The 72,089-nt window shown below is 34.7% G+C and overlaps 2 protein-coding genes and 2 non-coding genes across 6 annotated transcripts; all 4 read left to right on the top strand.

Annotated features, from left to right (window-relative positions):
* Nucleotides 1-9,204: 9,204 nt before the first annotated feature.
* Nucleotides 9,205-9,276, top strand: TRNAH-GUG. Its single transcript has one exon. It is a non-coding gene; the product is annotated as a tRNA-His (tRNA).
* Nucleotides 9,277-21,167: 11,891 nt separating this feature from the next.
* TRNAH-GUG lies at nt 21,168-21,239 on the top strand. Its single transcript has one exon. It is a non-coding gene; the product is annotated as a tRNA-His (tRNA).
* Nucleotides 21,240-25,828: 4,589 nt separating this feature from the next.
* LOC109156427 (11S globulin seed storage protein 2-like) lies at nt 25,829-27,750 on the top strand. The gene is made up of 3 exons (XM_019304290.1): nt 25,829-26,109; nt 26,651-27,371; nt 27,457-27,750. The coding sequence occupies exons 1-3, from the start codon at nt 25,914-25,916 to the stop codon at nt 27,608-27,610; spliced, it is 1,071 nt and encodes a 356-aa protein (XP_019159835.1). The 5' UTR covers nt 25,829-25,913; the 3' UTR covers nt 27,611-27,750.
* Nucleotides 27,751-30,903: 3,153 nt separating this feature from the next.
* Nucleotides 30,904-45,138, top strand: LOC109156428 (sister chromatid cohesion protein pds5-like). Of its 3 annotated transcripts, none has more exons than XM_019304292.1 (6): nt 30,904-31,439; nt 31,754-31,957; nt 32,124-32,302; nt 32,467-33,091; nt 36,351-36,436; nt 45,042-45,138. In XM_019304292.1, the coding sequence occupies exons 1-4, from the start codon at nt 31,335-31,337 to the stop codon at nt 32,567-32,569; spliced, it is 591 nt and encodes a 196-aa protein (XP_019159837.1). In that variant the 5' UTR covers nt 30,904-31,334; the 3' UTR covers nt 32,570-33,091; nt 36,351-36,436; nt 45,042-45,138. The 3 variants fall into 3 exon arrangements, with proteins under 3 accessions (XP_019159837.1, XP_019159838.1, XP_019159836.1); XM_019304293.1 differs by lacking the exon at nt 45,042-45,138 and adding an exon at nt 36,872-36,887; XM_019304291.1 differs by lacking the exon at nt 45,042-45,138 and having other exon boundaries at nt 36,351-36,627.
* Nucleotides 45,139-72,089: the final 26,951 nt, after the last annotated feature.

Here is a 72,089-nt window from a genome sequence, read left to right as displayed (position 1 = left end):
TTGGTAGCTTACTAACTTGTAAGAGTAAGTAAAGTTGTTGCCTTTTGCAGTTTTGCATTACTGTAAATCTGTAATTCTGGTAATGTTATCTTCTGAGTTTTTGATATATTATGGCAAATTGACAATGATGAAGCTTCCACCAATGATCTGAAATAAGGATTAAGCTGGTATGTTGCTCAATATTCAGTTGTTCATGGTGATATTGAAGATTTGAAGCAATTTGCCCTTAATCCATACATTGATATGGACAAATATGCTTACTGAGCCAATATTATAATCTCATTTTCTCATTTGTTAAGTAATTATTATTGACTTATTGTTTTTTACTTGTTTAGTTATTTGTTTCCTTTACTAAATTGCACTAAGTTTTAACAGGAAGAAGAATAGTAGTCTAGAACACTAGGAGTATTACAGATTTACAGATTTAAAGTAGGATCAAGATTCAGGAATCAGGATGACTTTTTGTGATCATGAATCTGCATGCTGGAAATCTGGAATGGTTTATTGAATTGTGCAAATCTCTATGTGGATTTGTAAATCTGTAATTCTGTTTTTTTGTGAAGTGTAAATTGTAAACTGTAAATCATTCATTTTTTGGGTTTTAAGGTTTTTTGTATGGCATATTGGCATTAAGGCATTTTGTCTTGAATTTACTTGATTTAGTTTTAAAGTTTTATTATTCTTATTTCTATTTTGCTTCAACCGAACAGTAGTTGGATATCCGACCAAACCGACCGAATCTGAATACTTAAGAAACCGAAAGATTTAATATATAAAAAGTTAGAACCGGTTTTACATTCACCAAACCGAAATCCGAACGGCTTAGCCAATCCCAACCCCGAACTGAACCGAACCGCCTGATGCACACCCCTAGTTCTATTGAGTCAATAAATACAGTTACATATTCACACATATAGGTACACTTACATAGCTCAACAATGTAGGTAATGCAATGAAAGATAAAATTCAAGTGGTGAAAATTGATACTGAAAAGTATCCTAGCATTGCAAACAGGTACAAAATACAGACATTGCCAACATACATTCTGTTCAAGGATGGAAAACCATGTGATCGCTTTGAGGGTGCACTATCTGCTGACAATTTAATCAAACGTATTGAGGATGCACTCAAGCTTGTACAGTAGTTGTATTGAATCTATCTCTCCTCTCATCTGTGTAAATATTGTGTTTCCTTGCTTCCAAGATTGATACACTCATACAAGACCTATTTGATACAAGGTTTTAATTGAATTTGGTCTTAGCTTTTTGGCAAATTCCTGTTATTTGGGGAAAAGTGATTACCATGGGTTGTATTTTTTGATGTGATAGTCATTCAAGCTAATTGAATTTTTTCAAATTAATCATTGCTCTTAGGTTTATTTTTAGCATTGTAATTGGATTTTTTTTTACATTTTACAGTGATAAGCTTCACTATTCTATAGTAAAGAAAAAAAAAAAAAAGAGGAAAACTCATATATAAACAAACATTATATGCATAATAACAACAACAACAACAATAATAATAATAACACACACACACCTATAATTTATTTAAATATATATTTATTGATAGATAAAAATTATAATTATTTAAATATATACATTTATATGATCTATTGTATTTATTAAATATAAATATTAAATAATGTTCAAAGGGTATTTTTGTATTTGAAATATAAAAGCTATTTCCACATGGGAATGGCTAATATCAAGGCTCCCCTAGGAATGTATATTCCCCTTGCAAAGGGAATAGATCATTCCTAGGAATAGTATTCCCATGACAATGTGATCGAACCAAACAATGAAATAGGTCTATTCCAAGGAATGTCATTCTACTCCTAACCTATTCCATGAACCAAACATGTCATTAGTGTGTGCAGAAAAGGCATATTAACATGAAGTTTTCTTAGCAAAGCATTGAATTTACCTCGCTGCTCAATTTCGGCCATATTCACCAATCTTTGTGCGAATGGAATTTGTGGGCGGTAACGGGACGTTACCGTTTTAGTGTTTTCCTTTGACTCCTCCATGTCTGTATTTTGCAAAACCTCTTTACCTTTGACAAATTTTTCTTCTTGTCCTTTGTTGGTACCTTCATTCACGGGTTCCAGATGAACCGATATTGCATTGACCCTTTCATTCGGATTGTTCTCCGTTGTGCTTGGCAATGATCCGCAAGGTCTCTCAGACACCAACTTGACTAGTTGTCCTATTTGCATTTCCATACTCCTCATAGAGGTTTGCATTTCTTGTCTCATAGCAGCCAAATCCTGTCTAAACTCCTGTGTGACTTCTTGTTCAACAATACTCTATCATTTTTCAAATCTTGAATTGCTCTGGATAATCTTTCATCTACTTCTCAAATGCCAGGTTGATAAGGTCGCAACTCGCTTTGGGAAACATGTGGTGGTCGATAGAGAGCGTTGTTACTTCTTTCAAACTGTGGGCTATAAGTGATTGAGCCTCTATCCCTATTCGGACCGTAGGCAGGTCTACTGCCTTGTGAATTTTGAGTTTTCCCTTGCGTCTGACCTCCTTGATTCCAATTTTTCGCAGGTCTCCAACCGTAATTTCCACCTCCAGCATTACTCTCATATGAATTTCCTCTCTTCCCTTGTGCATAAGCTATTGCGTCCACATTTTCTGATGCGCTCGATGAAGTGCAAACCACTGTGTCATGTGTCCCTCCGCATATATTGCAATACACAGCTAAGGTCATACACGGTTGACTCTTAACTTCCATTTTTTGTATCATATTTTGCAGATTTTTAATTTCATGGCTCATGGCCTCCAGTCTCGCATCCTGAGCTACATTACCAGAAACTCCGCACATCCCTGCTTTTGCATCCCTTATATTATACCAAAAAGAGGTATTAAAAGAAATTTTCTCGATTAAGGCTTCAGCATCTGCGGGTGATGACGATACAAAGGCTCCTCTGGATGATGAATCCAGCAACATCTTACTCTCGTCAGTGAGTCCTCCATAAAATGAACTTATTACATCCCAAGGATGCAGTAAATCGGGCGGGCATTGCCTATGGCATCTTGAATCTTCTCCACACTTCTCCTAACGATTCGGATGATCCTTGCTTAAAATCCTGAACCTGTTTACGCACCTTCATCGTTTTTGTAAGCGGGAAAAACTTGTTCATAAACTCCCGATGTAACTGACCCCATGATCTGAAGTGCTCATTGTCTTGAGAATCCAACCAAGTTGTCGCTTCTCCAATAACGAAGAACGAAAACAAGGTGAGTCGGATGATGTCTTCTGGTATTCCGTTTGGCCTAATCATGCTGCAAGATCTGACAAATCTGGTCATATGACTATGCGGGTCTTGTGATGGCAATCTATTAAATGGATTGTTCTGGACTAAATTAATGACCGAAGGATGAACGGTGAAGTAGTTTCCTTCCATTGGTGGAATATAGATAGAGTTATGCATCGAGAACTCCGGTGTCATATACTCTACTATAGTCCTCATATGTTCTTCTCCTGGGGCATTGTTCACTTTGTCCCTTCCTAATGGTATTGCATATTCTGGTAAATCTTCATTGAGTCTGACATTGTTGTTCACATCTCTAGGTGGAGAACCTTCGAACGCATTTAATCCAGGCTGAGGTTGAGTAGGTTGTGGTGTCAATCCTAGTCTTGGTCCTTCGTTCATACCATGGATGTTCACCGCACTTGTGGATCCCATGTCGCTCCTTTCTTCTTGATTTTGTCCGATCCTTAATTCTCTTCTCGTGGTTCTTTGAATTTCCAGATGTAATGGAATTAGTCCTTGCCTTCATTTTGATCGAGTGTGCATCAACTTTCGACACAAATATGAAAGAAAAAACTCGTATGGCTAAAAGTAGCCACACTCGGGGTAAAGAAAAGAAAACAAAAAGAAATGAAAAGAAATGGTTGAATGGAAACTCGAATCAAGATTCAAAGTGTGAATTTCCTCACTTTCTCGCGAACTCAAAACTACCGTTTACCATTCCCCGGCAACGGCGCCATTTTGATGAGGGTAAAATTTGTAGACAATGGTGTGTAATGAATGATGAGTGGGAATAAATATTCCCGGGTTGTCGTACTCAATGAATGATAACTTGGAAGTGTTGAGAAAGGGTCACGGTGAGGTTGGTCATACTTCGAGATTCGTGGTCAAAAAAGTGTATGGTTTAGTTGAAGGTTTGGCAAGAGAGGAATAGGAAAAGGATGCTTGGAGAAAGAATTAAACTATAAGGGAAAATAGATTAGGATTTTCGTGGCGATTGCAATGTGTGATTGGCTTATTCTCACAATACGGGAGGTTGTGGTGATTGAATCTTGGGTTACGAGTCAAGAGAAATGGCTTGCTAGTGCGTCCATTTCGGTCTATACGCCTCCCATAGGAGGATATGACACCCAGGTGCTCATATTCTCTACAGGGCAATTTCACAAACACCTTGCCTACATTCCTTCCTGGACCATGTGACTACGCGTTTTTCTCTTTCCTTTCTTAGCTTGTTTTCTTTTTAGGAAAGTTTAGTTGTGTTGGGATGAATCTCGGATTTTGTCGTTCTCAAGGGATGGCCACTCAGAGTTACCCTTAAGTTTCTAAGGTTGGAAAGTAAAGACATCAGTAATGTTTGCAAGCATGTCACGCGCACACAATTGAATAACGTCGTAGTTGATGAACAATATCAATGCTAATCAACAAAGAACACAATGAAAAACAAGTACGGTTGAATTGCTTAGTGTGGATGAAGATGCTAAGGGGATCATTTGACATAGGGAAAGAGGATGCCATTGCTAAGCCTAGGGAGTGGCTTATGTCCTTTCGTAACTTAGACTACTAGGACTTTGTTTAGGTTTTCACCTAAGACTTTCCTCGAATACCTTGCCTTCAACTCCTTCCTAACCAAGCCTCGTAGGGTTCCTTGTGCTAGGAAATGCTAAGGATAGGAGCTTGGATTGACCTAGCATAGGTCAATCCCTCAAACGCTATAGGAGGTGATCAAGTTCCTAGGTTCCATACAAGACAAACCTCAACAACAAGACATAGAAGCAATGTTATCAATCAATCCATAATTTGAGAACTAAGTCATGGAAGCATCATCAACACACACTTCACAATCCAAACCCTAACAAGATTAGCCTACAATAGACATGGAAATCATAAAAGCATTCATAGATCTAACCCTAGCAAATCAAATAGAAATAGAAAATAGTAGAAATTATACCCAAAGTATAATACATTAGGAAAATGAAATCAAGTCTTGCAAGATCTCTTGAAATGGAGTTTGTCAAGCTCTTCCTTCAATCAATCTCTCAAGAACAACTTGGATCTATCAAATCTTCTCTACAAAAGTGCTTCTCTCTAATTTTAAATGCTAAGCTATCTATTTCACTTTCTAAAATTGTGTCTCCTCGTACAAATCTGATCTAAAACACTTTAAATAGTCTCCCCTTTCATTTCCTTTCGTAGCCCCTTCAACGCTCGGACAACGTGCGTTGTCCGGGAACTTATCCTGCCCAATGTGCGTCACAACGCACGTTGTGCCTGGCGTGGAAGTTTCTGGAATTCCAGCCATGTTCGGATCTCTCCACAACATGTGTTGCAATGCACGTTGTGGACTCGTTGCTAGGTTCAGGCTTGTCTTCTTATCCCGCTTTCATTCTGGTTGTGCCACTTTGCCTCGTTTAAGCTCGAAACTTATCTAAAAACCTGTAAAACATAAAGTGTGGTGGTAATTTCTAATATTAATCAAAACATAGTTAATTGGCACAATAATGCTACACAAAGGATTGCTTTTAGCCTAGAATTCACCCCAAATGGACCTTAAAAGTGTGCGTCATTGACACTTATCACAAGTTTCCACACTTTAGCCTTGATTGCCCTCAAGCAAGTTTCAATCAAACCAATGATCATATAAGTGTCCAAGATACACCTAACCTTACTCAATGTTAACTTAATTCATCCAAAGGTCAATCAAGATAAGTGTCATGCCAACGGAGTGGGTGAAGTCCCCCACATTATGTAATGAATATGCTAGTCATGCACCCCTACTAAACTACTCAAGAAATATACTAAGGAAGCCTCAAATTTTAATCAAAAGAAGGTTACACTCTTACACCATTCATCAAGCATGCAAACCAAATTAGTATTCACCTCTCATCTTGCAAAGGCCTATAGCCGAGCCACACTAGTGGGAACGATGTGTACAAGCCAACCGACCCCATCCTTATACCGCCAAGGTCCTTTACAAGAAATTAAATGAATGGTTTGGCATGGGCCACTCACCAACCTTAAGCCAAGGTCCAATTTCCTCCGGCACGGAGCTCCGTGTTTTAACCCCAGGGAAACCTTTTGTGGTCCCGACTTAAGCGTTGGTTCTCACCTCCTTCCACCCTTATGCCAAGGATCGACTTCCCGCGGCATAGATCTCTATGTTTTTACCCGAGGAAGTCTTTTATGATCCCGACATAAGCAATGGCTCCCTCTTTTTGCTCTCTTTTTTTCTCATCTCATAAGACATCACCATGGGACAACCGACTTCACTTAGAGCTCTACGCTTTTTCGAAGACAGTGCAATGGAATTGCCCCAAATCTTAGAGAGATGGCTTACCTCTTTTTCTTATCTCACGGGACGGCCATTTATTTTTGGCCTTTGCCTTTTTCTCAACGTCATTCCCTTGTTCTACACTCATTATTTTTCTTTTTGGGATAAGGGAATTTTCTCACTTCTCTCCATAAGGCTTCACCTTTTGCCCCATACCTTGCCAAGTTAGATTCATTCCCAGCCTTGCTTCTCTTATCTTTCCAAGGTCCGAAAGTACACACTCCCACTTCGAGAGATCGTTTACTAAGGTCTAAGCAAGATAGGATGTGAATTCAAACAAGCATGCATCAAATGTAAACCTAGATGGCTTATCTATGCAATTTCTCACTTGGGTGTAGAGGGGGTATAGCTTCCAAATGATATTTCAAAAGTAAAAATTTTGAACGGGCACCACTACCACATTTATCACATAATATGAACAATGACGCACATTTCAAATCCAACACACTCGTCAATCAAGAACCAAAGAATCAATTAAGTAGCATGAGACATTTAAGCACAAGGTGTTTCCCTTTCCACACTTTAAACCGAACATCGCCCTCGATGTTCTTTCAACCATAGGTGGACAAGGAAAGTTAAGGTCACAAAAAAAGTGCTTGTCCCTTTCCACACTTAAGGATTTTTACGGGACTTGGGTGAACTTGAAAACTAATCCTTTGTGATAAAGTAAAACCAATTAAGCATATGCACAATAACAAGATTTCCACACTTTAGAATTACAACATAGGGCCTAATCAAGTTAAGGGATAGAAATGTGTCACCAATTGTAATGCACATCCCCTTTAATTTGGAAATCATTCGCCTTTGCCCTTTAAAAAGAAAGCTTCATGAAAAATTTGGTTAGTGGCATAAGAAATACATCACAAGTGAGCTTACTAAAAAGGAATGAGAAGACTAATTCAACCTAATATTTTTGGGCTTTTCATTTTTAAGTTTTTTTTTTCATTTTTTTCATACGAAAAGCAAATTAAAGCATCATAAAGAAACTAATCCTAAGATTATTCTAGAGAGATCATCAAAGTAGAGACATAACTACTCCAACATTTAGAGACATGCAAGCTTTAAGCAAGTAGAACAAAATAAAAGCATGGTAATCAAAAGAAAGTCATAAAACAAAATAAAGCATAAAAGTCAAATAGTCTAAAACATAAGCAAACGAACTAAGTACGGGAAAGTAAAATAGAAGTAGTGTCAAATGGACTTGCAACCAAAATCAAATTGTTTTTCTTGTTGTTTCTCTCCTCAGGCTCATCACTCATCACCACCGAATGATGGAGGTTGGAACTGTTGGTAGAACATTGCCCTAAGCTCCTCCATATTTTGGTCATGGCGGTCAAGGTGCTCCTTTGTGGCTCTATGCATCGCCATGTTCTCCTGATGAAATTGATACTGCAAAGCCCTCATCAATGCCCAAGTGTGCACTTGTGAGACATCATCAGGCATCTCGTACATGGGTGGTGGCAATGGTGCATGCTCTTCTAGGTTCTCCTCTTCTTCTTGTTGTAGTTGTACCCGGCATTTGCAAAGTCGAGGGTCGCTATGAACTCATAGACCACCGGGGAATAAGTGTTGCCTCGAAGCCCAAAGATGGTGTGCCATTGTGGGTGGTCAATGAGGGCTTCCACTTGAGGTCGGCATCCAAATGATTCCAAAATCTTATAATAGTAAATCTAGATGTGTACCCCATAATTATGTGCATATCTATAAGCTTAATTATGTAGTTGAATGCTATGTTAAAAATATTGCACTCCAATTTTGTTGGACAAAATTGTTATTATGATGTTAACAAATTTAGCAATTGCACATAAATTCTAATTGGCAAAAATATCAATATGTCCCCTATGGTCAGGTTCAAATTTGAGTTAGTAAGAATTTGTGGACTAACCAAGGGCTAAAATTAAGAGAAAAAAAATGCGATGACATTTTTATAATTACAACAGACCACGGTGTTTTTAGAAATACATAATAGTGCATTTACAAATAACTAACAATGCACTTAGGATTGCACCTTTTTTTTTCATATAAACTTGGATAATAGATTGTCACATAAAGTCAAATTTCATATACATTTGAGCAAGTACTCAGATCGCTCTCAATCTTGTATACCTTTTCCAAACTCACAATGATAGCTCAAGTTAACTCACTCCTTTGTCCCAACACTATAGAAGATCAATCACATTTTATATAATACTCCATCCATCTCATTTCATGTGTCTGATTCGGTTAACAAGACTTGACTGAAGTTATTCTTAATTCAATTTCTTATAATATTAAGTTTAGTATTAGTATAAAAAAAATTATATATTTATAAACTACACTAAAAATACTATTAAACACAAAAAAAAAAAAAAAAATCAAATTTAAAAATGTGTACAAAAAAATAGTAACGAAAATAAAAAAGAAGAAAGAATTGATTTGACTAATGAATAGTAAGTATGACAGATAAAATGAGACAGAGGGAATACATAATTAAATTTGTAATTAGCCTTTTACATTTCAAAATTAATGCAATCAAATTGAAAGAATTTTATTATATATTTTAGTATTAGATTAGATTTGAGACAAAATAATTATTCAGAAGAGAAGTGATAAAAACTCAAACTATTACACAAAAGTGGCTGTAGTTTAGTGGTAAGAATTCCACGTTGTGGCCGTGGAGACCTGGGCTCGAATCCCAGCAGCCACATTTTAATATTTTGCCGATAGCCCTCAATCAGGCTTTGTTTCGGGCAGGTAGTGATATGCCATTGTTCAACTTCTTGATGCAATTATTATAGGTATAAACATTGCAAACGAAAAATTATTGTTTGACACACATACCTTTTAAAATTTACTTCTATCTATCTACTATATATATATATATATATATATATATATATATATATATATATATAGTAATAAGAGCCCAAGAGAGTTAGGCCTATAATGGGTAGAAAAAATGGCGGTCAAATTTTTTAATCAAATGAATGGCTCAGATTTATCAAATTTTAATTTTTCTTTGAGATTTCCTAATTTATCCTTAATGAATATGATTATCCGTTAACTTTTCCGTTAAATATTATATTTTCCGTTAATTCCTGTTAGTTCACTGTTAACTTACTCATTGATTTCAATAAGAAAGGTCTTAGGTTCAAACCACACCCCAATCAAAATTGACATAATTAGTACTCTATTTTACTCTTATTAAATTAAATAATAATAATTTAGTAGCTACAACAAAAAAATAATACATATGCATTTCTTTAATTTAGAATTATGTGTCTACAATGCCTTTATTCAAAAACAATTATTCAGTATCAATAAAGTAAATAAGAGAAATAATTTCATTAGTTATATTGTCTTTATTTTTCTCCAATATAAAAATTATTTACATTCAAAATTCAAATTCATCAATTGATTATATTCGCTACAGTGTCCCTACAATGTCGTCTTTATTAAAAAATAATAATTCATTATCAATAAATTAATTAAGAAAAAAAATTCCATTAGTTATATTGTCTTCATTTTTCTCCAATGTAAAAATTCTTTACATTCAAATTCATCAATTGCTTATATTCACTACATTGTATATTATCTTTTTTGTGCACTATTTTTTTAATTAAATATCAAAGTTATAATACAAAAAAAAAATGCTATATATTCATTTACCAAGTATTTTATTAATACCATGAAAAAATTTAAAAAATTTTAAAATAATAAAGCCAATTATATTAACTACTTGAGGGATTTGTTGACAAAGAGAGTATTCAAATCACACAACAAATTGAAGTGAGAAACTACCTCGCAATGTCCTTGTTTGACAATCAGCAGTGACCAGCGAATTATATCAACGGATTTTACCAGCGAATTATATCAACGGTTGGTAAAAAAATATTTAAAAAAATTAGCTGTTTAAATTAACATTTAAAATGACCTAAGGGTATACATATAATAATAATAATAATAATAATAATAATAATAATAATAATAATAATAATAATAATAATAATAATAATAATAATAATAATAATAATAATAATAATAATAATAATTGTTTTTAATAATTTTTTTTTTAAATATAGATGTGTTTTGGAGAAATCATTCTAAAAAACGTTAAGTGAAAATATTGTAAATTGCAATGTTTGTATTTTCAGTGGTTTGGAACAAATTATTGCTTCAAACTGTTGAATATACAAAACAATTTTTCATATATAATCTTGCATTTATATACTTTCAAATATTTATTTAATTATAAACATTTGGTAGAAAAAATGACTGTCAAATTATTAAATCAAATGAATAGTTCAGATTGTTCAGATTTTAATTTTTCCTTGAGATTTTCTAATTTATCCTTAATTATATGATTATCCGATCCGTTAACTTTTCCATTAAATTTTGTTAATTCACCGTTAGTCTAATTCTAATATTAAAGTCTAATATAGAATTATAACTACAACATTAATCTAATTCTAATATTAAAGTCTTAATAGAACGCTAACCACCAGAATCTCCTCAAACAATATTAGTATATTTTTAATATTATATGCTTTAATTTTTATTTGCTCTCCCTTATGTCTCGTATTTGGTTTCAATCATACCCATACAATTATTTTATTGACAATTATAATCAATCTTGGCTATATTATTTTGCATTTGTAAACTTAGAATTACCAATTTAAATACGCAAATTCAACATTCAATTATCTATGCATGAACAATTCTAATACTTATTTAAAAAAAAAAAAACATTGGACATTATCTCAATCGCGCAATGCGCGTAAAAAACTAGTATATATCTACTATCTACTATACTAATAAGAGCCCAAGAGAGTTAGGCCTATAATGGGTAGAAAAAATGGCGGTCAAATTTTTTAATCAAATGAATGGCTCAGATTGATCAGATTTTAATTTTTCCTTGAGATTTCCTAAATTATCCTTAATTTTATGATTTTCCGTTAACTTTTCCGTTAAATATTATTTTTCCTGTTAATTTCTGTTAGTTCACCGTTAACATACTCATTAATTTCAATAAGAAAGGTCTTATGTTCGAACCCCATCCCAATCAAAGTTGACATAATTATTACTCTATTTTACTCTTATTAAATTACTAGTTTTTTACGCGCATTGCGCGATTGGGATAATGCCCAATGCTTTTTTTTTAAATAAGTACTTTAAAGTATATTAAGACAGGATTATATTGAAATTGTTCATGCATAGATAATTGAAGGTTGAATTTGCGTATTTAAATAGGTAATTCTTCTCCCAAAGGTTGAGTCCCCAACCCCAAGGGCCCCCCACACTCCGACCCGACAGAGCATTGTGGGAAGTTGTAAATCACGGTGACTCAATGGTTCAGCAGACAGGGCCAAATGCTGATACGCACAAGGCCGAGGTTCAAACCTTCGTCTCTTCTCCCAAATACTACCCACTAAACCATTGAGCTAAGCCCGTGCGGGTTAAATAGGTAATTCTAAGTTTACAAATGCAAGATAATATAGTCAAGATTGATTATAATTGTCAATAAAATAATTGTATATGTATCGTTGAAACCAAATACGGGACATAAGGGAGAACAAATAAAAATTAGGACATAAAGTATTAAATATATACTAATATTGTTTGAGGAGATTCCGACATTATGATTTGTGGTTAAGTTCTATTAAGACTTTAATATTAGAATTAGATTAATGGTGTAGTTATAATTCTATATTAGACTTTAATATTAGAATTACACTAACGGTGAATTAACGGAAAAGTTAAATGGATAATCATATAATTTAGGATAAATTAGAAAATCTTAAAAGAAAAAATTAAAACCTGAACAATATGAACCATTCATTTGATTTATTAATTTGGCGATCATTTTTTCTACCCAATATTAATAATTAAATAAATTCGCTGGTCAAATCCGCTAGTATAATCCGCTAACGTTAACCGCTAACTGCTGATTGTCAAACAAGGACATTGCGAGGTAGTTCTCACTTCAATTTGTTGTGTGATTTGAATACTCTCGTTGTCACAAAATCTCTCAAGTAGTTAATATGGTTGACTTTATTAATTATATTTTTTTAATTTTTTCATGGTATTAATAAAATACTTGGTAAATAAATATATAGCATTATTTTGTATTATAACTTTGATATTTAATTAGAAAAATAGTGCACAAAAAAAGATAATAGATAATGTAGTGAATATAATCAATTGATGAATTTGAATGTAAAAATTTTTACATTTGAGAAAAATAAAGACAATATAACTAATGAAAATATTTCTTTTAATTAATTTATTGATAATTAATAAATTTTTTTTCACTGAATAAAGAGATTGTAAGGATAATGTAGCGAATATAATCAATTAATAAATTTGAATATAAAGAATTTTTATATTGAAGAAAAATAAAGACAATATAACTAATAAAATTATTTCTCTTATTTAATTGATTGATAATGAATAATTTTTATTTTTTTTGAATAAAGGCATTGCGGACACATAATTCTAAATTAAAGAAATGCATATGTATTATTTTTTGTTGTAACTACTAAATTATTATTTATATAATTTAATAAGAGTAAAATAGAATACTAATTATGCCAACTTTGATTGGATGAGGTTCGAACCTAAGACCTTTTTTTATTGAAATCAATGAGTAAGTTAACGGTGAACTAACGGCAATTCTTAAAATTTTAACGGAATTAGTAACGGTGTGTGGGTATTTTAGGAAATTTTAGTGTAAAATTTAAATCTGATCAATCTTTTAATTAATCTGAGCCATTCATTTGATTAAAATCTGTGACCGCCATTTTTTCTACCCATTATAGGCCTAACTCTCTTGGGCTCTTATTAGTATATATATAGTAGATAGTAGATAGAAATACTAATTTAGTAGGTACAACAAAAAATAATACATATGCATTTCTTTAATTTATAATTATGTGTCTACAATGCCTTTATTCAAAAAAAAAAATCATTATCAATAAATTAAATAAGAAAAATAATTTCATTAGTTATATTTTCTTTATTTTTCTCCAATATAAATATTATTTACATTCAAATTCATCAATTAATTATATTCACTACATTGTCTCTACAATGCCTACGTTTATTCAAAAAAAATTAATCATTATCAATAAATCTACTTCTAATATATATATATATATATATATATATATATATATATATATATATATATATATATATATATATATATATATATATCTACTATACTAATAAGAGCCCAAGAGAGTTAGGCCTATAATGGGTAGAAAAAATGGCGGTCACAGATTTTAATCAAATGAATGGCTCAGATTGATTAAAAGATTGATAAGATTTAAATTTTACACTAAAATTTCCTAAAATACCCACACACCGTTACTAATTCCGTTAAAATTTTAAGAATTGCCGTTAGTTTACCGTTAACTTACTCATTGATTTCAATAAAAAAAAAAAAAAAAAAAAAAAAGGTCTTAGGTTCGAACCTCATCCCAATCAAAGTTGGCATAATTAGTACTCTATTTTACTCTTATTAAATTATATATATAAATAATAATTTAGTAGCTACAACAAAAAATTATAGATATGCATTCATTTAATTTAGAATTATGTGTCCACAATGCCTTTATTCAAAAAAAAATATTCATTATCAATAAATTAAATAAGAGAAATAATTGTATTAGTTATATTGTCTTTATTTTTCTACAATATAAAAATTCTTTATATTCAAATTTATTAATTGATTATATTCGCTACATTGTCCTTACAATGTCTTAATTCAGTGAAAAAAAATTATTCATTATCAATAAATTAATTAAGAGAAATATTTTCATTAGTTATATTGTCTTTATTTTTTTCAAATGTAAAAATTTTTACATTCAAATTCATCAATTGATTATATTCACTACATTGTCTATTATCTTTTTTTGTGCACTATTTTTCTAATTAAATATCAAAGTTATAATACAAAATAATGCTATATATTTATTTACCAAGTATTTTATTAATACCATGAAAAAATTAAAAAAAATATATAATTAATAAAGCCAACCATATTAACTACTTGAGAGATTTTGTGACAAAGAGAGTATTCAAATCACACAACAAATTGAAGTAAGAACTACCTTGCAATGTCCTTGTTTGACAATCCGCAGTTAGCAGATTATATTAGCGAATTTGACCAACGAATTTATTTAATTATTAACATTGGGTAGAAAAAATGACCGCCAAATTATTAAATCAAATGAATGGTTCAAATTGTTCAGGTTTTAATTTTTTTAAAAGTTTTTCTAATATATCCTTAATTATATGATTATCCATTTAACTTTTCCGTTAAATACCGTTAATTCACCGTTAGTCTAATTCTAATATTAACGTCTAATATAGAATTATAATTACACCACTAATCTAATTCTAATATTAAAGTCTTAATAGAACTTAACCACAAATCCTAATGTCGAAATTTCCTCAAACAATATTAGTATATATATTTAATATTTTATGCCCTAATTTTTATTTGTTCTCCCTTATGTCCCGTATTTGGTTTCAACCATACCTATACAATTATTTTATTGACAATTATAATCAATCTTGACTATATTATTTTGCATTTGTAAACTTAGAATTACCTATTTAACCCGTACGGGCTTAGCTCAATGGTTTAGTGGGCAGTATTTGGGAGAAGAGGCCAAGGTTTGAACCTCGGCGGCGGCAGTGTGGGAATTATGTCCAAAGTGGGCAGATTCCTTGTTCGCACCGGCATTTGGTCCTGTCTGCTGAACCATTGAGTCACCGTGATTTACAGCTTCCCACAATGCTCTGTCGGGTCAGAGTGTGGGGGGGCCCTTGGGGTTGGGGACTCAACCTTTGGGAGAAGAATTACCTATTTAAATACGCAAATTCTTAATATACTTTAAAATACTTATTTTTTTTAAAAAAAAAACATTGGGCATTATCCCAATCGCGCAATGCGCGTAAAAAACTAGTATACTAATAAGAGCCCAAGAGAGTTAGGCCTATAATGGGTAGAAAAAATGGCGGTCAAATTTTTTAATCAAATGAATGGCTCAGATTGATCAGATTTTAATTTTTCCTTGAGATTTCCTAAATTATCCTTAATTTTATGATTTTTCGTTAACTTTTCCGTTAAATATTATCTTTTCCGTTAATTTATGTTAGTTCACTGTTAACTTACTCATTGATTTCAATAAGAAAGGTCTTAGGTTCGAACACCATCCCAATTAAAGTTGGCATAATTATTACTCTATTTTACTCTTATTAAATTAAATACTAATTTAGTAGGTACAACAAAAAATAATACATATACATTTAGTAGGTACAACAAAAAATAATACATATACATTTCTTTAATTTATAATTATGTGTTTATAATGCCTTTATTCAAAAAAAAAATCATTATCAATAAATTAAATAAGAAAAATAAATTCATTAGTTATATTTTCTTAATTTTTCTCCAATATAAATATTATTTACATTCAAATTCATCAATTAATTATATTCACTACATTGTCTCTACAATGTCTACGTTTATTCAAAAAAATTTAATCATTATCAATAAATTAATTAAAAGAAATAATTTCATTAGTTATATTGTCTTTATTTTTTCTCTAATGTAAAAAATATTATTTACATTCAAATTCATCAATTGATTATATTCACTACATTGTCTATTATCTTTTTGTGCAGTGTTTTTTTTATTAAATATCAAAGTTATAATACAAAATAATGTTATATATTTATTTACCATGTATTTTATTAATACCATGAAAATATTAAAAAAAAAATAATTAAGCCAATCATATTAACTATTTGAGAGATTTGTTGGCAAAGAGAATATTCAAATCACACAACAAATTGTGGGAAACTACCTCGCAATGTCCTTGTTTGACAATCAGCAGTTAACTGATTATATTAGCATATTTGACCAGTGAATTATATCAACCGTTTGTAAATATATATTTGAAAAATTAACTGTTTAAATTAGCATGTAACATGACATAATAATAATAATAATAATAATAATAATAATAATAATAATAATAATAATAATAATAATAATAATAATAATAATAATAATAATAATAATAATTATAATAATAATAACAATAATAATAATAATAAAAATCCTTTCAAAATAATAATAATAATATAGGATTCATTGATTGATATTGTATATATGTGCATTCATTAAATATATTCGAACCCTTTGCAACAAAAATACTTGGTAACTATTTTTTAAAAAAAAGTTTAGTAACAATTATAATGAATATCCTATATTACATTGTATTCATATACTATGAGTTATATATTTAAATAAACAAATTTGACATTAAATTACTTATGTATGAACTTCTCATATATAATCTTGCATTGGTATACTTTCAAATATTTATTTAATTATAAACATTGGGCATTATCCCAGTAAAAAACTAGTATATATATATACTATATATATATATACTAATAAGAGCCCAAGAGAGTTAGGCTTATAATAGGTAGAAAAAATGGCGGTCAAATTTTTTAATCAAATGAATTACTCAGATTGATTAGATTTTAATTTTTACTTAAGATTTCCCAATTTATCCTTAATGAATGTGATTATCCGTTAAGTTTTATGTTACATATTATCTTTTCCGTTAATTTCTGTTAGTTCACCATTAACTTACTCATTGATTTTAATAAGAAAGATCTTAGGTTCGAACTCCAGCCCAATCAAAGTTGGCATAATAGATTAAATAATAATTTAGTAGCTACAACAAAAAATAATACATATGCATTTCTTTAATTTAGAATTATGTGTCTACTATGTCTTTATTCAAAAAAAATTATTCATTATCAATAAATTAAATAAGAGAAATAATTTCATTAGTTATATTGTCTTTATTTTTCTCCAATATAAAAATTCTTTACATTCAAATTCATCAATTGATTATATTTGCTACATTGTCCCTATAATGTCTTTATTAAAAAAAAAATATTCATTATAAATAAATTAATTAAGAGAAATAATTTTATTAGTTATATTGTCTTTATATTTCTCCAATGTAAAAATTCTTTACATTCAAATTCATCAATTGATTATATTCACTACATTGTCTATTATCTTTTTTGTGCACTTTTTTTAATTAAATATCAAAGTTATAATACAAAATAATGATATATATTTATTTACCAAGTATTTTATTAATACCATGAAAAATTTTAAAAAATATAATTAATAAAGCCAATCATATTAACTACTTGAGGGATTGTTGACAAAGAGAGTATTCAAATCACACAACAAATTGAAGTGAGAACTACCTCGCAATGTCCTTGTTTGACAATCAGGAGTTAGCGGATTATATTAGCGAATTTGACCAGCAAATTATATCAACGGTTGGTAAAAAAATATTTGAAAAAATTAGCTGTTTAGATTAACATGTAAAATGATCTTAGAATATATAATAATAATAATAATAATAATAATAATAATAATAATAATAATAATAATAATAATAATAATAATAATAATAATAATAATTGTTTACAAAAAAAAACTAAAAAAATTAAAAATATATAATTAAGCCAATCATATTAACTACTTGGGGGATTTATTGACAAAAAGAGTTTTCAAATCACACAACAAATTGAAGTGGGAAAATATCTCACAATGTCTTTGTTTGGCAATCAACAATTAGCTCTTCAATATTTATATATATTTAATATTTTATGCCCTAATTTTTATTTGTTCTCCCTATTTTATGCCCTAATTTTTATTTTCTCTCCCTTATGTCCTATATTTGGTTTCGACCATACCTATATAATTATTTTATTGACAATTATAATCAATCTTAACTATATTATCTTGCATTTGTAAACTTAGCATTACCTATTTAAATACGCAAATTTAACATTCAATTATCTATGCATGAACAATTCCAATATAATCTTGCATTGATATACTTTAAAGTACTTATTTAAAAAAAAAAAAAACAAACAAACCATTGGGCATTATTCCAATCGCGCAATGCGCGTAAAAAACTAGTATTTAAATATGTCTACTTAAAAATACATCATATAAATACAATAAATCTTTTATATGCCGTAATTCCTTTTGAACTGGAGTTTTGATTGAATATATTTCGAGTAAATACCAGCGGAGGTCCTTTGACTTTGGTGGTACTGCCACTTTTAGTCCTCAACTTTTAAATCAGCCACTCTTAGTGCTCTTACTTTTTGTTTCTAGCCATCTATGATCCTTCCGTTAAACTTGACCATCTAATGTCGTGTATTACAAGATAATTCAATCCATTCATAATTAATTTATTAATTATTATGTTTGCCGAGTCATACCAAGATATTTCGACGTCGTTTTGGCACAACCTTCGTACCAGCTTTTATACGCCATTTTGATTCACGAGTTGATTTTGTACACGTTCATAACTGGGGAAACCATTGTTTGACTATTCTGATGAGGAAATTAAACATAATAATTAATAAACTAATTATGAAGCACTTAATTATCTTTTAGAAAACGGCATTAGATGGTCAAGTTTAACGAAATGACCATAGAGGGTTAGAAACAAAAAGTAAGAGAACTAAAAGTGGTTGATTTAAAAGTTGAGGACTAAAAGTGGCAGTACCACCAAAGTCGGAGGACCTCCGCCGGTATTTACTCAATATATTTCCTATTACTCCATATAAAAAATTCACTCTTTTTCCTCCTAACCTAATGTCAACATATCTATCAATGCATGCAAAAATGTTATATTTACTCTCTCAAAGTCCCAAACTCACTTTCACTAGTTTTATACACTGTCAAAGATTGTTCTCTGTGGACATTCACATTTTGAAAGCCTTAATTTCATATTAAGAGATTTTACGACTTATCAACTTAACAAAATCATCGTTGGGTATTAATACTCTTAATTAATGATGTAAATCATTTTTTTAAATGTCATTTCATCAATCATAAAGTAAAGAGGATTAATTAATACATATATGCTTAACACTAGTGTTGTGATTAGGTAGGTTGCTCAACATTAGCTTCCATCCACTCTTTTCTCATTCTAGCCATTTACCTTAGCTTGCATGTGATGCGTAACACTTCAATTATCAACCAAAATTTATACCAATAGATAAGACTTGAATCAAACTTATACTTATGTTGAATTTATCCCATCAATTTTTTCCCTTTCAAGATGACATGACTTAAAAAAATAAATAAATAAATAAATAAATAAATAAATAATAAAAAGGGTTTAGGGTGCCAACTAGGCTTGAAAATTGTTAGCATTTTGTCCTTTATTATTTTTTTATATATTATTACATTATTATTTTATTATTATATTATAATGTTATTTCAAAGCCGGTTAACTTTTAAAAGTAAGAGAGTATTGTATGGATGTAGATAAAATAATAAAAGAATTGTGAAATTTTTATAATTATCACAATGTTTTTAGAAACACATAATAGTGCATTCACATATAACTAATAATGCACTTAAGATTGCACTTCTTTCCGTATAAACTTAGATAATAGATTGTCATCATAGACATAAAGCCAAATTTCATATACATTTGAACGAGTACTCAAATCACTCTCAATCTTAGTATACCTTTTTCAGGGCCAGATTTTAGGCTGTGCAAGTTGGGCTACTGCACGGGGGCCTCAAATTTTAGAGGGCCCAGTATTTAATTTTTACCTAGCTAGTTTAGAAATAAAAATTAAAATTTTTCAATTGAATTTAAAAGGCTCCATGGAGGAATGGTACGAATATGTGCTTATTGTATTTCAACATGAAGGTCAAAGGTTTAAAACATGAGTGTTGCTCCAACTTTGAACATTTTCTTTTTGCATTGCGAGTTGCGCACACTATTATTATTATTATTATTATTATTATTATTATTATTATTATTATTATTATTATTGTTGTTGTTGTTGTTGTTGTTGTTGTTGTTGTTGTTGTTGTTGTTGTTGTTGTTGTTGTTATAATTGCAATTGTAATTTATTTCATAATATTTTTTTTCTTTCCTTTTTTTTAATCCTTTTGCATTGCGAGTTTGTGCACACTATTACTATTACTATTATTATTATTATTACTATTATTATTACTATTATTATTATTATTATTATTATTATTATTCCATAATATGTTTTTTTTTGTTTTTTTGTTTCTTTACGCACAACAACATTTTACCACCTTATTATTATAAAAAAAAAAAATAAGATATTGATTTTAAAGATTGTGATTTTGGTAGGACCTCATTTATTTACCAGAACGGGGCTACAATAATCTAAAACCGGCTCTGACCTTTTCCACACAATGATAGTTCAAGTTAACTCACTCCTTTGCCCCTACACTATAGAACATCAATTGCATTTTATATAATACATAATTAAATTTTTAATTATACTTCTACATTTCAAAATTAATGAAATCAAATTGAAAGAATTTTATTATCATTTTAGTATTAGATTTGAGACAATATAATTATTTTTTAAAAAATACAAGGGAATGGTGGAACCCCGGGAAACAAAACAAATTAGTCACCACGGACATAGGGATAAGACAATATAATTATAAATCACGGAAAACTAAACACAAAAGTGGCTGTAGTTTAGTGGTAAGAATTCCACGTTGTGGCCGTGGAGATCTGGGCTCGAATCCCAGCAGCCACATTGAAACAGATTCCTTTTTGTTTTTGCCATTTGTGATCGACAATGATGATTTGACAGAGCATTTTTGTGATCTGAAACCACATGGTACATGGTTGCCACTTTGCCACAAATGTTGTCTCCCTTTCTTTTCCATAATATAATGTACAACCAAATCTTATAATATCTTTAATTTCAATATTCTATCTTTAACGTGAATGTTGTGCAAAATATATATTTTTTTAAAAATAAACCCAACAGCCACAACTTCACACTAGGAATCAGATTCCTATTTGTTACATTATTTAATTATATTATTAGAATTACAATGTAAAATTTATATAATCCTATTTACTACTCCATCCATCCTATATTATATGTTGGTTTGGTTAATAATGTTTGATTGAAGTTATTTACAATTTAATTTTTTATAATATTAAGTTTAGTATTATTATATAAAATTTGTAGAGATAATACATACCTGATTTGGTCCCTTGATTATAAAAATGAGATGTTGTATTTTTGCAACTAGATCGATATTTATTTGTAAAAATGATAATAATGTTCCTTTCTATTTATAATTGTATCTGTGGTGCTACATATGGAGAGAACGGAGAACCTCTCCGACCAACGATCATCGGAGGACCTGGATCTTTTAGTGCGGAGTAAGAAGAAGCATAAACGGAGTGAATAGATGCACTCTGCGCATGCAACGATCGGACGTGATGGGGGGCAGAGCATGGAGGAGGTGGACATAGTGCATTGCATGAGACGCCGTCCGATGAGATGGTGGTGTTGGCTGATGGCGCTATGCCGACAGATCATCATGGGGAGGCACCGCCGTTATCCGCGATGGCTCAGGGGGCGATCCGCTCGCCGGAAGCGCCACGACAGACGTACGCAGAGAGTGTGACAAGTCATAGTCTGGATGGCCCTGAAACACGCCGCGATCCCCCGGAACCGGATACGGAGATTGTCGAAGGTGCAGCGGAGGAGGGCGACGACCCACTCTGTCCTACGATCAGATTAACAAAAACCGAGGTGGAGGCGATCCAAGCCCCCTGGAGGAAGGCCTTGATCATCAAAGTGATGGGGCGACGGGTGGGCTACGCGTATCTCCTACGGCGACTGACATCAATGTGGAAGCCGAAGGGTAGCATAGACCTGATCGCGATCGCCAACGACTTTTTTTTGGTGCGCTTCGGATCGGTTGACGACCTCGAATTTGCTATGTATGAGGGTCCCTAGATGATCCTGGAACACTATTTGATCGTGAAACCTTGGGAACCAGACTTTGACCCCTACAACGACAAAACAGAAAAGGTATTGGTTTGGGTTCGTGTGCCTGATCTGCCTGCTGAATACTTTGACTATATTTTTCTTAGGAAATTGGGCAACCGCATCGGAAGAGTTATTAGGGTGGATCAAGCTACCAGCTTGGTGTCTCGGGGCATGTTTGCCAGGATGTGTGTTGAGTTTGACATGAGGAAGCCCCTGGTGTCGAAGTTCACGTACGGGGGAAAGATCAGACACGTAGCTTATGAAGGTATGCATTTAGTATGTTTCTCGTGTGGACTATATGGACATGCGAAGGATTCCTGCCCAGCCATGCGAAAACTAGCTAGCGCGGAGGAAGGTGAAATGGGAGAGGCCGAGGCGGATAAGGCAGATGACATGCAACCTGCACCTGCCATGCACCCTCCGAACGTGACTTCTGAAATGCTGGACCCTAAAGTCCCTTTTGGGACGTGGATGATCGCTCCAACGCGAAGGGGGAGAAACAAGACGAAACAGTTTGCCAGCCCAAATCGCAACATGTCCGACCAGAGAGAGGGAACAGGATTCGGAAATGGGATGCCAGTCCAAGTGTCCAAATTTGCGCCGCTTTTGGAGGAAGAAACTTTGGCAGAGGCGGAAGAGGAGAGGGCGGATGGGCTGGAGAAGGATGGTGAGGGCATCGAGGAGGGACGAACGGTGGAAGTGGGAGCATCCCGGAGGGGGTCGATATCAAGGGCGGCGCCAAATACAGTTGGGGGAGCAAGGCTGCGACGACCGAACGTCATAGCCAGGGAGCAACAAATCTTAAATGAACCCATGGTGGCGCAGGGGTCCTCTTCAAATGCAGGGGTATCCATGCCCAAAGCAAGTCGGCATGCAAGGAGTGGTTCGAGGAAGGCAGCGGATGAGGATGAGCACGTTGTTGTCCGGGGCACGCAGGGCGGTTTGGTGACCAGGTCATCGCGGGTGTACGTTGGCGACACTGGCGGGATCGCACCTTCACCGGTCTGTCACCACCCTACGGAGCACCATGGGGACCCCCCGGAGCAGTTTGATGATGAAGGAGATGTTGTTATGGACCTCGAAGGGGTCTTGGGCCAACGCGAGGATGGAGGTAATGGGGTTGCTCTTTGAGCACCCCGATTGTGGTTTTGTCTTTTGCGTTTGTGTCTTTTTGGCCATTTTGTTTTATCTTTGTCTTTCGATCCTTTTGCTTGCTGTTTGTTTATGGATTACATGTTCTGAAATTGTCAGGGTGCGGGTGGTAAGCCGTTCCTTCGCGCCCTCAAACACTTCATTACGCTGCATAAGCCTTGCGTGCTGAGCCTTTTTTAACCCAAAGTTTCGGGAGCCCATGCAAATGATATCTGTTCGAAGATTGGGTTTTCGGACTGGATTCGAGTTGAAGCAGTTGGATTTAGTGGGGGCATATGGGTTTTTTGGAAAGATCCAGTTCGGATTTCCGTCCTCCGAACTCACCCCCAGTTTATTCTTATGCAGGTGGTTTCAAGTAGCTACCCGCCATGGTACCTTGCCTCGGTCAATGGTAGCCCGGCACATCATCTGCGCCGGCGTCTGTAGAACGACCTTCGTCAAGCCGAAAATAGCATCACGGGCCCCTGGATTGTCGCGGGTGATTTCAATGCGGTTCTTAATAGTGAAGAGACGAGCAATTATAGCTCTTTCTCTTCGCATCGAAGCGCGGACTTCAGAAACTGGATCCAAGATGAGGGGCTCATAGACGTGGGCTTTTTAGGGTCGAAGCTCACTTGGGTCAAAAACGAAGCGGCGGAACGCGTCAAAGGCACTCGGCTGGACCGGGCCTTATGTAACACTGATTGGCAAAACAATTTCCCAAGAGCTCAACGAGGCTATTTTGCTGGACAAGCTGGGAGTGCACGTCGCGAGAAACATCCATAGCAACACGGGTGTTTGAGTCTCAGTCAGTAGTGTTTATTAGGGTCTCCCCCCTCATCGGAAGCAAAAAAAATTTATAGTTGTATCTGCACAATGCTTTTAAAATGTATATGAAGACTAGTTTTTTTCGCGCTTTGCGCGAATGGGATAATGCTCAATGATTATTTTTAAGTAAGTATTTCAAAGTATATCAACGCAATATTATGTCGGAGATGTTCATGCATATGTAAATAAATATTGAATTTGTTTATTTAAATCGGTAATTCAAAATATATAAATGCAAGATAATATTTATTGAATTTTCTAATCGATATTTAGTAGTGGTAGTTTTCCCCTACATGTTTCATGCATTGTGAGATGTGTGTCGTAGGTTATCATGTGAAAGTGTTGAACAAAATATTAATATTTATTATATTTGTATAAAATACTTGTATCATGATAATATATTAATATTTCCCACAGGTCAACCAGTTTTTTTTTTTTTTAATTTAAATAATTAATTTTTAAAATTTAAATTTTAAAAAATAATTAATTTGGAAGGATGACCTGTTGACCTGTTGGAAACCTTCAAATTGGATGAATTGTTTGAAATTGATTAGTTTAGGGACCTAATTGTTGGTTTTTTAAGTTCAGTGGCCTAATTGTTTTATCGTGTGCAATTCGATGGCCTATTTGACCATTATTCCTTATTAAAATTATTACACAAAGGGTATTTTAGTCTTTATATCACTTTTTCCATTTTCATTATTCCTCCCTACCAAACAATGTAATTGTAATTCTTACTTTATTCACACCTTATTCTTTTCCCACCGAATTACAATTCATTTCTCCCTTAATTCCTTCCTTCCATTCATTTCAATCTTCAATGGTGACAGAATCTTTCCAGTACCTAAAGAAAAAATGAAAATCATTTGAATATTGAAAAAAAGAATTTGAGAATGAATTGAATTTAAATTCTATAGGAAAAAATTTTATTTACAACATTGATTCTATTGTTTGATTGGTTGGTACGAGATAAGTTGTTAAAAATGATTAATATAAATATTCAAATACCCCTGTATATTTTGAAAATAATATAGAAATTTATGTAATATTTTTTCCTTAAAATAATAGAAATAAAATATTTAAAGATTTAGGTAAAATTTGTTTTTTCTTTCCGCAAATCGGGATAGCAACGAATTAACCCAAACTTGGAGGACCAAATTAAAATAATTTATGGAGGTTCAATAAATTTTACGCGATTATTGTGTAACTAATATCACTGTAATTTGGACTCTTCAGTCTTCTATCTGATCTTCATGAATACCAACTAACTCATAATAAACAGAGAAATCGCTAACAAACCCAATCCCCAGCCCTTTTTTCTCTACTCTAATCCATCTATAAATACCAAAGCTTATTCTTCTTCCAAATATCATAGTTTCATCTTTGGGTTGGAAGAGTAGTGGGATAGGCTTTTCTTGAATTATTTTTGCTAGGAATTTTTCACTTTTTGAGAGAAAAATGGATCTTGATCTTTCCCCAAAGTTGGCCAAGAAGGTATACGGTGGAGATGGCGGTTCTTATCACGCCTGGTGCCCGGAGGAGCTCCCCATGCTCTGCCAAGGGAACATAGGCGCCGCCAAGCTTGCTCTTGAGCAGTATGGCTTTGCTCTTCCTTCTTACTGTGATTCCGCCAGGGTTGCCTATGTTCTTCAAGGTATAATCTGTTTTTGAATTTATGCATGTGCTCTTCATTCTTGCTTTTGCTACTTGATCAATTGGCATTTTCTGTTTATTGATTTGTTGGTTGAATAAATCTGGGCTTGCTCTTGCCCCATCCTTGGATCACTGTTTTCTGTTGATTGTTGATTTTTTGCTTTCTTTGGGTTCTGATTTATGATCACACTTTTGGATGCTTCCAATTATTTATTTATTTTTTTCTCATCAAATACTTCTGCTTTTTTTTTTTTTTTTGTTTTTTTTGTTTTTTTTTTCTGTGTTTTGCTCATAATCTATCACTTGGGCACTAACAGAGTTGTCTGAAAACCCTGGATTACATCTCTGGATAAAAACAGTTTTAACAGAAATTTGCAGCATGATAGGGTAGTACCCAGAGAGTTTTACCTCTTCCTTTGAGTAGAGTTTCTTGGGTTTATGATCCAATTTGTTTTACTTTTCTAAACTCTTTGATGGGAATTGAGCTTGAGAGATAATGGGTAATTTGTATCTGAAGTTCCTTTTTTGTGATCCTGTTTTAGGCAGTGGAGTTGCTGGAATTGTCCTTCCTGAGAAAGAAGAGAAGGTTATCCCCATTAAGAAGGGCGATGCGATTGCTCTTCCTTTTGGCGTTGTTACGTGGTGGTACAACAAAATGGATACCGAGCTTGTAGTTCTCTTCCTCGGTGATACAAAAACAGCTCACAAACCTGGTTCATTCACCGACTTCTATTTGACCGGCTCAAACGGTATCTTTACTGGCTTTTCGACTGAGTTTGTGGGTAGAGCGTGGAATGTGGACGAAGGTGTGGTTAAGAAGCTTGTTGGGAGCCAAGCTGGTAAAGGCATTGTGAAGCTCGATGCGGGTGCCAAGATGCCCGAGCCGAATCCGGACCACAGGAAGGGCATGGCACTGAACTGCGAGGAAGCTCCCTTGGATGTTGACATCAAGGATGGTGGGAAAGTCGTGGTCTTGAACACCAAGAACCTGCCCTTGGTTGGTGAGGTCGGGCTCGGTGCCGACCTCGTGAGGTTGAACGGGAACGCCATGTGCTCCCCGGGCATGTCCTGTGACTCGGCCCTACAGGTGACCTACATTGTGAGAGGGAGCGGTCGTGCTCAGGTTGTTGGTGTGGATGGCAAGCGCGTCTTGGAAACGACGGTCAAAGCCGGAAACTTGTTCATCGTGCCAAGGTTCTTCGTTGTCTCCAAGATTTCGGCTCCCGACGGCTTGGAGTGGTTCTCCATCATCACTACACCCAAGTAAGTATTCCCGTAAATTCGATTAGCATTCAACCATCCTAACATTTTATTGGCATTAATGGAAAGAAATCGGGTTTTATTGCAGCCCCATTTTCACTCATCTGGCGGGAAGAACCTCGGTGTGGAAGGCATTATCGCCTCAAGTTCTCCAGGCGGCTTTCAATGTTCCTGCAGAGGTAGAGAAAGAGTTCAGCTCCAAGAGGACTGCAGAGGAGATCTTCTTCCCACCACCAAACTAGGAGCCACTCATCTTTCCACCTTTATGCTCTAGAGCTAGTTTGGACATTATTAGCTCTTTCCTTTTGTTCTACCTAGTTTGGACAGTATTAGCTCTTTCCTTTTTTTTTTTTTTTTCCATATAAACTTGGATAATAGACTGTCGTCATAGACATAAAGCTAAATTTCATATACATTTGAGGGAGCACTCAGGGAGCTCAATCTTAATATACCTACTCCAAACTCACAATGAAAGCCCGAGTTAACTCACTCCTTTGACCCAACACCACATCAATTGCATTTTATATCATACATAATTAAATTTGTAATTAGCCTTTTACATTTCAAAATTAATGCAATCAAATTGAAATAATTATTGCAAACACTTTTAAAAATAAGACACAAAAGTGGTGTAGTTTAGTGTACGTTGTGTTCGTGGAGACCTGGGCTCGAATCAGGCTTTGTTTCGGGGCAGGTAGTGATATGCACTTTACTATACCATTGTTCAACTTCTTGATGCAATTATAGGTATAAACATTGCAAACGAAAAATTATTGTTTTGACACACATACCTTTTTAAATTTACTTATTTAAATATGTCTATTTAAAAATACATCATATAAATATGTCAAGCGCTCTCCAAGTGTGCTTGTTCACCTGGGCCAGGAGGTAACACCTTTTTTTCATCGGAGTCTTGCCAGGGTAAGGAAGAAGGGGTGAACAAGCACTCTTAAGATCCTTTTTCAAACCTGCTCCCATTTCACTGATAAATAGACACATCCCATTGCATTGATGTGCACTGATGTAGTGATTGAGGGGGTCGAAGACCAAGAAGTGAGTTATTTATACCAAGCATTACGGCTAGATCCAATCTCCTGGTCCCTGTGGAAAGAAAAAAGGATTTCACGCTCTTCCTTTCGGGAAGGGAGAATTAGGGAAATCCTATTGATTGTAGTTTTCTCTAGACCTTCGGGAAAAGCATGAAAAAAATGGCTCTATAACTTCGGTAATGGTAACATATCTGTAAATGCATGCAAAATTGTTATATTTACACAAGTCACAAACTCAGGTTTTCAAAAAAAAAATAAAAATCACAAACTCACTTTCACTAGTTTAATACATTGCCAAAGATTGTTCTTTGTGGACATTCACCTTTTGAAAGCCTTAATTTCATGTTAAGAGATTTCACGACTTATCAATTCAACAAAATCATCGTTGGGTATTAAATAATTAATACATGATGTAAATCATTTTTTTTTTTAAATGTCATTTCATCAATCATAAAGTAAAGAGGATTAATTCATACATATGCTTAACACTGGTGTTGTGATTAGGTAGCTTGCTCAACATTAGCTTCCACCACTCTATTCTCATTCTAGCCCTTTACCTTAGCTTGCATGTGATGCGTACCACTTCAATTACTAACCAAAATTCAGACCAATAGATAAAACTTGAATCAAACTTATACTTAGGTTGAATTTATCCCATCAATTTATCCCATATATTTATATATGTTCATAATTTTATCATGGCAATTCACACATAATAATTATTAAATAATAAAATTTTTATATATGAATAAATCTCATATAGAGTATATTTTTATAACATATTTCTCGTGCATCGCACGAGACAAATACTAGTTGAGTAATATAACTTTCATTGGCTATTATAAGATAGTTATTATTATATTTGGGAGAAAATAGTTATTATATTATTTCACAAATAATTTAATATGGAGAAAATGTTTTTTATATCTCATAAATTCTTTCATAATATGACTTACAATTGATGGGTAGAGAAAAAAAAATAAGTGTGTGAGACCATTTCATTTTGAGACGTGAAACGTGAAACACTTTGTTGGAAGGAGAAAAGTTTGAATGTGAATAACACAACTCTTAATTTTTCTCAGCCTTAATGTTAATGACAATCTAAGATGTATGATATGCATCATTATGGAGATTGGAGAGATATGGAATTCTATAAATTATCTCGGCTTATCATCACTTGTAGTAGAATGAAACAAAAAGGATATTTTAGGATTCCTTAAAAATAAAGTTCTCAGCAGAATCAGCAACTGGAATCACAAATTCTTATCAAGAGCCAGAAAAGAAGTTCTTATACAAAGTGTGATACAAGCACTATCTTCCTATGCTATGAGTGTATTTCAAATACCAAAGGAGAACGTGAAAGAGATTGAATGTGCTATGAATGTTTTTTGGTGGGGAGCAAATATTGCAATCGTAACGATATTCAATGGAAATCTTGGTCACACATTTTGTATTCCCAAAGATTGGGGTGGTATTGGCTTTCGGAAATTGGACCTCTTTAACGTTGCACTGTTATGCAAGCAAGCTTGGAGACTCATTCAATTCCCCTCGTCCCTTGTTGCAAGAGTCTTCCCAGCAAAATACTACCCAAGCTCCTCATTCTTAGATGTTAGAAGTAACAGCAACCCATCCTTTATTTGGAACAATCTCTTAATTAACCACCAAGGAGATCATCAGAAATCATAACTGTTGGAGGATGGGTAATGGTAACTCCATTAATATTTGGAGAGACATATGACTTTGTGATCCCTCAAATCCACATATCATAACTCTTGGAGGATTGGTAATGGTAAATCCATTAATATTTGGAGAGACATATGACTTCGTGATCCCTCAAATCCACAGATCACCACGCCACATTTCCCTTTCTGGAAAATGTTGTTGTTTCCTCCCTCCTCAACAACTAAGATCAAAGTTCGGACGTGGACACAATTCAAAATATATTTAACCATCGTGACGCCACTCTCATCACAAACATTCCCATGCCCATGTTCAAAAGAGATGATAAACTAATTTGGATGAGGGAAGACTGAGGTCACTTTACCGTTAACAGTTGTTACAAGGCTCTTGTGGGTGAGCAGAATATTGATAACAAGAAAGATTGGGTCTCAATATGAAAAAGTAATGTTCCTCCCAAGGTGAAAACTGGTTTATATATGAGAATCAAAATAAATGCAAAAAACAAGCACCATTTACATATATTATACTCCGTAATTATAATTTTAACATAATGCTAGCAACAAAATTAAGACTTAAACACATATAATCTATTATTACTAAATTTTTATTAAGTATTAATTTTGTTACTAACATAATTTAAAATTATAATTATAATATCTGTAAATAATGTTACTAACAAAAAATGTCAATTTTAAAAAAATTGAGAGAACAAATATGAATGTATGAATAATTCAAAAGGAAAAATAGTATAACATATTAGGGGGGAAAGTGTAAATTTTCCTATATTTTATCTGAGACATTCAAGGCCATCTCCAAGGCCCTTTGCCTCCAAAGACAAAAATTCAAAAACCCTCTGAAGAGCTTTGGCGACAATTGGTAGTTGATTCTTGAGAGCGCGACTTAGAAGCGCATATGGATTTTGTTTGGTATGGAATGGAATTAATCACGCAAAAAGCAGAAGAATCCAGGCAGGACTACACGGATTCCAAACTCAACATTGTACAACCACGCATAAATGAGCAGGAATCCACACACAAACCGTTGGTTACGTTCTTTATCAACTCCAATTCAGCATTTCTTTATCCGCTTTGTCAACTCCAATTCAGAATTTCTTTATCTGGATTTACATTTGCTGGATTGGGTGTCTGCGGGTCCTCTTTTCGAATGAAGTACAATTTGGGTTCTTTAGTTCTAGGGTTTTCAGTCTTGATTGAGGGGAGAACTCTGTTTGCTGAGAATGATGGCTTCTCCTCCTGCTGCTGTTGAGGAGATGCTCATTGAGTCTGGAATTGAGCTCTCTACACCTCCTTCATCCACTGGCGAGCTTCTCAGCCTCCTTGAAGTAAAATTCTTTCCCTTTTCTTTTGCATATAAAGGTTCAATTATGCTTGGATTGGTTTTCATTGATGGGATTTGTTCACCAGGCAAATGATTATAAAATTTTAGGGTCTCTTTTCCTGGCTGAAAGGATTAATTCTTATGTTGTTGTTTTATTTAGAAATGTTTATGCTTTCATCTCTAGTTTATTCATATATGTTTTTAGGAACTGACATGTTGAATTACACACACACACACTCAAAACTACAGTCCTCATCTGGACATTATATGTTTACTACTGTTGTTTTAACTCTTCTGTTGCATTGCATTTTCTTTTAGAAAGCTGAATTAGAACTGAAGAGCATAGGGCAAGACCCTTCAGTGTCGATGAGAAATGTACTTGAGCCAATTAAAAAAGTGCTGATTGAAACGAAACTTCTGAGACATTCTGATAAAATCATTGAGGTTTCTGTTGCATCTTGTATCTGTGAAATTATGAGAATATCTGCACCCGTTCTACCCTATGATAATACAGAAATGGAGGTATTTAATACTTTTTATATGTTCAAAACTTAGGCCGGGTTGCAAACAATTTTAGTATCTATTTATTTATTTATTTATTTATTTATTATTTCTTTCTACTTGAGCAGTCTAACATATATCATATATGTGCATCTATGTTTAAAAAATATCATCTTTTGGTTCTCAGGTCGTTTTCCATCAGATTATAGCATCCCTTGAAAAGTTATATGACATTGATAGTAACTACTATATTAAGGCTCTGAGAGTTCTTGAAGCCGTTGCGAAGTACAGGTTGTGTGTGATGCTATTGGATTTTGACTATGTGTTAGCTGTTAACGTTTTCCAACTGTTTCTCAATATCATCAGGTATTTTCTAGTTGTTCATATCATATAGCGTATAATTTTGATATTTTCACCAAGTCAGTTTCCTTGGAAGCTTACACACTATAGTATAATATTCTGCTACATTGTACATTTGTACTCTTTACTGAGTCTATAGAATTGACCCTTCAAATTGCCACTCAATGCAGTCATGGGCATATGATCTGCTTGTTTTATGCTGTCACTTGCCATTCTACATTGAGATATGATGAATATGATATTCTTCTGTGTTTGTGGGAGGACCACCTGTAGAAGGAATATCTGCTCTTCAACTTCCTCAGGTACCACTATTGGATGCCACTCCAACAATGAATAACAATAACCTGGAACCTGATGGGTCATTGAAGGCATTAAACAATCGCAATCAGGCTGAACAGCTAAAAAGATACTGATGCACCGTCTGATCCCATGCATAAAAATACAAAAGAGTTGCAACAACAAATGGACCTGAGTGCACTGTCAGAGAAGATAAGACCTGATAAGGGACATGATTCTTTTGGGATGAACAAAAGCAAACGCTCTGATGAAGAACCTACTATCAAGAAGGAACAAGAGAAGAAATCTTGAAGTTCATTGGACATTAATGCAACTTCAATTGTGTTAGCTTTGCCAGCTGTAACTGGAAAGGAGTCTGTGACTAAGCCTGATGTGTTAGCCCCCAGCAGCACAAAAAGTCCTTGCAAAAGGGGCCAACCAAAGAAGAATAAGACGGATCTCACCGTGCAAAAGAGATATGAAGGGACTAGGTCTGCCCAGAGAAAACTTAAAGAAAAGGTACTACTGTAATGGTGCTTGCAGATTCTCTAGATTTCTGGTTAGAGTAATCTTTGTGATTCTATCTATTCAGTTTGCTACTCATTATATTTCTGCATTGCCTTAACCCATAACTAATTGGTTTGCATCTCTTTATTGAGTTCTATTAAAACTTAAATTTCCATCTGCCTCTTTCTCTTCTATCTCTAATTAGTACCATATTAGTGGTTTAGGATATCTTACTGCTAAATTCTGTCCTCTATTTTAATGTATTCCATGAAAATAAAAAAATTAGGAACTTAGTATCATATTCTCCTTCTTGCAACCAGTGCACCCCTAGACATATGGTGAACTTGGGGTATCTCAGCAGTAAATCCTTTCCACCATAAGTGTACCAAAAAAGAATGCATAAAAGGTAATACTATATTATTGCACTTTCCAACGAGTGTGTTCATTGTGAGGGATTGAAAAGCCTAGTGGGTGGTGACTAAGCGGAAGCAAAATATGTGAGAATACTTGGAATAGAGAGAATATATGATTATGTTAATAATAATAGATTGTCTCTCTATGTTTCTTGAACGGTATAGAGTGTATAGAGATTCTATATTTATAGAAACATTGGGTTAAACCACTCCTACCTTGAATAGGAAATCAAGATTACTCCTAATAGGAATAGGACTAAGGCTTCCTATTATTCAACACTCCCCGCAAGCTGGAATATCTAGAAGTTCCACGCTTGAATTAAAACAAACACTCCACCTAACTCAAAATTACAAATGAAGATTAAATGCCGCTAGAGGATAATAGTGTTGAATGTCGTCGGAAGACATGGCACTATACACAACCCTTGGAAATGAAGTTGAAAGCATCAAGGATGGATTTGAACACGAACAAGCTCAAGGTAACAAAGTGACACAAACACTCTTGAACAAATGTAAAAAAGCCTTCATCAAGAGCAGTAGAGGTGAAATGGAGCAGGAGTTATAAATGGGTACATATGGTCCATAGCAATGAAGATAGCCAAAGCGATAAAGAGAAGCCCCATAGCAATGAAAGAACAAAACATGCGTGGTTCATGGTAATACTCCCCTACCCCCCCTTTCTTGAAACTTGAGAAATAATAAATGGCCTCAGGACATAAAATATTATAGTGCCGAAATTAAACACCCTCAGGGAACAAATAAGGCACATTGAAAATGAAGAAGCAAATATGGTAATACCAAAATTGAACACCCTCAGGAAAGAAACTTGACAACGGATCCAAAAATCCTTTAAATTTCATAAAAGACCAAAATTTAGCGAAAAAGGGACAATGGAACACCATTGGCGATTCTTAGAACAAGAACCTATGCAAGACAGTTGGAAAAGTTGATTTCACATATCTCACTATGAGAAAGAGATTTGAAGCAACTAGGCCTTCCAAGGGAAATCGTGGGAGGAGTTCATGCAAGAATGAGGCATATCCTAGTTTGACTGTATGTATAAAGAAGGAAAAAGAAATAGCCAATGATGCAAACTTGAGAGAAGTCATCGCTTCAACGAAATTGTCACCAAAATATAAGCACAAGAACTAAACACTTGAGGAAGCAAGCTTTAAACAAAGGAATGGTACCATTGTAATGTTTTATATGAAGAGTCATATTTTTAAAGTTTAGGTTTCTTGTATATATACTCTGTTGTACCAACCATTTGAATCTATCAAATCCAAGTATCTTTCTTCACATGGTAACAAACTAGGGTCCTTTCACCAACAAAATTCCTTTTTTTATTCTTCTTACCAAATCAATTTTGTTTTCCTCCTGCACGATAACCGTTCTTGTCCCGATGTATCTCTGGCTGTTGTTTGAAAAACTAATGCCGCAATCTTACTCAGAAGTCAGGACGACGTCACCGTGAAGGGCTATCGCAACAAACTCAACTTTGCCTTAACCTGTATTGAATTGATTGCATTTCATTATTGAACTTTATTATAACTTATAATTTGCAGTGAAAAATTGGGATAAAATTAGTACCATATTAAGGGTTTAGAATTTCTTACTGGAAAACACTGTCTCTCATGGCCCCATTAATGTACCCAAAAAAAAATTAAAAACTTAGTATCATGTTATCCTTCTTGCAACCAGTGACTCCTAGACATATGTTGAACTTGAGGTAACTCCTAGACAAGTGTACCCAAAATGGATGCATAAAAGATCATACCATATTATTGCACTTTCCAATGAGTGCAACCCTAGATGTGTGTTGAACTTATTGAAACAATATTAGTTGATTCTCTTTGTCTGCCTTGAGAAGGGTCACATTCTACTTTGTTTCAAAAAAAAGTTGTTTTTAATATGATCATCTCTTATGTTCCAATATAGCAGAATTCTTTAAAAATTAGGCAAGTACCATTTCTTATGTATTTTATTGAACATATACTTATTAGTTATTACTCCAGAATATAAATTTTTATTTTCAAAATTCAATTTATTAGTATAAAAACATAAGCTTGGTTAAATTGGCAGAGAGAATTGTAAAAGGGGCACAAATGGGATGGTGAGTAATTCATTTTGGATTATTATTGGATTATTAATAGAAAGAAAAAAAATGTCCGGAGACACATTTTGGAAATGAGAATTCTTAAAGCTTCATTTTCCTAATGTGTCTTTTGGAAGACTTTACTATATTCATCCAATCAAAATCCGCATTAGAGAATGCAGCTTTTAACCCAATTTTTAAACACATCTGCTCAATTGCCTGAAATCTTTCTATATGAAGTCTTTACGGAGGCAATCATGTTTGTGACAGGTGAGGATTAGGGAGAATGTCTGATGCATTTCATAGGAGATAAGAAGTAAAGCTTTTCATCTAAATCCAACTTCCTTTATGACTATGGAAGAACTTGGCATTTATCAAGTGAAACTTTTTCACTGAAAATATAATTTTTTTTTTTCTTTTCCCACAAGTCATATTTATGAAATGCAGTTTTCTTAAGATTACATTTCAAAGATGCGACATCTTTTAATTTTCTTAGCAACTACAAATGTTATATAGTACTATTATTTTGCTACTGAAAATTGGGTAATACATAATTAGTCTTCATTAAAATTTGCTTATTTTTGACATTTTGTATAAAGTAAATAAAATATGTATAATTTATGAACTTCCGTTCCCAGTATAGCCATTTCATTGATATTTTGCATCTAACTATGACATTTTACCCTATTTGTTTTATATGTCATTACTCTCTTTTGGGCAAAATAACCAAATGTGTACACTTATGGTTTTTATTCATATTCAGGATTCTAAAAAGCTTCATACTATTAAAGATTACGGAAAAGAGTTGGTAGGGGCTAAAGTCAAAGTCTGGTGGCCCCGGGATAGAAGGTAAGTACTTAAGAAGGGCAAACTGAATGACTGTTTTAGTACCCATTGAAATAGAACGCTTCACTTGTTCCATTATTACCTATTGAAATGGAAAGCATCATTTGTTCCATTGATTACAACATTTGACAATTTCCATCAGTTGTTATCGGCTTGTGTTTTTGAACTTCAAATGCAATTTTATAAATTTGACACTTATGGTTATAGGTCTCAAAGATGAATACTTTTGAGATATCATATTTACATTATTTTAATCCTATGGTAAATATACAAATTGTTGCATTTAGTTTGTAAACATGTAGCTTATGCACCTTTGATTTATTCTTTTAATATGTGTTTTTAATTTTTTGCTTTTAAAGTCTAAGATATAATATTTAAGTTGTCTTGTAAATTGTGCAAGCAATTCTTGTTATATTTTCTGTTCTTTTCTCTTTAAAGGTTTTATGAGGGAGTGATTTTTTCTTTTGACCCTAACACGAAAAAGCACAAGGTATATAAGCCAAACGTGCAGATATTTCAGTAGTTTATGTGTTGCATAAAATTCCCTCTTTTGCCCTCTGAATATCCTACTTTCTATCTTCTAAAATATGAATTTCCAAGATGAAGGGTAAGGGCCATTCCTTAACAATTTGCTTTTCAAGGATACTGATATTTAGGCTGACTTTGACTCATTTTGACTACTCTCATGCTCCATTATGTTGGCAATTATAAACCCAGTGTCTAAGGGAGTTTTGGGTCTCAACTCTCAAGCAAACCCAATGTTTTCTTTTCCTTTCCCAACTACTATTCTTTGTCCATTTATCCTTATGTTGTCTTGCCCGTGAGGGGAGAACATAACATCTTGTATCTGTGAAATTATGAATTTATCTGCACCTGTTCTACACTATAATAATACAAAAATGGAGGTATTTAATACTTTATTTCTTCAAAACTTAGGCCATGTTGCAAACAATTTCAGTATTTATTTATTTATTATTTCTTTCTACCTGAGCATTCTAACATATATCATATATGTGAATCTATGTTGAAAAAGTATTGTCTTTTGGTGCTCAGGTCATTTTCCTTCAGATTATAGCAACGCTTGTAAAGTTATATTACATCGATAGTAACTGTTGTGGTAAGACTGAGAGTTCTTGAAGCTGTTGCGAAGTACATGTTGTGTGTGATGCTATTGGATTTTGACTATGTGTTAGCTGTTAACGTTTTCCAACTGTTTCTCAAAATCATCAGGTATCTCTCCACGGAAACCTTTAACTATAATATATATTGCATAATAAGTGTTTGTTCTTATTGTTGTTTCAATGTTGGCCATATTAGTTCCTAGTAAGGGTTATATATACACATAAGCTTTTATGTAATATGATACATTGTTGTCCAACTATGATTTTCTTCAGATTTTATACTGATCTTTCAAAACACTTATTATTATTTGTAGTTAACTTTTCTGATGTAATCTAGAGTGGTAGCTATACACAGTTGTTCATATTATATACTCCGTAGCATATAATTTTGATATTTTCACCAAGTCAGTTTCCTTCCTTGGATGCTTACACACTAATATAATATTCTGCTACATTGTACATTTGTGCTCTTTAATGAGTCTAGAATTGACCCTTCCCTTTTGATTAAGCCTCAAACATACCAATGCGATATTAAAATACATGGTAGATATCATGTCTTAGCTCATAGAAAAAAGAGATGAGGTCTCACTATATTTTCAAGTGTCCATTCTTGATACCCTCACCTGAAAATCTAGTGAGACTTCATCTCTTTCTTTTATGAGCTGAGACATGATGTCTACCATGTATCTTAATACAACATTTGTATGTTTGGGGCTTGATCAAAAGTAAAGGGTTAATTCTATTGACCGATTAAAGAGTAAAAATGTACACTTGGTTAAAATATCGAAAGATCACCAAAGTTATATGCTATGTAAACAAGTATATGAAACCTATATGTTTAGCATACTTGCCTCATGAACAACTAGAAAAAATTGTGTAGCAATCACTCTAGATTACATCAGGAAATTTAACAAGTAATATGTGTTTTGAATGATTAGTATAAAATGTGAAGAAAACCATAGTTGGACAACAATGTGCCATATTACATAAAAGCTTATGTGCATATATAACCCTTACCAGGAGCTAATATGGCCAACATTGAAACAACAATAAAAACAAACACTTATTATGAGGGTATCCCCACTCCAACCCCCGTCCCTCTCGGGAAATTGAAAACATTCCCAATCCCCACTCCCGTTCTTCAAATTTTTTTCCAATCGCCATCCTCGTGGGGGCAGGGATTGGGGATCCCCATGTGGGACGGGAGAATTGACATCCCTAATCTGGAGAGCTCTTAGGAACATCTTGTGTACTACTGTTACTCTAAGGAGGAGAAGGGTAGAGATTCCACCAGAATGTCCTTTATGTGGAGAAAGGGAGGAACACACCATGCATGATTAACTTTGTGTGAATGTTCATATGTTTAGCGTGTTTGGGCGGTTTCTTCCTTATCTGTGCCAGCTGTTTCTGGGGAAGCTTTTTCACCGTGGTTGGGGAAGTTAATTGTTGAGAAAGATGTAGATGATATTGTATTACTTGCTTGTCTCAATGGGGAGACAACAGATAAATATATGCAGACTAAGAGACACAATCCTACAGACACAACCCTACATAACTTCAACAGCTATATTTCTACAGACACAACTTTTGTGTTTCAACACTCCCCCTCAAGCTGGAGCATGTATATCATATGCACCAAGCTTGTTACAAATGTATTCAATCTTATGACTTCTTAAAGCTTTAGTAAATATATCAGCTAATTGATTATTTGAGCCTATAAAAGATGTAGTAATATCTCCAGAAGTAACTTTGTCTCGAATAAAATGGCAATCAATTTCAATGTGTTTTGTTCTTTCATGAAAAACTGAATTTGATGCAATATGCAAAGTTGCTTGGTTATCACAAATGAGCTTCATGGACTCCTTTGTACAAATCTGCAGTTCGGTAAGGAGGTTTTTCAACCACACAATTTCACATGTTCCAACGGCCATAGATCGATATTCGGCTTCTGCACTTGATCGAGCAACAACATTTTGCTTTTTACTTTTCCAAGAGATTAAGTTTCCACTAAGAAAGATATAATATCCAGATGTTGATTTTCTATCCCATGCACCTGCCCAATCTGCATCTGTGTACCCAATAATTTCAAGGTTTCTATGGTCTTTGTATAACAAACCAGTGCCTGGAGATTTTTTAATATATCGTAAAATCCGAATGTCAGCTTCCTAATGACTTTCACGTGGAGATGCCAAGAACTGACTAACAACACTTACCGCAAAAGAGATATCGGGTCGAGTTACAGTTAAATAAAGTAATCTTCCAACCAATCGTCTATATTTTCCTGGATCTTGGATAAGCTCCCCCTGGTCTGGTAGGAGTTTGATATTTGGATCCATAGGAGTGTCTAAGAGGTTTACAATTCATCATACCTGTGTCTTCTAGTATATCCAATGCATACTTTCTTTGTGATATGCAAATTCCTTGCTTGGATTGTGCTACTTCAATTCTCAAAAAGTATTTTAACTTCCCGAGATCTTTTGTTTCAAAATGTTGGAATAGATGTTGTTTCAACAATTGTATTCCTTCATCATCATCTCCTGTAATGACAATATCATCAACATATACAACAAGATAAATGCTCTTACCATGTTGATGTCTATAAAAGACGGAATAGTCAACTTTGCTTCGATTTAAACCAAAATTTTGCACTACTATGCTGAACCGTCTAAACCAGGCACGAGGAGATTGTTTTAGACCATAGAGAGAACGTTTGAGCTTACAAACCAAGTTACTCTCCCCCTGAGCAACAAACCCACGAGGTTGCTCCATGTAGACTTCTTCCTCTAAATCTCCATGCAGAAAGGCATTTTTAATATCTAACTGATGCAAGGGCCAATGATGAACGGTAGCCATAGAAAGAAAGATTCTGACCGAAGAAATTTTAGCTACTGGTGAAAAGGTGTCAGTGTAATCAATCTCAAAAACCTGTGTATATCCTTTGGCTACCAGTCGAGCTTTAAGTCTATCAACCTGTCCATTGGGCCCAACTTTCACAGTATAGATCCATCGGCAACCAACAGTTGTTTTACCTTCGGGTAATGGAACTAACTCCCAAGTCCCCGATGAATGAAGAGCAGCCATTTCATCAACCATAGCCTGACGCCAACCAGGGTGGGAAAGGGCTTCTTTAACAGATTTAGGGGCAGAAACAGAAGATAAATATGTGATAAAAGCATTATATGAAGGTGAGAGACGATCATATGAAATAAAGTTGTATATGGGAAAGGGATTTCGTGATGACCTGTTACCTACACGACTTGCGATGGGAGAGCTTGTGCCGGAACCGGGTTCGAGGGCATAGATAGCTCGAGAGATGAATCAGTTGGGATTTCATCGATTTGAACTGTCGCGGGTGGTCGAGAGCGGCGAAGATGAGTGTAAGGAAAGGGGGTAACACTGTTGTTTTGTAAAGGAGGTTCAGTAGGTGAGGGACTAGAATTTCTAGGTGATGACGGATCTTGAGGTAAATGTACCTCGGTCCCTCCTTGAAAAGTAGGAACAGGAAGAACATCAGGAAAATGAGAGATTGAGGTCGGTAAACTAGACGAAAAGAAAGGTGTGGATTCAAAGAAAGTAACATCAAAAAATACATAAAATCGATGCTTATCAGGGGAATAACATCTGAAACCCTTTTGCAATCTAGTGTACCCAACAAACATGCATTTTAAGAATTTTGGGGAAAATTTATCATGCCCTGGGGTAGTGTCCCGGACAAAACAGGTGCACCCGAAAATTTTTAAAGGAAGAGTGAAGGGGCTTATCGGGAAATAAAATATTATAAGGTATCTTACCATGTAAAACAGATGAAGGCATACGATTTATTAAATAACAGGAATGAAGGATAACATCTGCCCAGAATTTTGGAGGGACTTTATAGTGAAGAATCATGGTGCGGGCTGTTTCAACGAGATGCCGATTTTTACGTTAAGATACCCCATTTTGTTGTGGAGTATCGAGACAAGATGACTTATGGAGGATGCCCGCTGAATCAAGAAAGTTAGATAAAGGAGTTGTAAAGTATTCTCCAGCATTATCACTTCGTAAAGTTTTAATAGACACCCCAAACTGATTTTTTTATCTCATTAACAAATTTTTGAAGAACATTAAGTACTTCAGAACGGTTTTGCATTAAAAAGACCCATGTACAACGAGAAAAATCATCAGTAAAGGTAACAAAATATTTAAAACCAAGAATTGAATTATAACGAAAAGGTCCCCAAACATCAGTATGAGCTAAGGAAAAAGGGAAAGCAGCTCTTTTATTAACATGATTAGGAAGCGATGTTCTAGACTGTTTGCCAAGCTGACAGGCTTCACACTCTAGGGTAGATAAGTGAGACAAACTAGGGACAAGTCGCCGTAATTTTTTAAGGCTAGGATGTCCTAGTCGGTCATGGGCAAGGGAAGGAGGAATGGTAGCAGTGCAAACTGTAGAAGGTTTTGGGGTAGATAATCGATAAAGTCTTTCTGATTCATACCCCGAGCCAATCATCTTCCCCGAACGACGGTCCTGCATAATGATAGAATCAGAAGAAAAAGTGATCGTACAGTCCAAAGATTTTGTAAGTTGATGAACAGAAATTAAATTGAAAGGACAGTTAGGTATATAGAGAATTGAAGAGAGAGGCAAAGTAGGAAGGGGGGAAGCCTTTCCAATAGCAGTAGCCGTACTCTTGGACCCATTACCGAAAACAATAGATGGAAGGGACTTAGACTTAGTGAAATGAGAAAATAAAGATGAGTTACCAGAGATATGCTCAGAGGCACCTGAATCGATAACCCATGGTCCGCTCATGCTAGATTGTGATACAAGGGCAGTATGAGTTCCATCAGTGTAGGCTGCAGAAGTTAAACCAGAAGCTTTGGGAGTGGCTTTAAATTGAACAAACTCTTCATACTCAGCAGCGGAAATGGTTCGAGAATTTGGTTCCCCAGGTTGAGATTGAGCAACACTTGCTTGGGTACGTACCGGTCTCCCATGAAGTTTCCAACACTGATCTCGTGTGTGCCCAGTTCTATTACAATAATCACACACTCTAGTGTTTTTCTGTCCACCACGATTGTTAGTTCGTCCACGACCTCCTTGTGTGACTAGAGCAGATTGTTCGGTAGTGGATGTGTGAGTACCCGGAATGGAGGTGACCTGCAAGAGCCATTTGAACAACTCGGTGGTCCCCGGGACAGTGTTGCTTCCAAAAACTTGATTTCGGATGCTTTCAAATTCTGGACCTAATTTTGTTAAAGAAGTATGACAAAGAATTTCTCTCGTTGGGTAAGTTGCTCTACGGGTGTACCACCAATAGGCATGAGTGTACCAAACTTAGCAATCAAACTTTGGGCTTTGCCAAGAAATGTTTCCATATCAATACCATCTTTCTTCAAGTTAACCAAATTGTCAACAACATTATAGAATTGAGAGACATCATTAATGTACAGAGATTGAGCTTGACTCCACACCCCGACACATGTCTTAAAGGGCCGGAATAAAGGCAACAATTGTGGAGAAAGAGACTGCCAAAGGAGACTACAAAGTTGAGCATCTAACCTTTGCCAAACTGTCTTTTCTTTTTCCGGTATCATATCCACTTCTTTTTGCAAGTGGTCAACAACACCTTGGCCCATAAACCATAATTCTACGGCATTCGACCAAGAGTGGTAATTTTGAGAACCACATAATCTTTCAGAAGTGATTATTGGGTTTCCAGACAGATTAGGCACATAAACAGAGCTCGAAGAAGTAGGTAAATTATTGGCAGGAGAAATAGTACCCGAATTATCAGAATTTTCGTCGGAAGACATCGTGACCAAAAATAAATCTGATTGCACGGAAGGAAAGGAGGAGAGCCGACGATACGATCTGGAGAGTTTCGCCGGAAAAGGCCGCTGGAAAAGGCCTCACGCGCCGGCGACATGGTGGCGCGTGGAGAAGATTCCGGCAACCGGAATTGATGGGTAAAGGTCGCCGGAGGATGGGTAAGGGGGTTGTAGTACTAATTTGATAAAATATCTCACCAATAACAAGTAATTTGAAAACCTAGTTTCGAATGAACAGTAACATGTACTGTTCACCGGAAAAAAAATTCAAATTTTGACTTTGGCTCTTGATACCATGTTGAGAAAGATGTAGAAGATGTTATTTTATTACTTGCTTGTCTCAATGGGGAGACAACAGATAAATATATACAGACTAAGAGACACAATCCTACAGACACAACCCTACAGACACAACCCTACATAACTTCAACAGCTATATTTCTACAGACACAACTTTTGTGTTTCAACATTAATCACCAACTGAGGAAGCATGATAGGCGAGAAAAGGATGGGAGTACTACATGTAATTTGGCTTGCCCGTAACCATGCAGTCTGGGATGGGTTCATACATGCTTTGTTGGCGCTAAAGTCAAAGTCTGGTGGCCCCAGATAGTAGGTAAGTGCTTAAGAAGGGCAAATTGTATGATTGTCTTAGTACCCATTGAAATAGAAAGCTTCACTTGTTCCATTAGTACCTATTGAAATGGAAAGCATCACTTGTTCCATTGATTACAACATTTGACAATTTCCATCCGTTGTTATCGGCTTGTGTTTTTGAACTTCAAATGCAATTTTATAAATTTGACACTTATGGTTATAGGTCTCAAAGATGAATCCTTTTGAGATATCATATTTACATTATTTTAATCCTATGATAAATATACAAATTGTTGCATTTAGTTTGTAAACATGTAGCTTATGCACTTTTGATTTATTCTTTTAATATGTGTTTTTAATTTTTTGCTTTTAAAGTCTAAGATGTACTATTTAAGTTGTCTTGTAAATTTTGCAAGCAATTCTTGTTATATGTTCTGTTTTTTTCTCTTTACAGGTTTTATGAGGAAGTGATTTCTTCTTCTGACCCTAACACGAAAAAGCACACGGTGCATAATCCCAACGTGCAGATATTTCAGTAGTTTATGTGTTGCATAAAATTCCCACTATTGCCCTTTGAATATGCTACTTTCTATCTTCTAAAATATGAATTTCCAAGATGAAGGTTAAGGGCCATTCCTTAACAATTTGCTTTTCAAGGATACTGATATTTAGGCTGACTTTGACCCATTTTGACTACTCTCATGCGCCATTATGTTGGCAATTATAAACCCAGTGTCTAAGGGAGTTTTGGGTCTCAACTCTCAAGCAAACTCAATGTTTTCTTCTTTTCCTTTCCCAACTACTATTCTCTGTCCATTTATCCTTATGCTGTCTTTCTCGTGAGGGGAGAACATAATATCTTGTATCTGTGAAATTATGAATTTATCTGCACCTGTTCTACCCTATAATAATACAAAAATGGAGGTATTTAATACTTTATTTCTTCAAAACTTAGGCCAGGTTGCAAACAATTTCAGTATTTATTTATTTATTTATTATTTCTTTCTACTTGAGCATTCTAACATATATCATATATGTACATCTATGTTGAAAAAGTATTGTCTTTTGGTGCTCAGGTCATTTTCCCTCATATTATAGCATCGCTTGAAAAGTTATATTACATTGATAGTAACTGCTATGGTAAGGCTCTGAGAGTTCTTGAAGCTGTTGCGAAGTACATGTTGTGTGTGATGTTATTGGATTTTGACTATGTGTTAGCTGTTAACGTTTTCCAACTGTTTCTCAAAATCATCAGGTATCTCTCCACGGAAACCTTTAACTATAATATATATTGCATAATAAGTGTTTTTTCTTATTATTGTTTCAATGTTGGCCATATTAACTCCTAGTAAGGGTTATATTTGCACATAAACTTTTATGTAATATGGCACATTGCTGTCCAACTATGATTTTTCTAGAGTGGTAGCTACACAGTTGTTCATATTATATACTCCGTAGCATATAATTTTGATATTTTCACCAAGTCAGTTTCCTTCCTTGGATGCTTACACACTAATAAGATATTTTGCTACATTGTACATTTGTGCTCTTTAATGAGTCTAGAATTGACCCTTCACTTTTATGAGCTGAGACATGATGTCTACCATGTATCTTAATACAACATTTGTATGTTTGGGGCTTGATCAAAAGTAAAGGGTTAATTCTATTGACCCATTAAAGAGTAAAAATGTACACTTGGTTAAAATATCGAAAGATCACCAAAATTATATGCTATATAAACAAGTATATGAAACCTATATGTTTAGCATACTTGCCTCATGAACAACTAGAAAAAATTGTGTAGCAATCATTCTAGATTACAACAAGAAATTTAACTACAAGTAATAAGTGTTTTGAATGATCAGTATAAAATGTGAAAAAAACCATAGTTGGACAACAATGTGCCATATTACATAAAAGATTATGTGCATATATAACCCTTACCAGGAGCTAATATGACCAACATTGAAACAACAATAAAAACAAACACTTATTATGCAATATATATATATATATATATATATATATATATATATATATATATATATATATATATATATGTTATTATTATTATTATTATTATTATTATTATTATATATAAAAATTGGGAACGGGGCGGGGCAGGGAGGGTATCCCCACTCCCACTCCTGTCCCTCTCGGGAAATTGAAAACATTCCCAATCCCCGCTCCCGTTCTTCAAATTTTTTTTTTTTCAATCGCCGTCCTCGTGGGGGCAGGGATCGGGGATCCCCATGTGGGACGGGAGAATTGACATCCCTAATCTGGAGAGCTCTTAAGAGCATCTTGTGTACTACTGTTAATCTAAGGAGGACAAGGGTAGAGATTCCACCAGAATGTCCTTTATGTGGAGAAGGGGAGGAAGACACCATGCGTGATTAGCTTTGTGTGAATGTTCATATGCTTAGCGTGTTTGGGCGGTTTCATCCTTAGCTGTGCGAGCTGTTGATGGGGATGCTTTTTCACCGTGGTTGGGGAAGTTAATCTGCAACTGACGAAGCGTGATAGGCGAGAAAAGGATGGGAGTACAACATGCAATTTGGCTTGCCCGTAACCATGCAGTCTGGGATGGGTTCATACATGCTTTGTTGGCGCTAAAGTCAAAGTCTTGTGGCCCCAGATAGAAGGTAAGTGCTTAAGAAGGGCAAATTGTATGACTATCTTAGTACCCATTGAAATAGAAAGCTTCACTTGTTCCATTTGTACCTATTGAAATGGAAAGCATCACTTGTTCCATTGATTACAACATTTGACAATTTCCATCCGTTGTTATCGGCTTGTGTTTTTGAACTTCAAATGCAATTTTATAAATTTGACACTTATGGTTATAGGTCTCAAAGATGAATCCTTTTGAGATATCATATTTACATTATTTTAATCCTATGATAAATATACAAATTGTTGCATTTAGTTTGTAAACATGTAGCTTATGCACTTTTGATTTATTCTTTTTATATGTGTTTTTAATTTCTTTGCTTTTAAAGTCTAAGATGTACTATTTAAGTTGTCTTGTAAATTTTGCAAGCAATTCTTGTTATATTTTCTGTTCTTTTCTCTTTATAGGTTTTATGGAGAGTGGTTTCTTCTTTTGACCCTAACACGAAAAAGCACAAGGTGCATAAGCCCAACGTGCAGATATTTCAGTAATTTATGTGTTGCATAAAATTCCCACTATTGCCCTTTGAATATCCTACTTTCTATCTTCTAAAATATGAATTTCCAAGATGAAGGGTAAGGGCCACTCCTTAACAATTTTCTTTTCAAGTATACTGATATTTAGGCTGACTTTGACCCATTTTGACTACTCTCATGCTCCATTATGTTAGCAATTATAAACTCAATGTTTTTTTCTTTTCCTTTCCAAACTACTATTCTTTGTCCATTTATCCTTATGTTGTCTTGCTCGGTGAGGGAAAAACATAACATCTTGTATCTGTGAAATAATGAATTTATCTGCACCCGTTCTACCCTATAATAATTCAAAAATGGAGGTATTTAATACTTTTTTGTTCAAAACATAGGCCAGGTTGCAAACAATTTCAATATTTATTTATTTATTATTTCTTTCTCCCTGAGCATTCTAACATATATCATATATGTACATCTATGTTGAAAAAGTATTGTCTTTTGCTGCTCAGGTCATTTTCCCTCATATTATAGCATCGCTTGAAAAGTTATATTTCATTGATAGTAACTGCTATGGTAAGGCTCTGAGAGTTCTTGAAGCTGTTGCGAAGTATAGGTTGTGTGTGATGCTATTGGATTTTGACTATGTGTTAGTTGTTAACGTTTTCCAACTGTTTCTCAAAATCATCAAGTATCTCTCCACAGAAACCTTTAACTATAATATATATTGCATAATAAGTGTTTGTTCTTATTATTGTTTGAATGTTGGCCATATTAGCTCCTAGAAAAAATTGTGTAACAATCACTCTAGATTACATTAGGAAATTTAACTACAAGTAATAAGTGTTTTGAATGATCAGTATAAAATGCGAAAAAAATCATAGTTGGACAACAATGTGCCATATTACATAAAAGCTTATGTGCATATATAACCCTTACAAGGAGCTAATATGGCCAACATTGAAACAACAATAAAAACAAATACTTATTATGCGATATATATATATATATATATATATATATATATATATATATATATATATATATATATATATATATATATATATATTTATTTATTTATTTATTATTTATTTATTATTATATATATAAAAATAAAAATTGGGAGCGGGGCGGGGTAGGGAGGGTATCCCCACTCCTGCCCCTGTCCCTCTCGGGAAATTGAAAACATTCCCAATCCCTGCTCCCGTTCTTCAAATTTTTTTCCAATCGCCGTCCTCGTGGGGGCAGGGATCGGGGATCTCCATCTGGGATGGGAGAATTGACATCCCTAATCTGGAGAGCTCTTAGGAACATCTTGTGTACTACTGTTAATCTAAGGAGGAGAAGGGTAGAGATTCCACAAGAATGTCCTTTATGTGGAGAAGGGGAGGAAGACACATGCATGATTAGCTTTGTGTGAATGTTCATATGCTTAGCGTGTTTGGGCGGTTTCTTCCTTAGCTGTGCCAATTGTTTCTGGGGAAGCTTTTTCGTTGTGGTTGGGGAAGTTAATCAGCAACTGAGGAAGCATGATAGGCGAGAAAAGGATGGGAGTACTACATGGAATTTTGCTTGCCCGTAACCATGCAGTCTGGGATGGGTTCATACATGCTCTGTTGGCGCTATGGAAATCTGTTGAAGCTGCTTGGTGCTCATGGGCGGCTAGTCTATCTTCTTCTCCGTCCTCTACAATTGCTACATGATGGACTTTAGCCGTCGAGCATGCCCCCGACTCCGTGCAGCCGCTGAAGTGGATTTGCTTGCTCGACGCTGTTCTGGCTCCAGCCACTTATGGCTTTGTTCTCTACGCAGGTACAGGAACCTTCTAAGCAGCCGGCAATGGCCCCTTCCAGTGTGTACGGGAGCCCTGTATGGCAGAAACATTAGCGATGAAGGAGGTGCTAGGATGATCAATGTTCGAGTTGAAACGGGATTTCTTGGTTTTTTGTTTGTTGTTTTTCTTCTAATCTAGTAGACTCTAAAGACGACCGTATGTACGTTGGTTCCGTTGCCTGTGATTGTCGTCTTATTAGTAGCATAGTTAGTTGTAATGTTCATTTTATTTTATGAGCATCAACCATGTTGCCCACACTCTTGCTAAGGCAGAGGGTGCCAGGTTGTCTCACTCAGTTTGGAAGGGTGTTTCTCCTAGTTTTTTCTCTTTTTTTTTTTCTCCCAATTTTTTTTTTCAAAAATAAATCTATAGGTATATTTAAACCCATTACTATTGGTTCCATTTTTATGTACTTACTGTATTATTTTTACATACACACAATATTATTTTTATGTACCTAAGTCTGCCACGCAAGGTGAATATTAGTCCACGATATAATTTGAATTAATTTGGTCTAACCCATTTTTTCTTGGCTTGCCAAGGACTAGTTTAAACGGATTAAGACTCTCAATTCAATTGATTATTAATATTGTTTTATAGTGAAAATGATTATTTTAGTCCCTCAATTGTAATATAATGGACAACTTAGTTCCATAATTATATTTGTAGTGCTATTTAGTTACTGAATTGTCGATTTAGAGGCCCTTTTACACATGACTGAGCTTGCTTTTTTTTTTTTTTTTTTTTTTTTTTTTTTTTTTTTTTTTTAAATTAACCAATTAGACTTACTACAAATTTCCTCAAAACAATTTCCTCTTTTTTTTTTTTTTTTTTTTTTTTTTTTTTTTTTTTTTTTTTTTTTTTTTCAATTTCAAGTTTTAACATGTCATTCTCATTCTCATTTTTATCTAGCATCTTCAATAACGCTCTGATAATCTTCACAACACACATAAACATGTATATCAATCCACCTAAACATCCCACAATACTCTTTCATTAACAAATACAAAATTTGGATAAATTTGCATTAACCACTTCTCAAAATTTTGAATAATGCAAAAGGTAACTGAAGTACTCACATAAGATAAAATAAACACTTGCTTTTTGTGGAAATGCTCAAAAACATTTACTTGAAGTGATATAATTTCAAGACATCCTAATTGGTAACTGCACATCCTTACATCTACATCGAAATTCTTAATACCTTTCAAAAGACATACAATTTGAAACTTGGGACATCTTTTATCAATTACACTTCGAACATATACTTATAACTTTCTTGGAAGATGGATGTTCGAATTTTCAGAGTAAAATTACCTCAATAATGGTAGATAAAGGAATACAATATATGACTATTGGGGTAGTGATGGAAGAAAAGAAATATCTAAAAAAAATGTACGTTATTATCCTTTTAATGTATCGATTATTACAAACTATCGTCAGGTTTGAACAAATATTTGACATGAGAGACTAAAAGGCTATCAACAAAAAAATGAGGGACTAAGTTGTCCATTATGCCACAATTCACAGATTAAAAAAAATACTATTTCCATTACTTATATATAGTACAAAATAAGACTTTGTAATATTTAATGAAATTAATTTAGAAAAAATATAATGCTCCGAAAGTAGTGGCCAAGTGGAATTAGCATAATTCTCCTACTCTCTAGGTTGAGCTGTCGAGCCTATTATACATACTTTTCTTAGTATAGTTTATCTCTCATGTGTGATTTACCACCTATTACATAAAAATAAATTTACCCAATATATATTTTAGAATAGTAATTACGATTTTCTTCTCACCCAATTTAAAAAACATACAAATAATACTTTCAAAAGTATAACTACAACTTTTAATTCTGACAAAATTTATATTTTATTTTAAAAATTATTTCACACACAATTTTAAAGTTTGGTAAGTAATGTATTCCAAGTATAATTAATTAGACTGGTTTAGTAATTAATACTTACATAATGAAATATTTAATGGTGTAAGGGCTATTTGGTATGAAAATATTAAAATACAACATTTTTAATATCATGTACAACTTGAAAAGCATAAAAATAATTAATACTTACATAATGAAATATTTAATGGTGTAAGGGCAATTTAGTCTGAAAATATTAAAATACATTTTTAATATAATGTACAACTTGAAAACCATAAAAGAAATAGACATAATTCAGTATATAACTCAATCATTATTGTGTGGACCATGGTCCACACAAGTTGTGTAGACCATATTTTGTCTATTATAAAATAATGTACATTCAGGACAAAAATAATGTACATTCAGTACAAAAATAATGTACATTGTATTTAGGGGATGTACATTATTTTTGTTCTGAGTGTACATTATATTGTATAATGTACATTCAGTACAAAAATAATGTACATTTAGTTCATTAAAAATGTATTTTTTGTTATGGTCCACGTAACATTGTGTGGACCATGGTCCACACAATAATTTGCCTATATAACTTTCATTGGCTTTTTATAAGATAGTTTATTATATTTGGGAGAAGATAATTATTGTTATATTATTTCACACATAATTTAATATGGAGATATCTCATAAATTCTTTCATAATATGACTTATAATTGATGGATAGAGAAAAAAAAAAGTGTGTGAGACCATTTCATTTTGAGACGTGAAACGTTCATCACTTTATTGGGGGAGGAGAAAAGTTTGAATGTTGAATAGCACAACTCTTAATTTTTTTCAACCCTAATGTTAATGACAATTTGAGATCTATGATAAGCAACATTCTAGAGATTGGAGGGATAGGGAATTCTAAAAATGATCTCGGCTTACCGTCACTTGTAGGATGAAACACAAAAGAGATTTTAGGGTTCTTTAAGAATAAAGTTCTTAGTAGAATCAATGGGAGTCACAAATTCTTATCAAGTGTCGGAAAATAAACGTATAAAAAGTGTGATACAAACACTACCTTCCTATGCTATGATCGTATTTCAAATACCAAAGGAGATTGTGAGAGAGATCGAATGTGCTATGAATGCTTTCTGGTGGGGACAAAATATGGCAGCCGCAAGGATATTCGATGGAAATCTTGGCCACACCTTAGTACTACTATATAAAATTTTTATATTTAGAAATTACATTAAAAATACTATTAACTACAAAAGAAAAATCAAATTTAAAAGTAATAAGAAAATACTAAAGAAAATAAGTAATGAAACAATAGTTGGTTTGACCAATAAAATGTAAATATGAGCAAAATAGGATCAATGAAATTTTATAAATAAAAATGAGATGTTATATTTTTGCAAATATATCGATAGTTATTTGTAAAAATATACTTTCTATTTATAGTTGTATCACAATGCTTTTAAAATATATATCTATACTATATATAAAAACAAAATCCTGAACTTTAACTTCCCGCTCAATTCCTAAAAACTCTCGCTTTCAAATAAAACACTCCGTATATTGTTTGATTGAAGTTATTTATAATTTAACTTTTTATAATATTAAGTTCAGTATTACTATATAAAATTTTTATATTTAGAAATTACATTAAAAATACTATTAAATAAAAAAGAAAAATCAAATTTAAAAGTAATAAGAAAATACTAAAGAAAATAAGTAATGAAACAAGAGTTGGTTTAACCAATGAAGTGTAAATATGACCAAAATAGGATCAATGAAATTTTATAAATAAAAATGAGATGTTATATTTTTGCAAATAGATCGATAGTTATTTGTAAAAATATACTTTCTATTTATAGTTGTATCATAATGGTTTTAATATATATATATATATATATATATATATATATATATATATATATATATATATATATATATATATATATATATATATATATATAAAATCCTGAACTTTAACTTCGCGCCCAATTCCTAAAAAATCTCGCTTTCTAATAAAGGAGTCGTGAAATCCTGGAATAGTAGCGCGGCGACGTGAAACCCGAAGCAGCAGTGTGGTGTCACTGGACGTGATTAGTGCGGGCTTGGTGATCAAAGCACTAGATCATGGAATTCATTGTATCTTGGAACCAAGAAATGGTGGATATAGTGAATTGCTCTTGGAGATAAGAGCAAGTGGAGTAGGAGGATTACACCACCTCCGAACCACTATAATTGTCTTGTGTTCTTTACTGCTTTCTTTACTTACTGCTCTTTACTTGCTTCACACGAGATATACTGTCACAATCTCACACACACTTTATCTTTATTTATTTCCGTTGCGTACAATACTCTAACAATCTAGTTAAGAGTTTTTGTGTCTCTGTGTCTTAGCAATTGTTGTGCTGTGCGAAAAAGTTTGAAAGTCTATTCACCCCCCCCCCCTCTAGACTTTCACCTTACCTCTTTTGGGACCAAAAATTGGTATCAGAGCAGGCTGTCTATTTAGGCCAATTTGCTATCAAAGCACGTTGCCTAATTGGGTCTACCTTTTCTGACTGCTAGACAGATCCATTCTACAAAGTGTGTAATTGGATTGATCTTTCATATCTCTCGTGATGATGATGAAGAAATATTTAGCTCAAAATCTATTATTCTCACTTGATAAATTTGATGATTGGAAAGTTCGTATGCAGGTACACTTATCGGCATTACACGATGAAATGTGGGAAGTTATTTCCACTGGCCCTATCAAAATATTAAAAGTCAATACGACGTTTGTCTTATCTCCGGATGCTCCACAGTACGTACAAAAGCCTAAACCGGAATGGACATCGGATGATAGAACACGGAATAATCTTGACAATATTGCCAATGATATTCTATTCAAAGCCGTGGATGATACAATATTTCCGAAGATCTGAAAGTGTGCTACTGCTAAAGAAATATGGGAAACTCTCATCAAGATTGGCGAAGGAGATGAACAAGAGAAAGACAATAAGCTCATAATCGCCATGAAGAAATTTGAAGATTTCAAAATGCTCTCAAATGAAAGTGTTGTAAAAATGGAAGCTCGAATGATCAAAGTTCTTGGAGAGATTAGTGATCTTGGCAAAAATATTAGCCAAAAAGAAATTAATCTCAAAATCATACGAGGCTTACCATCTGCATGGGATATGAAGGTTACAACTATGCGCGATCACCGAGATCTAAGAATGTTGTCAACAGACAAATTATTTAGTGATCTAAAAGCATATGAGTTCGAAATGAAGGCCAAAGATGATGATGTTCATGAAGCTCGAAATTATGCTATAATGGCCGAAAAACCATCAACCTCCAGGTCAGTAGAAAATAATATTGATTATATGACTGACGAACAGTTTGCTCTTTTTGTTAAAAGATTTAAAAGGTTTATGCAAAAAGGACAACAAAAATTCTGCTCGTGGAAAATTCGTTTCTCGCACGCCACAAGAAGAAAAGGTCGAAGAAAACAAAGACCTATGCTACAATTGACGCAAACCCGGACATTTCAAAATAAATTGTCCATATCTGATCGTTAGCAAGTATCAAGGCAAAAATGTTGAATCTACGCCAAACAAATCTGAAAGTAAAAGGTTCAAGCGCGATAAAAGAAAAGCTCTCATTAGCAATGAACCAAATGAAAATGATGAATCGGAGGAATCATCATCAAGCGATGAAAGCTCGTGTTCGGATGATGATACGACTCTAGTATGCAAGTTAATTGAGTTGAGTACAAGTGAAGATTGTTTTATGGCTCTTGAAGCAGAGGAAGAAGAGGTAACATCTAATTCTTTTAATTCTGTTAATTTCTCTATTTCTCGTGAATCTGTTGGCAGTCTAATGCGAGATTGTCAAGAGATTATGCTCACTCATCCTCAACTCAAGGAGCGCAATAATATTCTAATTCTTGAAAAGGAAGATATGAATAAAAAATTGCGAGATACTTTACTTGAAGTGAGTAAGTTGAAGAGTGAAAATATTCACATTCAAGAAGAGTGTAAAGCAAGAGAGGTTAGAGAACATAACCTCCGGGCAACCATTGCTACGTTCACTAACTCGTCCAAAATAATGGATAAGATGGTGAGCATGCAAAAGCCATCAGGAGATAGAGCCGGTATCGGTTAAGACTCCACATGTTCTCAAACCCCTCCAAATCTGACTAATTCTACTACTCCTTTAAATGATAAAGTTCAAGTGGTAAAATTTGTTAAAGGTCAGAATAGCACGATGAGACAAGGACTTGGCTATCAAACAAAAGCAAAGTTGAATGTTGAAAGGCCAAAACAAATCTACACTACGACAAAGCAACAAAAATTCTTCAAGCAAAGATATGCCAAAGAGTCAAGTGCAAAAAGATTTCATAAAAAAGAGGGAAGCTTTTCTAGAAATAGAGTTGGGAGCTCTTATCCCACTCAAAAGGATTGGTTGTGTAATAGATGTGTTAAGAATAAATTGTAAATTTTGATGAGCCGAATGTATTTTTAAAAAATCAAGTAGTCCCCAATTTTATTCTATTTGAGTCAGTCTGAGTCTACAGAGTATGGTGCACCCATATCATGCAACCTATGTACAAGTCTAGAAGATCATAATTTATTTGGAAGGAGTTAAGCGGGATTATAGCTTAACACAATTATGATTCGGATAAGTCACTAAGAACCATGCTAGAGGAGCTGGATGATATGTGTGTGAGTTATGCTATAAATGATCCTAAGTTCGAATCTCAAGTGAAGCAATTTTAACTTGCTTGGGAGACTATGGAAGCCGTATGGGAGACTAACCAGTACCGTATGGGAGACTAACCAGTACCGTATGGGAGACTAACCAGTACCGACTAACCAGTACCGTATGGGAGACTAACGTCAATGGACTAACTAAGATGGAGACTGGAGACTAGCTAGCAATGGGTACCGTATGGGAGACTAACCTCAATCGATACTAACCTCAATGGGTACCGTATGGGAGACTAAGTAAAATGGAGACCAACCAAGATGAATGCACAAGTCTCACAGAAGCCATGCACCAGATGAAGAAACACACCAAGTATGGTGGACCAAGCACAAAATTGAAACAGAGATCTCACCACGAACAAACTATGAAGTTTTTATAGAGGTTCCAATATATCCTTTTACAAGGATCTTGAAGGAGAAAATAACTGATATATTTTCATCTGAACATCAACTTTTTACGGTGGAACCGGAGACGCTCGAAGGAGGCTGATTCACGGAGAAATTGTTTCATACTCAAGCAAGAATCAGCAGATAAATTATTTGATCAATTTGACATGTCAGAGCATTTATGAAGGACAAGAAAAATCAAGCTTGCCGCGCCGAACTTATTCAAATTTTGGAGGCTACAAAATTCAAGACACGGCAACGGGCAAAATATTCAAATCATCTGACAAAAGGAGAAAAGACTTCTACATAATATTTCAGATCAAGTTGACAATATTATTTGATCAACTACAATTCAAAATGGACGATCGAGATCGAAAGTTGATCAACAGGCAAATAGCTTTCATTGGCTATAAATTGCCCAAGCAGACTTAAAGACAAGTACGGATGATCGATTAAAAGATATACAAGCAAGAGAAAAGCAAGCAATATTCAAATCAGCCAAGAAGCAATATATTGAGCTATACACGATTAAATTCAAGTCTGAGTGAGAGAAAATTTTTATCTCTTTGTAATATTCTCTACTGAGTGTAGAAAGAGGGCGGAGTAACTAGAGAGAGTGAAAAACCCTGGTTTAGTGTAGCTTTGTGCGTAGCACTCGGTGTAAAGGGCAGAGTAACAAGGGGAGCTTGTGAAAACCCTGTGAGAGCGTAGCTTTGTGCGTAGTTCTCGTGGTGTAGGAGTACAGCTTGGTGCGAAGTACTCGGAGAAGTGTCGGTGGACACTTATTCACTATTGTATCTGGGTGATCAAAGAATAGTGAATTTCCTCCTTGGAGTGAAAGGAGAAGAGTGGACTAGGAGGATTACACCACCTCTGAACCACTATAAATCTCTCTCTCTATTTACTTACTAACTGTGAACTAACCCGATTACGATTTATCGCATATCTTTATCTGTCTGGGTTTAATAGTTCCCACGTTTGCATGCAAGCCAAACTTTACGTACATCATCCTTGAACCATATCAAGTGTTTCTAACGTGTTGCATGTTTAGAATCTCTCTTTGAGCACCGCACTATTAAGCATAACACTTTACCGCTACCTATTCCGCTGCACACTCTAAGTTGTTTATCTTGTTGATGCTTGTTACTTAGAGTTGAAATTACCAAAGTGTTATTTGCCTTGTGTGTTTTCGAATAAAGTTTAAAAAGTTAGAGAAGTCTATTCACCCCCCCTCTAGACTTCTCGCCACCCTTTCGGGACCAACAAGATGTAATGCTTTTTATAGACCAAAGCAATAATCCTCTTCCCATGTGCCAAAATATAAAAATATTTGTCAAAATCCGGCGCCAAAATGTTTTTAAAAATGTGTTATGATTATCGTATCTCTAATGGTTACAAATCGCCTTATCTTAATTCAATAGGATCTAGGTGGGTTTGGTTACCAAAAATTACTAACAGTAAAGGACCCAAGCAAGTATGGGTACCTACAGATAATTAATCTTTTTTGCAGGATGTTTGGTACATCGATAGTGGTTGCTCACACCACATGACTAGAAATAAATCATATCTAGTGAATTTCAAAGAAATCGATGGACCAAAAGTTATATTCGGAGGAAATCAAAATTATGGAATCACAAAAGGAATTGGCACGATCAAGAAAAATGGATTAAAAATTGAAGATGTTTCATTCGTTGAAGGCTTGAAATTCAATTTGTTGAGCACTAGTCAATTTTGTGATAAAGGCTATCTTGTAGAATTTTCTAAAGATAATTGCCTAATAAAAAATGAGCTCACAAATGAAGTAGTACTCTCTGGAAAAAAGAAGAAAGAACATGTATGTTGTTGATTAGAGTACAAGTGTGCTTAATGTCTAGAAATTCGAATGAAGCAAATTGGGAATGGCATAGAAAGCTCAACCACTTCAACTTCAAGACTATCAATCAACTTGCAAAGAAGAATCTAGTTGAAGGTTTTCCAGATATTATCTTCAAGAAGGACCAAGTGTGTGATGCATGCCAATGCGGAAAGCAAATCAAATCATCATTCAAATCAAAGACACACGAGTCAACGTCAAGACCGCTAAGCTTACTACACATGGACTTATTTGGACCGGTTGATCCAATAAGTGTAAGTGGTAAGAAATATACTCTCGTTGTTGTTGATGATTTTTCCAGGTACACTTGGACCGTGTTTCTCAAGAAGAAAAATGAAGTTGAGCAAGTTCTACCGAAGCTGTTGAAGCAACTACAAAATGAGAAAGAATTGCAAGTATCAAAAATACGAACGGATCGTTGAACCGAGTTCGTGAATGGAGTTATACAAGCTTTTTGCAATTCACATGGAATTTCTCATCAATTATCTGCCGCAAGAACACCGCAACAAAACGGTGTTGCCGAAAGAAGAAATCAGACTCTTAAAGAAGTCGCACGAGTGATGATTAGTGCAGCCGGTCTCCCGAAACGATATTGGGCGGAAGCTATCAATACTGCTTGCTACACGCCAAATCGAAGCATGATCCATAAGCAGTACAAGAAGACACCATATGAGCTTTATAAAGAGAGAAAACCAAATATTGGTTATTTTCATATTTTTGGATGCAAATGTTTTATTCATATTAATGATAAATTGCATCTAAAAGCTTTTGATGAGCGTGCAGATGAAGGAATTTTTCTAGGATATTCGACTACCAGCAAAGCGTTCAGAGTTTTGAATAAAAGAACAATGGTGGTTGAAGAATCCATACACGTTGTATTCGACGAAAAATCACAGATCAATAATTGCGCTCTGGTCGAAGAAATTGCACAAAATGGTAACAAGTGTCATATTGATTTTTGTGATACTAATGATACGTGTATAGATGATGTTTTGCAGGGAATGGATGAGTTGGAAATTAATTCTCTATAAAATCTCATCCCTCATCCAGAAGAAGTTGGAAATTCTTTTAATAATAATTTTGGAGGTGAAGCCGCACGTGAGAATGGAGATGTAGTACAGGTTGAAGTTGATGATCCAGTTAGTGATCAAGTTACAGGCGAAGTTGGTGATCAATTTCAAGGTGAATTAATTGAAGAAATTCAAACCAACACTGCCAGTTCACAACAAATGGATCCACCCAGTACCATGCATCCATTTGAACCAGATTTAAGATGGCTCAAAAATCACCCTCCTGAATTAATTATTGGGAATGTACATGAAGGCATGAAAACGAGATCATCTACCATGGAAGCATTGTTCACGTGTTATCTATCTCAAATTGAACCAAAAGAAGTGGACGAAGCTCTTAATGATCCGAATTGGATAAATTCTATGCAAGAAGAGCTCGATCAATTAAAAAGAAATGACGTTTGGGAACTTGTTCCAAGACCGGCGAACCACAATGTTGTAGGAACCAAATGAGTCTTCCAGAACAAAGCAAATGAAGAAGGCGTGATTGTTAGGAATAAAGCAAGGCTCGTTGCAAAAGGATACTCTCAAGAAGAAGGAATAGATTTTGATGAAACCTTTGCACCGGTGGCCAGACTTGAAGCAATCAGGATTTTCCTAGCCTACGCCGCACACAAAGATTTCACTGTTTATCAAATGGATGTGAAAAGCGCATTCTTGAATGGTCTACTTGAAGAAGAAGTTAATGTCGAACAACCCCCAGGTTTTGAGGTAAAAGGCGAAGGTGATAAAGTCTACAAACTTAAAAACGCATTGTATGGGTTGAAACAAACACCTAGAGCTTGGTATGATACTTTGTCAATGTTCTTGATAAGCTGTGGATTTACCAAAGGCCTTGTTGACAAAACTCTATTTAGAATTCAAGATGGTGATCATATTTTATTAGTGCAAATCTATGTTGATGATATTATTTTTGGAAGCACTAACAATTCTTTGTGTGAGAAATTTTCAAAGCTTATGCAGAACAAGTTTGAACTGAGCATGATGGGTGAATTGAATTACTTCTTGGGCTTACAAGTCAAACAATTGAAAGAAGGAATATTCATCAATCAAGCAAAGTACACCCGCGACTTGATAAAGAAGTTTGTCCTTGATGGAAAATCATCGATCCAAATTCCAATGAGCACATCATTAAAGCTAGACAAAGATGAAGATGGAAAGGATGTCGATCAAACAAAATATAGAGGAATGATTGGTTCTCTTCTATATCTTACTGCAAGCAAGCCGGACATTTCTTATGCTGTGGGGGTGTGTGCAAGATTCCAAGCAAATCCAAAAGAAAGCCACCTCACCGCAACAAAGAAGATCATACGATATCTGAAAGGCACAATAAATGTTGGATTGTGGTATCCAAAAGGTACAGATTTTACTCTAATGGGTTTTTCAGATGTGGATTTTGCAGGTTGCAAAATAGACATAAAAAGCACTTCCGGGACATGCCAGTTCTTGGGAGGAAGGCTTGTTTCTTGGTTCAACAAAAAGCAAAATTCCATCGCAATTAGTACCGCCGAGGCCGAATATATTGCTGCAGGAAGTTGTTGTGCGCAAATTTTGTGGATGAAGCAACAATTGAAGGATTACGGAGTTAATTATGGTGACGTTAGTATTTATTGTGATAATACTAGTGCAATCGCTATCACTCACAATCCAGTGCTTCACTCAAGAACCAAACATATCGACATTCGACATCATTTAATAAGGGATCACGTTGAAAAGAAGAATCTACCGATCGAATATATCCCTACGGAAAACCAAGTTGCTGATATTCTCACGAAGACTTTATGCGAAACGAGATTTTCTACCTTAAGGCAAGAGTTGGGAAGTATCACTGGACTTAATCTCTCAATTTAAATTGATACTTGTGTTCAAAATAAATTGTTTTACATGATTATATGCATATGTTTATTCGAAATTTTTATGTGATAAAATTGCAATATGTGTTAGAAATTTAGTTGTGTATTTGCATGTGTTATTTAACGTGAAATCATATGTCATGCAAATTAATTTGATAAAATGTGCAATTCATGATTACTTGACAATTTGTTTAAAATTGCATGATTCAATGTGTTATTTAGTCTGCGAATATTTGTTCATATTTGTATAAGTTGATTAATCTGTTTGCATGAACAATTTGCCTAAAAATCTAATTTAATGTGTTTACAGCATTATATATGTGTTTCGTGCATATGTGATTTATGTGATATAATTTGCTATAAAAATGTTTTAGAAATCTGAGTTGAAAGTTAATATTTTGTTAGTTTCTAAAATGTTTTAGAATCTGATTTGTGTGCAAATTTATATGAAGATGTTTCTAAATATAAATAAATTTGGAAAATATGTGATGATTTTGTTAATTTCCAAAATGTGTTTATTTTGATTGGAAATTGCCATGTGTATGATTAATATATATGGTTATGAATGATTGATTATTTATGGATGATTTTTTATTTTTGCTACTAACGAGATGTTTGAGTGTGATTATATTTATGGTACACGTTTTTGAGAACGAAATCAGGAGATAAGGAGGAAAATCAGAGTTTAATTGGGAATCAAACCTCCACCCATAAACTCCTACCCATTTTAAACCTCCACCCAACCTAAACCTCCCCCCATAATCCTCTCCAAATCAAAATCCTTCCCTAACAGATTCACTCTCTCTCGAATCGTCACCCACATCTCGCCTGTCAGCAAAATCCACCTCTCAATCGATCCCCATAAACAAATCTCGAGGAGATCAGAACCCAAATCCTTTCTAAGTGTCTCTTCAAATCTCCACCCTCTACACCTTACGTGCATAGGGTATTTCTAAAGAGGCGTGAGCATTAAATGCTCTTGTCTACTAATGATGATATCTTATCTTTCCTCGTAACACCATCTATCATATGACTCATCTACCCTAAACTCACCTATTCGACACACCTCAACCAAAGGGTACATTTGAGAAGTCTCATCTCTCTCTCTTAAATTCGAAAAACCCCTTCGAATTACCCTCCTCATATAAACCCCTCACTTATCCCTTAGAAAAATCTTTCAGACCTTCAGAATATCATAGAACTCTCTCTTAAAAATTATATCGTCCCTCTTCTATCAACCGATCTGATCATCATGGCTTAAGGTGGAAGCAAACAAATCAATTCTATTCTATCCCTCTCGCAACAAGTAACTAATGGAATGGTACTCAACCCTGAGTTTTTCAAACTGGGTTCTACTAACAAGGATACGACTGAGAAAATTCTTCAAGCACTGAAGGACTGCGAACTGTTTGATTTCTTCACCTATAACTACTTTGGAACCTTTGAAGAAGATGTAGCCGAGTTCTATCTACATGCAGTCGTTGAAAAAGATTCGATCAAATCTCAAGTTGGAGGATCAGACGTTTCAATAACTGAGAATGATATACACAAGTGCTTCAGTTTTCCTGAATCTCAGTCCATGCCAAAATCTCATAGCTATGTCGTTCAAAAATTTTGGAACGAGATTCGTGGCCCTACAGCTCCGATCTTTGTTGATGTATCCGGTCATAAGAATGTGTTGAAGATTGAATATGAGATGTTGGTGGACATGATCTACAAGATTCTTGAACATAAACTGGGAAGTACTGAAGATTTGACTGCATCAACTGTATGCTTGATGGACGACATTATGAAAGGAATAAAATGCAAATGGGCAAAATTTATTTACAAGAAGATGGTTATATTTGTGCAAGCTGTCAAACCAACGAACAAACCTGCTATGGTGGATCGCTTTTATCAAAATGTTGGTTATGGTCTCATAATTGGAGAACTGCTAAGAAAGAAGACAATTCCAATGAGAAAGCACAAGAATATTAGAATTTACAGAGTACTTTTTAGAAAGTTTAGCCCGAATTTTGGAAAAGAGTCAAGCCAGAGAAAAAGACAAGAAGGTTGGCAGTTCCACGAGTTCAAAAACACCTCAGAGCTCAAGACTGAGAAATAGCAAAGCAATCTCAGCCTCAAGTAATCAAATGGGATCAAGCAATCGGTCAGGAAGAGATCAAGAAGCCATCAGTACGGCTATGACCGTTGTTCCACTCAAATATGCTGAAACAGATATGTTGGCCGAAGGTGTTGACGATACAACAAGAATGGAATTTGCAGGAGTTGATGTGCAAGTTTCTAATGATCTACAACGAAGACACTCGTGTCAATCTGCAGCCGAAGGAAGTGCAAGACGTATAGTTTTTGACTCAGAACTCATTCAAGATGATCAAGAACTATTGTGAGAATTGATGCTAGTGCAAACCTGGAGAGAATGGAAACTTGAAAGATATCATTCTTTCATGGCAAAAATCACCCCAGATTTGATACGGAATGAAGACTTTTCTTTGGAATGGTGCGGAACTAACGTAATGCTAGATGCACTCAAGATGGATTTGAATCAAGTCTATCACATGAAGCTGCACGAAAAGGCAATCAGACGAAAGGGAAAAGCACCAATCAAAGAAAAGAATACGACTCAAAATCGTCTAGCCGAACAAGAAAGAGAGAATGAAATATCTCTTCAGTTAGCTCTACAAAGGTCAGTCTATGATACACATCGTTATCCAGGTAACACATCTCTTGTGGATAATGAACTTCTTGATGAAAGAACTGAAGGGATGACACTCATTGATGTACCAATCATGACCACTGATAGTCATATGGACATACCTGTGAAAGTTCATGATGCCTCTTTATTAATATCTGATTTGACTCCCACTGCAATTAATGTGAATCTTGAGTGCAATGAAAGAATTGTGGGATCTGAAGGCGTCGAAGTGTCAGTACGAGAAGAATTAAGAGGAGAAGTGTTAGAAGAAGTAGGAGGAGATATACCAGTTGAAGTTGCAGTAGAAGTTACTACTTAGAGTAGACAACTAAACAGAGAGGATTTATCTAGTGTATTGGTAGTACACAATACTGAGTCCACCATGCCTATCATGGACCCTATTTTAGAAAATGAAGATTTATTTGCAGACAACTACACAAGAACAGAAATTTTAGAAGAAGAGATTGGTGATCTGAATCAAGAAGTCGAATCACCTGAAGAAGAAGAAGAATAGATGCAACTTGTAGACACAATCGTTCTCACTGATCCGAGAAGGAGTCCATTCGGATCTCCTCAAATTTTGTGCAGATAAGTGATCAAGAAGATGGCATATTTACATCTTTATTTGCCAAAGTTGCCCAATCCGGTGATGTTGTTTGTCAAACTATTGGAGAGAAGTTGGTTGAACAAAATCAAATAATGGAACAACAACACACGGATACCCGAGTCAATCTGAAAGAACTCATGGAGTATCAACACAGTTTAAACACTCAGATTGATAAAGCAGAAAAAATCTTGAAAGGAGAAGTGACAAAAGGATTACTTGAAGTGATCCAACTCATGAAGAAAGAACGTGAAGCTGCCGAAAAGATTCACAACGAACGTCACTTGAAACAAATCAAGGCGATTCAAGATCAAGAAAGCCAAATCAACAAACTTAAAGTTGAACTCACAGTTGCAACAAACAAGCTAGACAACGTACAAGCTGTTTTTATTGAAACACACAATAGTGTTCAAACTCTGAAAGCAAACAAAGACCGAGATTGTAAGAACCTTGCATTTTTGGTTGATAACGCCAAAAGGGGGGAAGAAATTCTGAGTCACTTAGCTTGGCAACAACAAGAATTTATTCTTGGAAGCCAACAACAGCCAGTAAAACCGACCCAAGGTCGAGGCCGAAGCCGCGGACAATCCTAACAAGGACCATCTCAGATTGGTTTTGCTCAGTTCGCGAGTCCTAGTCTTGGTAAGAGTACATCGAAAGTTGCTGAATCTCGTGGCTGGTTTCAGACAACAATATGGACCGAAGAAAATATACCAAGCATGATCAAGAAATGGCCTGCAGCAGATCAAGCCCAATGGATCTCGGACAAGAATAAAGAAGAAGAAGGCAAAATGAAAAGAACCAAGATGTGGTATGAACTAAGAGATTTCACTGAAAACATGGGCATGAATCTTGGAGAAGAAAGAAGCTTTGAAGAATATGTTGTATGGTGGGAAGCTGGAGTTCTTCTGGGAAACAATATTAAGGAAACTTTTGGATATTACATGGCTGGGCAAGTTACAAAGAGATTTCATAATGCGAAGTTCAAAGATGATTTCTTCAAGCTCATAGAACATGTCAAGGAAATCTTGAAGAAAGACATGGGTGTGAAAAAACCCAGAAGGTAATCTGGAAATTCTCTTAAACTGATATTTTCACTATTTTCGAACCTCTGTTGGGTTTTTCTCTATATAATTCGAAATATCTCAATAATAATTTCCCATGGTCTATTTTGAGTTTAGAATTTTATTTGTCTGTTGTAATTATACCTCCGTGAATTAAAAAAAAAAAACAAGAAATGTCAAAACGCACATCAAAATTTAAAAAAAAAATTATGATAAAAAAATAAAATAATTGAAGATGCGTTTAGGGGCTTGTCTAAAAAATTAATTCACAAGTTGCTTTCGATTGTGTCTAGAAAACTTTTTGTTAAACTCATCTTGGCTTTGTCAAATAAAATTGAGCAAAATGATTATTTTTCAAAGACTTAAAGCCAATGACTGAGTATAGGTTTTGGCATTATCAAAAGGGGGGAAATTGTTAGGAATAAAGTGTAATGGTTTTGATATGCCAAATATGTATTTGTAGAACCCCCAATTTTATTTCTATAGGTCTAGTAGAGTCTTAGACCATGATCGGGAAATTATTTAATTTGCAAAAGAGAAAAAGAGAGGAAGATGCATGAAAATAGAAGAAGAAGATATCAAGCCGAAAATCAAGAATTTGTCTGGAGAAAATGACAAATTGAAGAAGAAGATGAATAATATGATATTCACGTTAATGCTACTAAAAAGGAATTCCCAAGAGGATTTTCTTTGAAGAAAATTTAGATTGGAAGATTGCATGAATTTGACTTGGAGGTCAAGCATCTTTGGAAAGAAAGGAGTACATCAAAGAAGATTAGAGAAATAACCAATAAATTGTATGGATGAGTTAGAAGATGCCTGATGTATTGTGCGAAATAGCTCAAGTTCGAATCTCACCATCAATGATTTTACAAGGTAAAATTTGAGAGGCCAAAATTAATTATTGCACTTGGAAGCCAAGAACAGCTGGTAACACCGACCCAAGGTCGAGGTCGAAGTCGCGGACAATCCTCACAAGGACCATCTCAGATTGGTTTTGCTCAGTTCGCGAGTCCAAGTCTCCCAAGGTCGAGGCCGAAGCCGCGGTCAATCCTCACAAGGACCATCTCAGATTGGTTTTGCTCAGTTCGCGAGTCCTAGTCTTGGTACGAGTACTTCGAAAGTTGCTGGATCTCGTGGCTGGTTTCAGACAACAATATGGACCAAAGAAAATTTACCAAGCATGATCAAAAAATGGCCTGCAACCGATAAGCCCAATAGATCTCGGACAAGAATAAAGAAGAAGAAGGCAAAAGGAAAAGAACCGAGATGTGGTATGAACTAAGAGATTTCACTGGAAACATGGGCATGAATATTGGAGAAGAAAGAAGCTTTGAAGAATATGTTGTATGGTGGGAAGCTGGAGTTCTTCCGGGCAACAATATTAAGGAAGCTTTTGGATGTTACATGACTGGGAAAGTTACAAAGAGATTTCAGAATGCGAAGTTCAAAGATGATTTCTTCAAGCTCAGAGAACATGTCAAAGAAATCTTGAAGAAAGACATGGGTGTGAAAAAACACAGAAGGAATCTGGAAATTCTCTTAAACTGATATTTTCGCTATTTTCGAACCTCTGTTGCGTTTTTCTCTAAATAATTCGAAATATCTCAATAATAATTTCCCATGGTCTATTTTGAGTTTAGAATTTTATTTGTTTGTTGTAATTAGACCCCCGTGAATTAAAAAAAAAAAACAAGAAATGTCAAAACGCACATCAAATTTTTTTTAAAAAAAATTATGATAAAAAAATAAAATAATTGAAGATGCGTTTAGGAGCTTGTCTAAAAAATTAATTCACAAGTTACTTTTGATTGTGTCTAGAAAACCTTTTGTTAAACTCATCTTGGCTTTGTCAAATAAAATTGAGCAAAATGATTATTTTTCAAAGACTTAAAGCCAATGACTGAGTATAGGTTTTGACATTATCAAAAGGTGGGAAATTGTTAGGAATAAAGTGTAATGGTTTTGATATGCCAAATATGTATTTGTAGAACCCCCAATTTTATTTCTATAGGTCTAGTAGAGTCTTAGACCATGATCGGGAAATTATTTAATTTGCAAAAGAGAAAAAGAGAGGAAGATGCATGAAAATAGAAGAAGAAGATATCAAGCCGAAAATCAAGAATTTGTCTGGAGAAAATGACAAATTGAAGAAGAAGATGAATAATATGATATTCACGTCAATGCTACTAAAAAGGAATTCCCAAGAGAATTTTCTTTGAAGAAAATTAAAATTGGAAGATTGCATGAATTTGACTTGGAGATTAAGCATCTTTGGAAAGAAAGGAGTACATTAAAGAAGATTGGAGATGTAACCAATAAATTGTACGGACGAGTTGGAAGATGCTTGATGTATTATGCGAAATAGCTCAAGTTCGAATCAGGAGAAGTTTGGGTCAATTGGGTGCCAATTACAATGGAGAAATTCAAATTAGGTGCCAGTTACAAGCGAAAGTCAATTGGGTGCCAATTACAAGTCAAAGTCAATTGGGTGCCAATTGAAGCACTAGGAGAATTTAGGGTCAATAGTTAAAGTCAAAGTAATAATTTAAATTGGGTAGCAGTTGAAGCATCAGGAGAAGTTTGGGTCAATTGGGTGCCAATTACAATGGAGAAATTCAAATTGGGTGCAAATTACAAGTCAAAGTCAATTGGGTGCCAATTACAAGTCAAAGTCAATTGGGTGCCAATTGAAGCACCAGGAGAAGTTTGGGTCAATAGTCAAAGTCAAAGTAATAATTCAAATTGGGAAGCAATTGAAGCATCAGGAGAAGTTTGGGTCAATTGGGTGCCAATTACAATGGAGAAATTCAAATTGGGTGCCAATTACAAGTCAAAGTCAATTAGGTGCCGATTACAATGGAGAAATTCAAATTGGATGCCAATTACAAGTCAATTGCAATTGGGTGTCAATTACAAAGGAGAAATTCAAATTGGGAGGAAGTTCAAAGCCAGTTTGAAGTCTAAGAACACCCAGACGTGAGAAATTCAAATTGTGAGGAAGTTCAAAGCCAGTTTGAAGTCTAAGAACACCCAGACGTGAGAATGAAGAAGATGAAGAAAACTTAAATTCAAATTCGGAGGAAGTTCAAAGCCAGTTTGAAGTCTAAGAACACCCAGACGTGAGAAATTCAAATTGTGAGGAAGTTCAAAGCCCGTTTGAAGTCTAAGAACACCCAGACGTGAGAATGAAGAAGATGAAGAAAACTTACAGTGAAGAAATGGTCAATGAAGCACCAGGAGAAGTTTGGGTGCCAATTACAAGTCAAAGTCAATTGGGTGCCAATTACAATGGAGAAATTCAAATTGGGTTCCAATTACAAGTCAATTGCAATTGGGTGTCAATTACAAATGAGAAATTCAAATTGGGTGGAAGTTCAAAGCCAATTTGAAGTCTGAAAACACCCAGACATGAGAATGAAGAAGATGAAGAAAACTTACAGTGAAGAAATTCTCAGAAGGAAAAATACTAGTCTAACTAGTATGGGATTAAATTGAAGAATATTTTTGAAGCCTTTAAATCCCAAAGAAACAAGAACCACTTCAGAGCTGATCAGAGAAGTCGTTCTACATAAAACTGAGACCCAGATATTCCCAAGAAACGTGAGAACACCAGAGGAATATCAGATGAAGTTTGGGAACTCATTTGCATGAAGTTGAAGCTCTACAAACGGCTATATTATCTTTTCTGACACTTTGCCAGAAGATAAGATGAGATCTCTGATAAAAAGATACAAGAATTCAAAAAGGAGATCGTCTCTTTCCAACGGACAGATTCTCATTACCAGTTATAAAAGGATTAATATATGAAGACTTGAAGATAGAGAAAGACATACGAAATAGAGCATAAGAGAGCAAAGAATACAAAGAACAAAAGTTTCAATTGGTACAGAGCATACCAAAAGAAATCTTCAAGTGAGAAAAGAAAAAGAACTCAGAGAGCTTCAAAGGGAAATATTCTAAGAGTTCTAAAAGCAGAGCTAAACAGAGCATAAAAATCAAGTGATATACTTGATACATTCAAAGAGAGAAAACACTTAGAGATACAGAGCTATCACGAGAAAATCACTCAAGAGTGTTTAATCTTCATCAACAAGAGACCTGCATCATATTGAAGATCATCTACAGAGTCTCAGAAGTTGGAAGCAAGAAAAAAAAACTTGTCCCTGAACAAGTGATATTCCTACGGGAGTGTAGGAAGGGAGGAAAGTAGCACGGAACTGTGAAATCCTGGATTATCACACGGAGCTGTGAGATCCGAAACAGCAGTGTCGGAGGAACTGGGCGTGATTAGTGTGGGCTTTGTGATCAAAGCACTAGATCACGGGATACGTTTCTACCGGAGTGTGGAAGACGGGGGGAAAGTAATGCGGAGTCGTGAAATCCTAGGATAGTAGCGCGGCGACGTGAAACTCGAAGCAGCAGTGTGGTGTCACTGGGCGTGATTAGTGCGGGCTTGGTGATCAAAGCACTAGATCATGGAATTCATTGTATCTTGGAACCAAGAAGTGGTGGATATAGTGAATTGCTCTTGGAGATAAGAGCAAGTGGAGAATGAGGATTACACCACCTCCGAACCACTATAATTGTCTTGTGTTCTTTACTGCTTTCTTTACTTACTACTCTTTACTTGCTTCACACGAGATATACTGTCACAATCTCACACACACTTTATCTTTATTTATTTCCACTGCGTACCATACTCTAACAATCTAGTTAAGAGTTTTGGTGTCTCTGTGTCTTAGCAATTGTTGTGCTGTGCGAAAAAGTTTGAAAGTCTATTCACCCCCCCCCCCCCCCCCCTCTAGACTTTCACCTTACCTCTTTTGGGACCAACAGAGTGTCTATTTGCCGTTAGGAAAATAATTGGTCCTCCAAACCTTCCATCACTGCTTTCCAGTCATGCTTTCTTGCTTGCGATGAGTGAATTGATGAGAATTCTACACCAATTGAGCATCTTGATGTTGTCAACTTGACGCAAGTTGTCAATGTAGTTTTGGTTCACATAACCATTTACCTGTGGCTCCACCAACACAGTCATAACAAGTAGTGCAAAATGCCGTTTGAACCTAGGGTCGGCAGCTTTCAATGTCAGCATTTTTAGACATTTTGCGTGGGGTGATGTGGCCGTCAGCCCTCTCAAAGATTTTTCTCCAGTCTATCAGGAGATCAGATACTGCTTTACTTTCCCTCTTAGTGATTTCTATGTCTCCAAGCGGCAGTCCCAATGTCACAGCAACATCTTCTTCTGTGATTTGTAGTCTTTGGCCATTTTGTAGATTCAATGTGTTGCTCCTTGCGTCATAGTTTTCAACGAGCCACATCCCCAATTTCCTTGGAAGGTTTATGATTTTGAGGTCAAGAATCCTTCCCAGCCCAATGTCTTTTATGCTCTGGAGTTGTTGATTGGTTAAGGCTTTAATGGGTTTTGTTAGCTGTGTTGGAAGGGGCCTTATCTTTAGGTCAGTCTCTTCATTCTCTTGCTCCAATGTGTCTATCTCATCATCTGAGCTATCATCAACTTCTTGTTCATGCGCTTCTTCATCCGGTTCTGTATCATCTTCCATTCTGTCAAGGAATGACATTGCTTCATGTTTTCTTTGTTGTTTTGGCCTTGACGAGTCTCCTTGTTCTAATGCTTTTCTTTTGTTGTCTGCATGAAATAATTGAAATTATTCTAAATATGCACTGCTTACAAATTCCAAAAAACACCAACAATAAAAGAAATATAGACTACATTCATGTTGATCCAGTACAAAAACAACATGCAATGAGGTGCCCTAGTCTGAAATGCTCAAAAATACACAGATGGTAGGATAAACATGCACTATGTGCAAAAATTAAACACACAACAACTTTTTTCCCCAATATTCAAGTTCCAAATTCCAGAAAACACCAATAATAAACGAAATATACACTACATTGATGTTCATCATAAACAAACAACACGCAATGAGATGCCCTAGCCTGAAATGCTAAAAAATACACCGACGGTAGGATAAACATGCACTATGTACAAAAATTAAACACACAGCAAATTTTTCCCCAATATTCAAGTTCCAAATTCCAGAAAACACCAATAATAAACTGAATATACACTACATTGATGTTCATCATACACAAACAACACGCAATGAGATGCCCTAACATGAAATGCTCAAAAATACACCGACAGTAGGATAAACATGCCCAATTTACAAAAATAAAACACACAACAACATTTTTTCCCATATTGAAGTTACAAATTCTAGAAAATAGCAATAATAAACGAAATATACATTACATTAATGTTCATCATGCACAAAGAACATGCAATGAGGTGCCCTAGTCTGAAATGCTCAAAAAAATAAACAGATGGTAGGGTAAAGATGTTATTTGCCACATTCAAGTTAAATATTCCAGAATACACAAATAATAAACGAAATATACCATTGCATGCTCGTTGTTTGCCTTTGTTCACCAATTTTGTGGTTTGTAGTGGAGCGGTGTTGTAGTATAGGCTTCGTGTTCCTCTCAGAATGTTGTGGTGTGTTCGACTCTAGCGTTTTCTCTGTTCGTCGTTGCAGTCGTTCGTCTAGCCTTCGTCGCCGGAGCGGGAGTAAGTTGGAGAGGTTTCGCACTTTGGGATTGTGAATAGGTAGATGGGACGGGTGTTACTTGCAGAAGTGAAGAAGAGATGATTTTGAATTAAATTAATGGACGAGTTTGCCTGCCTATGCCGCGGTGATGTCTAAGTGTAGCGCGCAATCAGCAACAAGTATGGTGCGCTAGATTAGAATTGATCAACAGCAGGGATATAACCTCACCGCCTCACCTAAGCGCATAGCCGCATCTGATCTTGCCTATATATATATATATATATATATATATATATATATATATATATATATATATATATATATATATATATATATAACAAATCCTCCTATTTCATTTTCCCGCTCAAACTTTTGTAGTAAAAC

This window comes from Ipomoea nil, unplaced genomic scaffold, assembly GCF_001879475.1.
Source record: "Ipomoea nil cultivar Tokyo-kokei standard unplaced genomic scaffold, Asagao_1.1 scaffold2705, whole genome shotgun sequence".
NCBI classification, from domain to species: domain Eukaryota; kingdom Viridiplantae; phylum Streptophyta; class Magnoliopsida; order Solanales; family Convolvulaceae; genus Ipomoea; species Ipomoea nil.
The sequence above is the reverse complement of the archived record's forward strand: the minus strand, read 5'-3'. Positions and strand labels throughout refer to the sequence as shown.

What these genes read in the sequence shown, in the direction of transcription:
- LOC109156428 (XM_019304292.1), top strand. Translation starts at nt 31,335, where the DNA reads ATGATGGCTTCTCCTCCTGCTGCTGTTGAGGAGATGCTCATTGAGTCT. An exon ending in ATGATAATACAGAAATGGAG is followed by an intron (nt 31,958 to 32,123) that starts GTATTTAATACT and finishes TTTGGTTCTCAG; the next exon opens with GTCGTTTTCCATCAGATTAT. An exon ending in CTGTTTCTCAATATCATCAG is followed by an intron (nt 32,303 to 32,466) that starts GTATTTTCTAGT and finishes CACTCAATGCAG; the next exon opens with TCATGGGCATATGATCTGCT.
- LOC109156427 (XM_019304290.1), top strand. Translation starts at nt 25,914, where the DNA reads ATGGATCTTGATCTTTCCCCAAAGTTGGCCAAGAAGGTATACGGTGGA. An exon ending in GGTTGCCTATGTTCTTCAAG is followed by an intron (nt 26,110 to 26,650) that starts GTATAATCTGTT and finishes ATCCTGTTTTAG; the next exon opens with GCAGTGGAGTTGCTGGAATT. An exon ending in TCCATCATCACTACACCCAA is followed by an intron (nt 27,372 to 27,456) that starts GTAAGTATTCCC and finishes GTTTTATTGCAG; the next exon opens with CCCCATTTTCACTCATCTGG.